General features: G+C 40.4%; 4 protein-coding genes and 2 pseudogenes across 4 annotated transcripts; 2 read left to right on the plus strand and 4 right to left on the minus strand.

The window, feature by feature from the left end:
• Positions 1–10,009: 10,009 nt before the first annotated feature.
• LOC143621807 (uncharacterized) lies at positions 10,010–13,904 on the plus strand. The gene is made up of 11 exons (XM_077093120.1): positions 10,010–10,124; positions 10,945–11,002; positions 11,087–11,197; positions 11,392–11,529; positions 11,599–11,671; positions 11,772–11,827; positions 12,142–12,267; positions 12,566–12,705; positions 12,793–12,865; positions 12,962–13,036; positions 13,398–13,904. Exons 2-11 carry the CDS (start codon positions 10,955–10,957, stop codon positions 13,707–13,709), a joined length of 1,152 nt encoding a protein of 383 aa, XP_076949235.1. The 5' UTR covers positions 10,010–10,124; positions 10,945–10,954; the 3' UTR covers positions 13,710–13,904.
• A 1,684-nt stretch (positions 13,905–15,588) lies between these two features.
• Positions 15,589–16,463, minus strand: LOC143621808 (uncharacterized). The gene is made up of 2 exons (XM_077093121.1): positions 16,367–16,463; positions 15,589–15,826 (listed from the first exon to the last, which is right to left on the minus strand). Exons 1-2 carry the CDS (start codon positions 16,461–16,463, stop codon positions 15,615–15,617), a joined length of 309 nt encoding a protein of 102 aa, XP_076949236.1. The 3' UTR covers positions 15,589–15,614.
• An 8,667-nt stretch (positions 16,464–25,130) lies between these two features.
• LOC143621809 (uncharacterized) lies at positions 25,131–27,986 on the minus strand. Its single transcript, XM_077093122.1, has 9 exons — positions 27,834–27,986; positions 27,627–27,688; positions 26,897–26,951; positions 26,704–26,802; positions 26,543–26,629; positions 26,301–26,417; positions 26,039–26,131; positions 25,474–25,504; positions 25,131–25,378 (listed from the first exon to the last, which is right to left on the minus strand). The coding sequence occupies exons 1-9, from the start codon at positions 27,939–27,941 to the stop codon at positions 25,224–25,226; spliced, it is 807 nt and encodes a 268-aa protein (XP_076949237.1). The 5' UTR covers positions 27,942–27,986; the 3' UTR covers positions 25,131–25,223.
• Positions 27,987–30,433: 2,447 nt separating this feature from the next.
• On the minus strand, positions 30,434–34,180 carry LOC143621810 (histidinol-phosphate aminotransferase, chloroplastic-like). The gene is made up of 9 exons (XM_077093123.1): positions 34,058–34,180; positions 33,350–33,433; positions 32,585–32,739; positions 32,326–32,423; positions 32,079–32,187; positions 31,843–32,000; positions 31,627–31,769; positions 31,404–31,544; positions 30,434–30,642 (listed from the first exon to the last, which is right to left on the minus strand). Exons 1-9 carry the CDS (start codon positions 34,166–34,168, stop codon positions 30,511–30,513), a joined length of 1,131 nt encoding a protein of 376 aa, XP_076949238.1. The 5' UTR covers positions 34,169–34,180; the 3' UTR covers positions 30,434–30,510.
• A 1,749-nt stretch (positions 34,181–35,929) lies between these two features.
• On the minus strand, positions 35,930–38,438 carry LOC143621811 (pentatricopeptide repeat-containing protein At3g23020 pseudogene; annotated as a pseudogene).
• An 8,256-nt stretch (positions 38,439–46,694) lies between these two features.
• On the plus strand, positions 46,695–62,129 carry LOC143621877 (secreted RxLR effector protein 161 pseudogene; annotated as a pseudogene).
• Positions 62,130–72,089: the final 9,960 nt, after the last annotated feature.

Consider the following 72,089-nt stretch of genomic DNA (forward strand, 5'->3'; position numbering starts at 1 on the left):
CTGAACACTAACCTATTAACAACCGCGCGTCGAACGGTTAATTCAACACTAATATGCCGGTTTTCACCGCATAATTACGTGGAAAGTCGTTGCATGGGGAAGGCGGCAAAACCCGCATAAACCCAAAAAAACGACAAACCTACACGCAGGTCGGATATAGGTTAAAGTTTAGCCATCCTACTAAGTGCAAGTGACGGTCCTACCCGCACAATCACGAAAGAGGAAGCAAAACTTCAACCTATTATCTACCACGTTCAAAGGTTAACTTATCCTAAACACTTAGAAATTTCAGAAAAGGATGAGGAAAACCTACACGCAGGTCAGACGTAGGTAAAGTTTAGCCATCCTACTAAGTGCAAGTGACGGTCCTACCCGCACAATCACGAAAGAGGAAGCAAAACTTCACACCAATTATCTACCACGTTCAAAGGTTAACTTATCCTCAGAAAAGATGAGGAAAACCTACACGCAGGTTAGACGCAGGTAAAGTTTAGCCATCCTACTAAGTGCAAGTGACGGTCCTACCCGCACAATCACGAAAGTGGAAGCAAAACTTTAACCTATTATCTACCACGTTCAAAGGTTAACTTATTCTAAAACACTTGGAAAATTGCTAATTTAAACTAAAGTATGCAAGTCATACAACGTTTACAAAGCAAGGAACCCAACGAAAGTAGCGGTCTTACCCGCAAAAAGATTTATATTTCACAATGGTTTACAAGAATGGCCAGGTAACTATCCGCCTACAAGAAAATAAATCTATACAGGCTAAATCTATCCTAGCAGTGGGAAGGGATCTTCAGGATCAGGCTTCAGGGCCACTTCCACTTGGACCAGCACCGTCAGTAGAGCGTGGCAGTTCAAGGAAAGCCTTAAGGATAGCTAGCCCATCATCAGCAGCAGCAACTTCATTCACCTTCTCCACCACCGGATGCGGGAAGGCGGCGTATTGATTCACTGCTTGGTCGTATACAGCTTCAGTATCAACATTGTACAAAGGGAAGTTGGAAGGCGGGATGCATTTCTCAACGAACCCTAGACCAAGCAGGAAGCCGACCTTTTCCCCATCTTCGTGAGAAGCGTTGAGGGCTGCGCTCATAGCATCGTCATACGACATCTCAGCAAAGACTCAATGCACAACCTACAAAAGAAAATATACAAGTGTCAAAAACCTTTTCTATTTACAAAGAAAAGCGTAAAGACATGAAAACATACCTGAGACAACGCTTCTCGAAGAAGCCATTCCTTGGCAACCAGAGCTTCTTGGAGGGCAGCTTGAGCTTCTTTACGGGCGCGTTCGGCTTCACTCTTGTTAAGGTTGGCAAGCAACACTTCTTTAGCCGCAGCCTCTTCGACGCCCTTTAGCTTCCGCTCAGTATGGTCAAGCACCCCCCTCTGGTCCAAGATCTCCTGGAGCTTTTTGGCGTCTTCCATCGCCAAGGCATCATGAGCCTGCTGGAGAGCCTCTAATTTGGCTTTAAGCTCTTCATTCTCCACGCGTAGAGGCTCAGCAACATCTTCAGCCTTGGTGGCCCTCTCGGTTGCATTCCTCGCAGTTTCCTTAGCCAGCCGAAGCTGTTCATTAACAGCTTGGGCAGCCTTGGAACGGGCCTCGAGTCGAGCCTGAACTTCAACCTCGAGGGCCTTGAAGGCCTTCTCCTTCTCCGCAGCCACTGCGGTAAGTTTTTAGTTCTCCTCCCGGACAGCCCGCGCCTGAGCTACTTCTTTAAGGCGAGCTGCTTTTAACTTGTCGTTTTCACGACAAAGCAGCTCGACACGCGGCTGCATCCGGGCCAGGAGAACCCGAAGCTCATTGGTTAGCCTACCCTCCTGGTAGCTAGCCATGGCTTCCCCCAACGCACCACTGGGAGCAGCGTGACGAGCCCATTCCACGCACTCCACAGGGGTGCGAAGGGTTGTTCCTCGGCGAATGTTCCATCGTGGAACATACACTTCATTGGAATCCGACACTGCAAAAAACATAAAGCAGTTAGGAAAAGATGATAAGACAATATGAAAAGAAAGAACCCTACGCACCTGTAGGGTCAATAACAGGCCGATAGCCGCCGAACCCATCACCTGAACCCAAGGGAAATCCATCCAAGAGGTCAGGCAGATGGGAAGGTGGCAGAGATTGGCGAGAAGCCCCATGCGTACCTGATGGATCGGCCGTCGGTGCAGATGGCGGGGGCATGGTGGCAGCCGCCGCGGTCGCCGCCGTGGAATCCGCAGCAATAGTAACCGCCGGCTCGGTGAAGGATGCTGTAAAAATCGCACTCACAGCCGGCGGTGACGTCATCTCAGCTGGAACAGTCGGCTCAAAGGAGTGAGCAACTGAACCAGCGGAAGCAGGCGCAGGCGCCTGGGTCGACGCCTCAGGTAGGCTGACCGGGCCTACCGTCATTGGCGGGGAGGTACCACTCTGCGCTCCACCCTGGAATGCGTCAACATCCACGCCTGCGTAAAGAAGAAAAGTGTTAATGATAAAGCTATGAAGCTAAAGACAAATGAAATTTGTACTTACGAGTTTTCTTGAGCCTGAAAGTACGGATGGGCGGGGATGAACCCGATGGAGCCGGCCTCTTCACGCCGGTCACCGTTGTCATCCTGGGCTCTTCGGTGACAGTTGTCACAGCCTCCGGAATGGTGATCTTATCACCACCGAGATTCCCCACCACTTCTTCGCTCTCGGTCTCCGAATCAGACCGAGGCGCCGGATCGGCAGTGGAGGCCACCTTCTCCTTTCCCTTCCCACCGGCAGCCTTCTTCTTCCGCACCAACGGAGGACCATCTGCGGATTCCTCATCAGAACATACGATTAGAGGAATTCCTGCAGAGGTTTCAACATTGAGGGGTCGAGGGTTGAAGAGCGCCTTACCTGGCCGCCTGGCGCTCAGGATCTCGTGGCCTAGCGGGTAGACCTCCACGAACCGATCCGCAGTTTGTTCTAGCATGGGCAACTCGTTCTCGTCTAGAGCGCGAGTACCCATCCGAGCGGGACCGTCAGCCTCCCGCGGGTTCAGTAGCGACTGCAGGTCGTTCCCCTCTGAAATAAACAGGAAAAAAGTTAGAAGAAATTCAGAATCAACAATAAGAAACAAAGCATACCGTAAGGAACAGAGTTCGAACCGTATTCGAGGACGATTGGGACCTTTTGCGCATCCGCCGCCTTCCAAACCAGGCTCATCCCCAACATGACCATCCCGGACTCCGCAAACCGGTAAACCGGAGATTGGACCCGAGATATCTTCGAGAACCATTCCGCCTCCTGGTAGTTGGAGGCGTGAAGGCTTGGGAGAGCTTGCCCATTCTTAAACTTCATGGCAAAGGCTGTTGAAAGGACGCGTACCATTAATTTCGCGGCCACGCGCCCGAAAAATCAGGCCCACGCGCCTGAAAAAGCGACTGGAATGACCAGGTACTGTCACGTCACCATAACTTCCTGCACGTCCTGACACAGTCAGAAGAAACCGTCGCACGACGTTTCAGAGGTTTGGACTGTTCTTATCTTTCCACCAACTCTTCGAATTTCAAAATTCAAAATTCAAAAATATTAAAAAGTAAGCGGGAAAATACCCCTTACCTTGGCAAACAAGTAACCGTAAGACGGTCGCGGGTACAGTGTTAAGGCAAAACCCTTCACATACCTAGCACCCGCAGGGAATTGAAGCCAAGTAAACCTTGGCAAACAAGTAACCGTAAGACGAATGCGGGTACAGTGTTAAGGCAAAACCCTTCACATACCTAGCACCCGCAGGGAATTGAAGCCAAGTAAACCTTGGCAAACAAGTAACCGTAAGACGAATGCGGGTACAGTGTTAAGGCAAAACCCTTCACATACCTAGCACCCGCAGGGAATTGAAGCCAAGTAAACCTTGGCAAACAAGTAACCGTAAGACGAATGCGGGTACAGTGTTAAGGCAAAACCCTTCACATACCTAGCACCCGCAGGGAATTGAAGCCAAGTAAACCTTGGCAAACAAGTAACCGTAAGACGGATGCGGGTACAGTGTTAAGGCAAAACCCTTCACATACCTAGCACCCGCAGGGAATTGAAGCCAAGTACCTCGGCAACCAAGTAACTATAAGACGGGTGCGGGTACAGTGTAAAGGCAAAACCCTTCACATACCTTGCACCCGCAGGGAATTGAAGCCAGGAATACCTTGGAAGTAAAGTAACCATAAGACGAGCGCAGGTACAGTGTTAAGACAAAACCCTTCACATACCTAGCGCTCCGCTGGGAATTGAAACCAAGAAGGATCTTCTGGGCAATGCTTGCGGAAACGGAAATAACATCCCCGCATAGCGGGAACGTCGAGAACTACGTTGTTTGAAGCTCCAGGACGGAATTGGTGGTTTTAACATAATTGATCACTATGTTCAAAACTACCAAAACCTCATGGAGAATCCACACAAGTGGGACTCAACGCTCCTGACTTGCGAGGAGGTTACAGACCTACCCGCATCATACTCAAAGACCAAGCAGGAAACTCGGGAATTTCTGCAAGTGACAAGGACTTCCGCGGGAAGAAACCCCATGGAAAACCTTAAAAAACCCTTTTCAAAAACCCTTTGCTTAAGTCCAAAAGTTCACCTCACTTTATTAAACACTCATGAGAAGAACATTGGACTGGGGGGACTTGAAGAGGTAGGTCCCAGCAGAGCCCAGTTGGACCCGCAAGACTCACCTCGAAGAGGAACGTCTGCGCAGAAACCAACTGGATCCGCAGGACCAACCATGCTCAGAGACGTGACGTCCTTACGCGCAGTACGCAAGCTGTTCCCGCAGGAAATGCCTCCCAATGGTGAAGGACTCCGCCTGTCCCCGCAGCCTCGGATACAAGCCATCAGGGAAGGCCACCCGCGCAGCAAGGCTACACGCACAAGGCACTTAGCTCTCATTCAGTGTCACCTGAAGGAATGAGCAAAGCCGGGAACAATCCCGCACAGGGGCGGGAGGGGGAATACTCCCGCCCAAATAAGCCAGTCCGTACAATACAGGAAGATCTTCTGTACTGTACCTGACGAGGTATGGGCAAAAGATCTGACTAAAGATACGACAGCTTATTGACAACAGTATGGCGAGCAGCATGCTCCTGCACTGTGTCACTATTAGCCGCTGCCTACTCACCAACTCCTGTCATACCACGTGCGTAGCCGGCAGTTGGTGGAAAAGGAATAGTACACAGCAGGCCTGGTCACTATCAGCCGCTGCCTACCCACCAACTACCAGTAGGGCACGTGCGTAGGCCACTGTTGGTGGAACAGGAACACTGTTGCAGCCGGCCACACCTCCTTGGAAACCTACATTCGGCTATAAATACCACAAATGGTATGATCATCTAATCTTATCTTATATCATCATATTATACCTGATATCTGCTCTAGCAATCTCTTAATATACACTTATATTTAAAGAGCAATCTAGTCTGATTCTCACGCCGGAGGGTGGTCACAAGGAGGAACCCCCCCTTCTCAGTGACGAGCTCACGGTGTCTGTTTTGCAGGTTATCAGAAGAACCATCTTCTCAGGGTCTAACCCCTCGTGGGAAACATCTATCTAACCCCCAGGTTACCAGTAATCTGCCCGGGGTCCGGTTAGTGTTTCTTCAGATGCAAAAGCTGGATACTTTTATCTTATTGTACCTTCAAAGGCTAGACACACAAAGCAAACTATGCTCAACGTGAAGACACGAGCTAGTGAGTTGAAGACTCGAAAGCATAAATCCTACAAGCTTAAGATTTTCTACTTCATATGATATGAATAATATCAGAGCACTTATGCTATAACTATTATAGTCTATAACTTCATTTCTTTGATATTACGATAGCGATTGTGCATACAAATTTCATACAATAGAGCGAGTTTCTATTAGAAATTGGTTTGTTTACAACCTATTCAAGAAAGGTTCTTCTTAAAAATGTGTTTCTTTAATTCAAGATCTTAGAATTATAACAAAATTTTGGAATCATAAACTTACCGACTAAATATAAAACATAGTTCCTTGTACTTTAAATTGTGCTCAAGCATATTTGTATTCCATAAATCGTCATTATTACAACATGAACAAAACTGTCTTTTTAAGAAGATTTTTACATGTAAACCACTAGTACTACCCTTTAGAGCCATGAATGTAAATAGTCAAGATAATGAACAAACATGTAAACTCCAGTAAACAAGAAAATCTAGACCAACAACAAAACTATGATAAGCGTCTAATTCCATTAAACCCCGTCTCATTATCTGGTTATCTTTGTCTGTTGTAATCTCTTGAAAACCATATATGTAACTGCTGTTGATAAAGAATACCTATATCAAATAATATAGAAATACAATATGAACAATTTCAGCAACATCGATATAGAACCACTGACATGAAATCGGGTAACATAGATGGCTAAATTTGACGAACCAGCATTTCTTTTCTTTCTTTCTTTTTTCAATCAATCATACTATGTAAAATTCCACCAATAGCACAAATATTAGCATGGTGTATGAACTGTTGGGTATTGTTGTCATACAGCCCATTCCATATTGTATTATTTAACATTTAGCCCAATATCTTTCCAATCCATATCATAAATGATCCAATTCCGAATGCGGCTTTTACCATTATTAATCTACTAACTTGGCCCAGCTAAAACCATCAAAGTTCAAGCCAAACCTTTTATCATGAGGATCAACACAAGAACAATACTCTTCCAGCAATTATCATATCAACATGGTCAGTGTTGACCAATAGGGATGCTAAAAAAGTCTGAATCTGATCGCATCCAAAAATCCGAATACGAGCTATCCGAAATTTAATATATTTTAACTAGTGTTTTACCTAGCTCGTTGCGCTGGGCAGATCGGTAAAACTCGGGTGGTGGTAAAACCCAAGCGTTGTCGGTCTCAAGCGTTCCTCTATGCAATCCTTTTCCTTCTTCTTGTTGCTGCATATCTCGTTTGTACACATCTTCTCTTTGTTTCCGGGGCCTCTAGTGAGTTACAGACAGAGTTTGAAAAGGTCAAATCTTTGATGATTCCATCATCTATGATTGAGTTGCGAAAACTTCTGGATAGGTATCCTACATCTGAACCGAATTCTTTCTGGTTAAAGAATCTCTTTCTAGTTGCTCTGAAACAATTAGGAGCTTCTCTGGGCGGCAACATGCTATTGGGTGGTGGTCCCGCTTATGGGGTCAAATCAAGACGCTTTAAGAAGAAATATTTGAATATCAATCTCATCGATCTCATAAGTATCATACCAAATCCCTGGGCGTGTATATTTCTAGGCTTTCACAGTTTTGGTTTGTATATTCATAATGATACCATGAGCGCTTTAGGGCGCCCTCAAGATATGTTTTCAGATACCGCTATCCAATTAAAACCTGTCTTTGCTCAATGGATACAAAACACCCACGCTTTAGCATCTGGTGAACAGCAAGCACCAGTTTAACTTGGGGGCGGTGATTTAGTAGCAGTGGGCGGCAAGGTAGCTTTGTTACCTATTCCATTAGGAACCACGGATTTTTTGGTACATCACATTCATGTATTTACGATTCATGTGACGGTATTGATACTTCTAAAAGGTGTTCTATTTGCTCGTAGTCTAAGTCGACATGAATTCGGTTGGTTTCGATTACGTGTGTTATTGTACCGAAACTAAACAAAAAATAAGACAAAAAAATATCGAGGTGGATAAATGAGGTGGTGTCAGGGGGGGAAAACTCGATCATTGGTAAAACCCAACCGTTATCGATCCTGGGCATTGATGCGGTCACTCTACAAGAATTTGGTTGGTTTCCATCACATTTGTGACAGCACCGGAACTAAAAAGATTAGCATTCGGTTGGTTTTCGTTACGTTCATTACGATACCAGAACTAAAACAAAACAAAAAAAAAATTGACTTTCGATCGATTTTTGTCACCTACGTTACAAACAGAAACTAAAACAGAAAAACAAAAAAAAAACTACTAATAAGGTTCTGCAAAGTGGCCCAATTAGAACTTTACGACACCAAAGTTTTAAATTATTCTATATAATATAATAAATGTAATATCAATCTAATCTAGTTATAAATTCACATAAAATTATAGTGTATCCATCCATATGTATATATATTATTTAGTTATAGTTAGGGGTGCAAACGATTCCAGCCAAGTCCGAGCTCGACGAGGCTCGAGCTCGGCTCATTTAACTTATACAGAGTTCGAGCTCGAGCTCGAGCTCGAATTTCAAAGCTCGAGCTCAGCTCGTGAGTAGATTTTGAAGCTCGAGCTCGGCTTGGGTTCGGCTCGTTTACTATTTATCAATTATTTTTTATATAATTATAATTATTTTTATATATTTTTTTCTATTATAATTTTATGTATAAAACAATATATATTATATAGTTATTGTTATTTATTTTTTCATAACATTATATATATTAATTAATAATTATTATACATATATATATATAGGAGATTGATCAAATACAAATAAAAAATTTGTACTAAACATACAAACTGAACAAAACCACCACATCACATCTCCATCTTCTTCCTCATTCAACCATCAGACCCTGTCTCCATCTTCTTCCTCATCCACCAAATCATCGGACTCCAATCACTCTACCGCCAACCTACGCCACCTTTCCTTCAACCAAGGCTCCGTTGCCTCGTAATTCCCCACGGCAACACCTTCTCAATTCCCTACCACGCAACCGCCTCCGCCTAATTCAATTGATCCTCTGGCACCCACGCCTCCGCTTCAAACTCCCAATCGTCAAGCGCTTATCAATTTCGTCGCCGTCCGCATTCGTCAGATTCCAGCCACCCGACCTCGTCGATCGTCGTTTCTTATTGTCGTCGTTCATTTCTAGTTTACAATTTTGTGAATCAAATTAAATCTTTTGCGAATATTGATTGCTTAATTGAAATCTGCAAATCGAAGTAATACATCAATTGAAGCTAATTGATATTTCCAATTGAAGAAAATTGTTGTGGATTATTTGAGGAAGATGAAGAAGCATGTTCAATAATTACTCTACCTACATTATAATTACTCTATTTGAAACACGTAGTGTAATTTGAGGAGGAAGAAGCAGATATTACAATTACTTTACTTACAAAATAATTACTCTAGCTGAAACTAGTATAATTTGAAGAGGAAGAAGCAGATACTACAATTGCTTTACTGACAAAATAATTACTCTATTTGAAACTAGTATAATTTGAGGAGGAAGAAGTATATATTACAATTACTCTACTTACAAAATAATTACTCTAGTTGAAATAAGTACTATAATTTGGTGTAATAGTATAGAGTATTTATCTATGTTAGTAGTGTAATTACTTTTATGAGTAGTGTAATTATTAGTACACTATTTTATTTTTTGTCGCATAACTACTCTACTTGAGGACTATAATCACACTATGTTATTTGTATGTTTAGTATGTTAATTTAATTTGTACAATAACCTTCCCCTATATATATATATATATATATGTAAAAAAATAATATAAATGACAGTCTCGTTTAGGCTCGTGAGCCGGCTAGAGCTCGATAAGTGAAGCTCGGGCTCGGACTCGTTTATTAAAAGAGCTTATTTTTAAGGCTCAAGCTCGAGCTCCGGCTCAATCGAGCTTTTTAGCGAGCCGATTTCGAGTAACTTACTAGCAGCTCGGCTCGATCGCACTCCCAATTATATTATATTAAGCAAATAATAATAAGAAGAAGAAAGTTTGATGACCCGTGTTTTGTCTGTCAACAAAAACCAAACCCGATAACCCACTTTCTCACTTCATGTTTCTCTCTCTCGTCTCTCTGTCTCAAACATCATATTGATTTGATCGCTCACTCACGAAACAATCCAATCCAATCCAATCCAATCCAATACATATTCGGGCTTCAGATCGATGCATACAGACAGGTGTCATTGATTTGATTTTATTGAATAAAAATTTAGATCCAAATGACAAGATAGGAGGATCCATACATACCACTGCTGTTGTTGTATTCATCAGATGGCCTTTCTATTCTTTCTTTTATTCTGGTTTTCTTCTTTCGCAAGCATTCGCTGTGCCACTGATAATGATGTGTCGCGTAAGCAGCCATCTATCACGCCCATCAATCGTGATCTGTACCGCACTAGGTAAACTTAATAATAATAATAATATTCTTCTTCTAGATTTGATTTTCATTGATTTAATTTACTTTAGTTCTTAATAATTGGTACCACATTTGGTTTATATTATTACTGTACAAGAGTCTTATTGCAATTTGATTATCAACGATTGTAACCTCTCAACTTTGAATCCGATCCCATCTCGCAGTGGGGTAGACAAATTTGGATTATTTTTCATGGAATCACGTAATTTGATTGCGTGAATTATTCCTTCCTTTTTGGTAAACTAGGTTATAAAGTATTTATGTCGGTCGGTTGGTTTCCTGAGCTTGAATCTTAACATAGGAATTTGCAAGTAATGCTCATAAGTTTTAAATTTTGAACTGCTTCTGCTTTGGCTTAGATAGATTTTAAGGCAGAGATTCTGTGACCACTTGAAATAATAAGGAATCAAAGAAGGCTTGATGTTAGTGCTTGTGTACTGATGTCTATAATATTCCAGTAAAGTTGCAGCTCTTTTTAGAAACAAGTCCAACATTAACATGCATATGTTCATAGTTGTGTTATAATAGATGTGGTACCGAGGATTGACTTTCAGCGTGTGACAAGTGTTTATATATTGGTTAACCAGACTCAGTTTTTAGATATAGATCATGGTTATGCTTTCCCTTAAAAAGAGAAAACAAACATGAATGCCTACATATGTATTAGGTAAAAAACAATGGAATCATTTTGTTCAACCGTGTTTTGATTTCTGTTTTTGTTGGACATATGCTTAGCATTTAACACTTTGAATAAATAATACCAACCTTTTATAAATCGTTCGTTTTCCTTGCTTTTGACTTAGTGCGGCTTTGATGGAAGAGATAGAAGCATTGGTGAACCGACACCAAGATAAACTCCACGTGGGTATTTTTCATCATTTTTCATTTATCATGCTCTCTCCTATTTGTCATAATCTCTCATTTTATTCAGTAACATTTCAACAGATGGAGACATTTAGAAGTGCAAATAAGGGATATAATGCTGAACTGAATGTAGTTACATATTGCCAGAACAAATCAGCTATTGAAGACAAATCGAAGTTTAGAATACTTCTTGTGAGTCGTTTCACCTTAAACTTGTAAATGCATCACATTAAAGGCAGATTGAATCGTTTCCACTTTTAGCCTTCATTTTTTCTTTAAAAAAGCAAAAACCTCAAAAAATAAAAAAATGCCTTTATTGTTTTTGATATTTATTGTGTCATATTGTAATTGCTGATCTTTTTGACAGATGATTACTTGTCTTCCAGAGTTTTGGGCAGCATGCGCGGGAGCTTATAACCACCGAGCTTGCATTAAGGATACTTTTCATCTTAAGCGAGGAGCAATTTTTACCTAAAATGGATCCATTGTTGCTGAAAAAGACCCTTGAAAAGATTGTTATAAAGGTCAGAGCTTTGAAATTAATTATATTTTACAGAGTTTGTTATTAGTGTTAACATATAATGGTCTCTCAGATGGTACCAGTGGAAAATCTGAATGGACGCAAAAAAGTCGAAGAAGAAGGAGACCTTTGTGAAAGAAGAAATGGTCTTGATGTTAATCTTAAATGCAATTATTATTTGTATACTGAAAAAGATAATGTTGGTCGGTTTTATAATTGTAGTTTTGTATTTGACATTCTTTGCAGGCAGAGGAGTTGATCTCAACCGGAATTGGAGTATAGATTGGGGGAAAAAAGAAAAGGTTAGTTGTTAACAAATCTTACACTGCTGTACGGGTTGACTCGGTTGACCAAAAACATTTTACGTTTAACAGATTTCCATTTATTTTATAAATTGTTTAAATACGATGGATTTCATTTTGGTAATAATCTATGTAATGATTTAGGTGGTCCCATGCATTAAAAATATACTTCTCGCAAAGCTTCTTGAATATGTATTTCAGGATTCATAACCATGTGTGACACATTACCTATGCATAGAAGTGTCTAGTTTATAACAACACACGTCAAATTCTGCGCGTGTGATTTCACAAAGCTTCTTGTTTATGAATTTCAGGATTTTGATCCATATGAGGAAAATCCCAGCGCTGCTCCTTTTAGTGAGCCCGAGGCTCAACTAATGCGGAAGCTCTCGATGTCGTTTGACCCGCACATTTGGGTCAACGTGCATTCTGGCATGGAGGTAAGCAGTCCCCCCTCCCACCTTCGGTCATGGATAGGTTTTTCAGTTCTTGATGGATGGCTAGTGGTCCAGGATGTTGTATCATGAATTAATATTAGAGGTCAACAGGTCAAGTTGACCCGCAACACTGCCTTTTGTCCTAATTTATTTTTTTAGAAGTAATTAATGTGTCAACCATAGAACGGATTCCACTTATGGAATTTGTTTTCTACTCATTCCAATCTATTAAAGTTGAACAATCGTTTGTTTACGTATACACGAGTTCTTTTCATCTTTTCATCATTGACTTTTGTCACAGGGTCTGTTTATGCCATACGATCACAAAAACACAACGCCATCTGGACTACAATCTCAGAAAATGAAGTTAATGCTTGAAACATTAAACCATCTTCATTGTGGAGATCGCTGTGTGGTTGGATCAGGGGGTGGATCCGTTGGGTAAATATTTTTTTTCATTTCATGAAGTAAAAATGACTCGAATAAACACATCTATAATATTTTATTTGTTTCACTTATCTAAAACAGATATCTGGCACACGGTACCACAACAGATTACATGTATGAGGTGGCAAGGATCCCCATGTCTTACACTTTTGAGGTTTGTATATGCACACCATTATTTTGCAGACACCTATTATTATTATTAATTATTATTATTATCAATTTAATTTCATGACATCTGTCGACTTGGTAGATTTATGGAGATGAAAAGGCATCATCAAGAGACTGCTTTAAAATGTTCAACCCTGTGGACCATCTTACCTTCAATGTATGTGACATATATGTATATATGTAGCTCACAAGTTACATATTTGTAATCGTATGCTACATGTATGTACCTTTTATGAGATACATATATGTAACTTTGTGAGCTACATATTTTTTTAATCTTTTCGTTACATTTCCTACCTTATAATTAAAAGAAATGAAAAAAAATTAAAAGAAACTGATTAGTTGGTAGTAGTTTTCTTGGTTTTCTTTTAAATTCGTGGGTTTCCTGTCTGAAACCGAAACAGTTTTCCGAAACTCGAAAGACCGAATTTTTCATTTAGTTAAAATTGATTTGTCACTAATTTTAACACATTTGTCACTTATACTTCAAAGTAATAAATTTAACCTTTTGATTGCAGAGGGTTCTAAACGAATGGTCCGCTATGTTCTTTGCAATGTTCAACATGGGTGCCCATCAGATGACCGATGTGCAAGAGTCGACCCCATTCAACAACAAGGACCACTTAATCTCCATAGACGATTACTTAAACGGGTACTTAATCGAGCGTAAAAACCGTTACAGTGAAAAGAAAGAGTTTTTAGACCTCGGATTGCAAGAAATCAGAACCTATTTCAGACTGTTCTTGCTGTCTTCGGTGATGTTAATGTTTATGTTCTGTTCAAGAATTGCAAAGAGTAATAGATCACACTTGCCTTCTATTTCTCTCTGAAATCAAGGTGTGTAGCATCACTTATTTTTATGGGTTTTATCATTTCATGCCCTAACTGTCATTGAGTCACAATTTCTTTACATTTTTGTTGTTTTGTTTTTGAAACCTTAGTTTTGGGTTAGTATATGATTTGGATTTGTACAACATTATTGACACGCCATGGCGGTTTATTTGTGCATTAATAGAAACATTAAGGTTTTCAATATGCAGCATAGACACTCGGAAGATTAAAGCTTGGTATCTATTGTAAAGGCTGGGATGTATCACAAATATCACATAAAGTTATATCTCTTCATCATGACTCTCATTATTATAAGACAACTAAATCTTAAGATATATTGATAAAATGGGGAAAACCGTGCTATATAAACAACACTTGAATACGTATATTTGTGGGACAGTTCAATATATCTGAAAGCATTGTGTACAATGTAAAAGGAGTTTATAACCAAAGTCAACAACCGGATAGTTCAATATATATTTTAAGGTGCAATGAAGTGCATATTGAGCGGCTTGCTCCAGCAAAACGACACCATATGCATGAGTTTATTCAAGCGATCATATCCCAAGTGGCCCGCACATTGGTTCCCTTTGTCCACTTGAGGTTCCTTGGGACACCGGTATGGAATGAAGCTTTGGTTCAGATTGGTGACTTGGCTGCAGCCACTGTGACCTTTTCCCCATTTCTTGTTGCCTAATTGCGGGTCATGAAAATTTTGTTTGTATATTCTTTTTTATCGCGCATTTTGCCAATATTCATCAGTTTTAGTGCTTTGCCAAATGCCTTTCAAAATTTGTAGTAATTTAGCAGATTAGTCTTTTATTGTTTTTCTGAAACCGCTATGCATCCTATAAAATGTGGCTGGTTGCAGACAAATAGCTAGATTAAGGTTTTGTTATAGGAGGTGATTTTTAAATAAGCAAATTGATTTGCATACCGCTTATTGTTGTGTATTGGTCTACACATGGTTGCTGATATTCTATCTTATGGTCAGTGAAAAAGTACATCTGTTGGTGTGCACTGTGTAGATCACCTCTTTTGCTATATATCTAATGGGTCGGATGTGTTAGAATGATGGATTTAAGTTGGTTGAAGAGGTCATAGATTCAAATGTAAAAAAAAAAAAAAAAAAAAGAAGCTAGGGGCATGTTCATATGGGTGTAAACTGTCTGAGCCACTCATGATTTATTTGAGATCAACGGGCACAAGCTCGAGCTTTACCTATTTGAGATCGCTGTCGAGTTGATTCTAAAAGGTCAACCTATGCAATGACTTGAGTAAAAAATCACTTCTTGGTTACTCATTTCATCCCAAAATAATGTTCACTTTCTATTTTAAAGGTACACGAAACCCGCAAAATCAGGGCCGGCTCCGAGAAAGGAAAAAAACTTTTAGGCCGAATGCGAAAAAAATTTTGGGCCTTAATTAATATGGGCTTACTTGGTTATAATTTGGGTTGTGTAAAAAACTTTTGTATAAAAAAAATATTAACTCAAGTGAGGATAGAACCCACAACCTCTTGATTGTGAGTAATACCCACTTGCCACTAGACCAAGCTAGCGTTTATGTAATTGCTTATAAACATTAAGTATACATATTATTTTTAATAAAAACACATATAATTTTTTTCAAAAAAAAAATTTCGGGCCTAGCGGGGTGTCAGGCCTGTGGCCGTCGACCACACAACCACACTCATGGGCCGGCCCTGCGCAAAATATAAACAATAGAGCAACAACAAATAATATCAACTCTCATATAACACTCGCAAGCGAGTCATGGATTCGGTAACCGCAAACCAGCTGGGACAGGTAGAAATAAACAATAAATAAATTCCTTAAAATATTCATGTCATGAAAAAAAAATGTACAATAACACAATGAAGCAAACTTAACAAAAAAAAATTCTTACTCGTCTTTTTTAGTGGATGAACTTTCAGGTTTAACCAAGCGTTTGACACTAGCCTCGGCTTCTGAAACAAACTCAGGATCTGGCTCATGTTTCTCTAAAGGCTCTTTCATTGCCATATATATGTAGAATGCGATAACAATGTTAACAGAAATAACAGCTAGAAACCCGCTGAAAAGTGTTAACGAATACGGATTCATATTAGCAGAGCCTGTTCAAAAATGGGAAAAGTCAGTTAATGGTCAAAGTGGAGTTCAAACTTATTGATATGCCTGTAAAAGAACCAAACATTCAGCGAACAGTTCGTGAGCCATTAAGTTAAACGAACAAACATGAACAAAACAATGTGTTCATTAAGTTAAACATAGGAACACGAACACATATCTCATTCAGCCATTTATGTTCGTTTGCTTACGTTCATTTACTAAACGCGGTCTGCTATTTCTTATTAAAATCAAAACGATTACGATTCATTTCTCATTAAAATGAATCAAAACGATTCATTTACGTTTTTTAAGTTCGTTTTAGCTCAATTATGTTCATTCATGTATGTTCAGTTATGTTGATTTGTTTGCATTTGTAAACCTTTCGTTTATACTGTTAACAAACAAACAAGCATAAAAGAACCCAAACACGTTCACTTTCTAAACGAACGAACATGAAACCCGCCCGTTTAATGGTTCGGTTTGCTTACAAGCCTAGTTATTGACCTTTGAAGCATTATACTCTGATTCAATAAAAAGAAGCTTACCGGGGAATAAATTGTTGTTGAAGGCAATCAAAATGGCAACAGGAAGGGTCCACATCAGCATGGATGCTATAAAGAACTTCTCTATAACTTTCGCCATTGTCTGTCAGCCTCAAACTGCAAATTATAAAAATCGCATGGTTAGCGATAACCTAATATTCAGTTTATTATATCTATCTTGAAAAATTATTAAAGAAAATGAAAAAGCGAAAATGGTGTGATCATGTTATCTGAATATTATGAACTTATTTAGATGTTTTAGACATAATTTAAATAGACCCAGATCTTAAAATAGCTCATGAATTTGAAAACATACAAGAACAAGGTTAAATTTGACAATTTAGGGAGTAAAAGAGTAACCAATAAAGGTTTTGACTTTGAGAGATCAGATCAGGTTAATGGGTTGTTCTATTAATTAAACATTGACAATTATGAATGAAAAATTGGGTTAATTACAGCAGTAGTTGAAGACTTGCCATTCAGGATTTCGATCCGTACGATGTCAGTGATGCGACGGCGATGTGTGGAGAGAACGAGCCGGAGAATCGGGCAACAGTGGTGACAGGGTCGAGCTAGGGATTATTGTTTACACTTCTTTTTATTATTAGTTTTTTATAATATGAAACAGCAAATAAGGTAATCTTTTAACTTAAGATATGAAATTAATATTCTTGATGTATTTTCTATAAAATGGTATAGATGATCATAACTTCTCTCTTTGTTTTCTTGTATTTAGGCTGCAGCAATTCTTAAATCTGGAGAGCTAGAGCTCTGATGCTCCACTCTGGCCATCCTATTTTGTTTTAACCAGGCTCACGCTGGCTTCAGAGTTTGGCTTGAGCGTTCTCGGAGAAATCACACAAAGTTGTACCACCAAAAAAGCATAACTTTCTGACGTAAAACACGGTGGGACGAAAACCCGGACGACTACCTTTACAAAAGGCCTAGCTCAAATCATTTATTATCAATTTCCACCCAAAAGTGACACCGATGGAATTCAAACTTGAGTCTTTACTAAAGAAATCAAGTCTCTTACCACTAGGCCACAAGTGAGGGATGACATTTCCCTTTGATGTACAATAAATTTTATTTATTTATTTATTTATTATTATTATTGTTATTATTATTATTATTTTAATACTTGTGGTTTATCCAATTACTCAACTTTAGTATGGTTTTTGATTTTTTTTGTAAATGACTGCTTAACTTTTCTAAAACTTGTCATTTTAACTTTTTTCTAACTTCGTTAATTTTGTCCGTTAAGTCAAAGGTAAATTGATAATTTCATTTATTTTATTTGTGATCTCTTTTGAGCTAAGTGTCATTTTCATATCCGTGAGTTGTTTAATTACGCAAATTTAGTATTTTTTTTTTTTTTTGAATTATTAAACTAGATTTTTGGTGAGTTGTTCAATTACACAAATTTAGTATTTTCTTTTTCTCTTTTTTTTGAATTATTAAACTAGATTTTTGGACTGGTTCAGGATAAATCAAGAGACATAAAGTCATAAAAGTAAAGGGTTAGAATGAGTAGTAAACATACTTTAGGAGTAGCAGACATAAAATATCACGCAACACCTTCATTTGGATCTTCTAAAATAAACCAGTGGTTGGGTTAGGGTTTTGGAGTGCGAATTTGGGGGTTAGGGTTTTGGTGAAGAAGACAAGAGAAGATGAAATCGGTGGTGGGAATGGTGGTGTCGAACAAAATGCAGAAGTCGGTGGTGGTGGCCGTCGACAGGCTCTTCCATAACAAGCTCTACAATCGCTACGTCAAGCGCACCTCCAAGTTCATGGCTCACGACGAAACCAATCAGTGCAATATCGGCGATCGAGTGAGTATATATCTTTCTCTTCTTAAATCATTTCGTTTGGTGTTTCTGCTTCGGTTCAGTTTTTTCGGTTTCATGTTATAGTTACATTTTAGGCCTAGTTGACACCGAATGGTCAGTGTATACAAATTACTCGCTACTTATCAAATCAGTTATTCTAATATTCAAAAGCAATATGTCCGGTTACTACGTTCCCTGCATAACCAATCAAAGACGATTAGCTATAAACGATACTTAGTCGGTTGGATCGTAATAGGAAACAAACAATAGGCAAGAAGCCAAACTGATGTTACGTCTACTTGAATTAACACAGTATAGCTATGCTATCTAGAGTATTAGCTTATTTACTTTATACATATGATAAATTACTAGCTTTGCATACATAATTACAAGTCATGCTTGAAACCTAAAACTTATGTCGTACACTAAAAATTCCGTTTGTTTAGAAATGAGGTCACAAATTGTACAAACACAGAGTTATGAAATTGTAAAGTGAGAACAACTAGGTGAGAATCACTTTGTTGGAAGTTTGGTTGGTATCGATCATTACAGTACCGGTACTCACCATGGCGTTAGGTAGGTTTGATAACATGTGTGTTTATGCTTCGATTACATGTAAGTTACTATTCAGTAGTGTTGTAGAACTTGCTAGGCGCTAGTCGGGCGGTGGGGTAGGGACTAGGGATTAACCTGGATTAATCGGATTGGAATTTATCCTTAATTTTTCAAATATACATATATATACCAAATTTTATATATAAATTTTTCAATTTTGACCAATTTAGACCAAATAACAATTAATCGACTTACCGACTAGTGATTAATCGTCACATAGGCGCGATTTTACAACCATGAGTATTCACAACTCGGGTTAGAGTAACAAAATAGACAAAAGTAAGCACGATACAATGGTATACTCGAAATTACTTTATAAATATAACAATGCCCAAATACCTTGTCCACGCTTAAATCTAATTCATAAAGTAGCACTTGTAAATTATTGGTTCAATGTTGTACATGATGCTTGACAAATTTTATTCTGCTGTAGCCTTGAGCTCTATTATATTTAATATAGATAGATAATGCGCTGTAGCTTTTCATAAGGAGATGTACACTAGCAAATTATTATTTTTAATACTTTGTACAGCACTTTCATTTAGGTGTTTGAAACCGCACTAATACACATTGTTGTAATTATAGGGATTAAGGAAATATTTGGCATGCTTGAGTGACTCATTTTTTTTTATTTCAGGTTAGATTAGATCCTTCTAGACCATTGAGCAAGCGGAAGAACTGGGTGGTTGCAGAGATTTTGAAGAAAGCACGCATTTATACACCACTGTCTCCTACTGCTTCCGCTAGCAAGACACCAGTAGCTGATTCAGCCAGCAAGACATCAGTATCTTCATCTTAAGGTTTGAATAACAAAAACATATATGTTCATCTTTTTTTAACTGCATGCTGTGGGGCCAGATTTTGTTTTCTTGTGCATTTTATTTTTTAATTTAATGCCATGTTCTATTGTATTTTGCAAATAATTACATGGTCCTCTGTTTCAGCTGGAGATTGAAGTTGGGTGAATGATGTTTGACCTACAAGACCTGCTGCAGGCTGCAGGCCAACCATGGGGGGTCAATAGATATAGTTGTATTTCTCTTGATTGTTTTCATTGCATAATTTCAGTTCAAACCCATCTTGTGTGAAGTTTTTGGTTTTTTTGAAATGTTTTCTTAGCCCGTTCGGTTAAGACAAATGCATCATCATCATGCTTTTACGAACCCATATTTAACATATTGTAGGTTTGTTAAACCCGTGTGTGTTGATAGCTGAGATATAAGTGCATTACAGCACTCTTTCATGTTGACTGTCTGTTTCATAGGAATACCATTTCTTTGGATTGCCATTTTGCTAATAAATCGGTGATATTGAGGTTTCTAAAGATTCCCAAGGGGGAAAAATAGTGTCCTGAATAGCTTACTCAAAACAAGGTGCTACATAGGCATGTTCAAAACGGTTTGGGACTAAGAACCGGAACCGGTTCCTAACCGGTTCCTATATTCAAAACCCTCAATTTAACCGGTTCCAGGCTCGAACCGGTTAGGGAACCGAACCGGTTCTCCCACCCTCGGACCCCTAACCTATCTAACCGGTTCTTACCGGTTCCTAACCCGGTTCCTGTACCGTAACCGGTTCCAACCGGTTACAGTGTAAACTTTTTTTTTTTTTTCGTTTTTCGTTTGCGATTTGGATTCTAAACTACGATTCATATTTGTATAACATGAAAAATAAAAAAAACAATTAACATAAAAATAAACAATTAACTGATGAAGAAAAGACAACTACTGAAGATGTTTACCACTGAAGACAACTACTGAAGGTTGCCACTGAAGACAACTACTGAAGGTTGCCACTGATGAGGAATACTCATCAGTGGGAACATTCATCAGTTGCAGAGTTTGTTGTCACTGATGCAAAATATGAATCAGTGACACATCAGTTGCAGAGTTTCATCAGTTGGAACATCATCAGTTAAATATGTAACCATTGTACAATGTAAACTTGTTCATTGGATTTGCAATACAAGTGCATTTAGTTTTTTTTTTTCGTTTTTCGTTTGCGATTTGGATTCTAAACTACGATTCGTATTTGTATAGCATGAAAAATAAACAAAACAATTAACATAAAATTCATTTTATTTACTTTAAGAAGTTTAAAAAAAAAAGGTTACATGTTTTAAAATCTTCAAAAACAAACTAACAAAACATTAAACTTATAAATATAAAGTTGTGACATATTATTTCTAGAAAAGCCTTCTTGTTCGTCGTAATTATTGAGCGGCGACTTCTTCCTCGGAATTACTTGTAGAAATGCCTTCTTGTTCGTCGTACACTCGAACATCAAGTGGTGTTTCATCTTCGAGAGTGGTTACGTGTTGAATACGATCGATTGAGTCCAAGTGATCCTTTAAGCAAATGCACATCTCCACCGACTCCGAATTTAGTCTTGTTCTTCTCACCGATATTACCCTGCCACTAAGAGAAAAAGCGGATTCCGAAGCTACCGTAGAAGCTTGGACGGTTAGTAAATCACGGGCCATGGTGGCAAGAATCGGAAACTCGGTTTCCTTTACCTTCCACCAAGCCAAAACATCAAAAGTGCCATATTCCTCTTCGGATAAACCGGTAGAGTAATCATTTGCACTATACCTTCCTAGTTCGCTTGAAGGGGTGTTACCCCTTTGTTTTTTAGCCGTTACGTTGCGAACGGTGTTCATAAGGCTAATCATGGGATCTCGTACTCTAGTAGCACTTGAACTTGATGAAGACCCCCCCGACATAGGCATGTGTATGTTTGACCCATATTTATTTAAATAAAAGTCATACATAAATTTAAAATTCAAGTTAAAATCATTTTTTGCCTCTGTTGAAAAGTTTGGGTCAACTTCATGCATATCTAAGGCTGAAAAAATTTCGTCTATCACACATTCAACCCCCGTAACATTTAACATTGGGTTTAAAGCGGCGGCGCAAGTAAAAACCGGTGGCAATTCAAGAAAGTATTTTTTTAATTTAAACTTCATTGGTAATATGATGTTTGAAAACATTGGACTTTTATTTTCAAATTCTTTAAGATTGTTAACGATTAAAAATAACTCCGAAAGAACCAAGGGACTTGTCGGATAATACGTTCCCGATAGTTTCGTAGTTGATGTTTTAAAAACTTCAAGAAAAGTCGATAAGTCATTGATAATTTCCCATTTCTCATTTGAAAAGGGGATTGCCAAATCATTCTCGGCAAGACTAGAATGAAACATTTGTAAAGTTTCTCTTTGTTTCAAAGCACTTTGAAACATTATGCAAGTGGAATTCCATCGATGAGGTACATCCCAATTAGCTCCCAAAGCTTTTCTTCCCGTATCTTTACAAAATTTTCTATATTCCATTTGTCTTTTTTTACTTTTCTTAAAAACTTCATATATCATTAGTCTAAAATCGTTTATAACCGATGTAACCTCATCCGAAGCAAGTCCGTCTTGCACGATTAAATTAATGATATGTGCAACACACCTTGAGTGAAAAAATACACCATTGCAAATCGGCGTATATTTTAATTTTAATTTATCAACCGCCGATGTATTATTCGACGCGTTATCAAATGCCATTGAAAATATTTTATTTTCTAGTTTATAAGTTTTTATAACATAATCTAAAATTTCAAACAAATTATCTCCCGTATGTGGATACTCAAAGAGTTCGAAAGCAATTGTGCGTTTCATCATTTCCCACGATGACGGGTCTACCCAATGAGCGGTGACACAAAGATAAGATTCGGGTAGACCATGTGGAGCCGACCAAACATCACTAGTTAAGTTTATTCCCGTATTTATATTTTCAAAATATGCAATTAGTACCTCTTTGGCCTTCTTCCACAATTTTAAACAATAACGTTTAAGAGTATGACGACTTACGTGAGTGTATTGTGGTTGAAGCGTATCTCAAATCATGGCGGTTAAGCGAGGGTTGTCGAAGTGGCTAAACGGCAAAGCTTCTTGAATCACAAACTTCGCCATACGATCTTGAACTCGATCAATTTGGTATGTAAATATTCCGCCTTCACTATCCATTTGCGTTTGTTGCGAATCGACGTTCTTTTTCAACGCCTTGCAATACGGTTTTTCGATGTGTTTCTTCAAATTTGAATTCGAAAGTGGATTTAAATAAATCCCACAAAACTTGCACCGAGCCTTCAATGAATGGTCACTCAATTCAACCAAATCCCAATTGCACCAAATCTCTTGATTACGATTATGAGGTACAATACGAACGAAACTTGGTTCGGCGTTGGAACCTTGACCAACTGATGATTGTGAGGTAGCCATAACAACAAATATGAATATAGAAGAAGAGAAAATAAGAGATTAGAGAACTCAAAACGTTGTAATAGCGTTTTTTTGTATTTTTTTGCGTTCGGGTTTGCGTTTTGAGTGTTGTGATGAACCCATGACACCAAATACCTATTTATACTAGTAGTGGGGTGCTTGGGGGAGCCAAAAAACGGCTATTTTTGACCCCAACGGTCAAAAAACGGCCAAAAAAAACGATTTCCAACGGCTATATTCGATCCAACGGCTAGAACCGGTTAGGAACCGGTTCCGGATGGTTCGGTTCCAGAACCGGTTCCGGTTCCTACCCGGCCCCACTCAGAAATGCAAGAACCGGTCACGGATCATCGGGTTGAATCAGATAGGGTCCGGTTCCTACAAAAAACGGTTCGGGTCCGGTTCGGGTCCACCGGTTCGGTTCCAGGAACCGGTTTCGTTGAACATCTCTAGTGCTACATAGAGCATTCCTGGCCTATTCCAAATCCATATTCATATAATTACGTTAAAAGTCACTACCATTTTCTCTCTTCTTTAATTAATAATATTTTTTTATACTTTTATTATTATCTTGTCTCTTCTCCACTTACGACCGTTTTAAAAATATATTAAAATATCATACAATGTGAACAGTATATTCCTAAATTTAATTTTCTCATATAATATTTTCTTTATCATCTATTCACAATCACTCATACTATACCATATAATTTACAAAAATCACTCACGTAATTATAGGTTATAGGTCTGATATGAGGATTTTAAAATGATAAATCTTGAACACCAACGCAACGGTCTCCCACCAAGTATACAAGTATTATGCGCAAACAATTGCTCCTCTCTTGAAAAGATCAACGATCTATTAAAAGAGTATGACGGATGGAATCATATTTCATTCATTAATTGCCAGAAACATCTAGGGGGTGAAGATAATGAAAGATACCTTGATAAGTTGTTGCAGCAATCATTCCTTACGATTATCTAGGGCTGTAAATGAACCGAACGAACGCGAACAAGGTCTTGTTGGATGTTCGTTCATTAAGAAAATAATGTGTTCACGAACACTTACTGAACGAGATTTTATGTTCGTGTTCGTTCATTAACGAAATTAATGTGTTCACGAACATACACGAACACAAATAAAATCGGTGGAGCCTAGAGATTGAGACCGATGTATTCATCAATGTGAATAATGAAAGCCTGTAAACGAATCGAATGAACAAGAACAAGGTCATGTTTGTGTTCGTTCATTTAACTTTAAAAAAACACAGACACTTAATCGAACAAATATTTATGTTCATGTTTGTTTATTTAAAAAAGGGGCACCTGTGTTTGTTTGTTTAAATCTAAACGAACATAACTAAACAAAGATAAACAAATACACATGAACAAATGTAAACGAACACAAGCAAACATAAGCGAACTTAAATGAAAACACTTAAATGAACACAAATTAACATATATCAAACCTTTAAGCAGATGACCTATCTAGATAATATTTAATTATTTTCTATTAATACATAAACGAACATAAACGAATGTTCATGAATTTCGTTAATGATAATAGTTACGTACGAGCTTAATGGACACTTGAGTGATCATATGTTTTGTTCTTTTGTTGTATACAGAGATGTGCTGGTGTAGATGGTCCGGTAAGAATTGCTATTCCTGGAAACAAATTTCCATGGTTCAAAGAACAACCTGGGAACCATATATCACTGATGATGCCTCACAAACGCAACGCACGAATCATTGGGATTGCCATATGTGGCGTCTTTCTGGGGAGTGGTTGAGGAGTGGATACAGTCCTAATATCTATGTGGAATTTAAAAAAAAATGTTCTAGGAATAGTCCGAAACAGTAAGGAAGGAATTGTCACGTGTATGATATTGAAAATTAATCCTAATAAAAATTTTTGTTGGCACCAGGAATTATCGTACTTCTAATGAAGGAAAATAAAATGTCGAACCACTTTAAGCTTCAAAATGAGAAGACACCATATAAACCGGCATATGAATAATATAAGTTAATCTATAGCACTTCCGTGGGCGTACAACAGGCTAAGATCGGGAAATCAACTATACATAAAATGTATAAATTAAAAAGAAAAATGTTTAACTGCCTTTGAATCATTGTTTAGAAACATAAATTAACCTTTTACTAATAATGACTCGTGGATATCTACCCGCGCCTCATCCACAACAGATGAACTCTCTGAGCCACTTCCATCTATATCAATACCTTCAGCCAAAGCTTTTTCAAGAGCCGACTTTGCAACTTTGGTAACAACCACCATTAAGATCACTGTAAACAATTTTAAGTACGCATAATTACGCATGATACAAACAAAATGCTATTATTGTCTTAATATAAGAATGTCATTATACGTAGCAACTTACCAGAAACCACAAAACTTAGAATAACAAGTGCCTGCATACCCCAAAAAGTAAAAGTGGTAAGTGCCAAGATCCAACAGAACACTATATAATATGAGGACACGCAAAACAAATCTAGTCTGCTCACTTTCCCAATCTTAAAAAAACAAAAAATAAAAGAAAAAGGGTATAAATGTAATCTCTCCCCTAAAACTCAGAAAAAATATGAACAAATTAATTTGATTGTTCGCCTGTGTATAACCTACACATTTGTAGGTAGACAAATACAAAATTAAAAAACATATAAGAACAAATTAGTTTGATTGTTCATTAGGCGTAGGAAAGGTACATGATTATATATATATATATATGAACAATTGGTTTGATTGTTTTTGTATACAAAATAATAAAATATGTTATGTATTGGTATTTAGTAATCTCCATCTATAATGTGTTACAAGATGTGTTTAAAAAAATTTCTTTAAAAGAAGAAACAATGAAAAATGTGTTTAAATAAGATTAACACACAAAAAATAATAATAATAATAAAAATTAATAATAATAACAATAATAATAATAATAATCTTACCCAGCGAGTTTTGGAAAATTGACTCCATCCATGTGTAACATCAGCTAAGTCCTTCAAAGTTGTCCCAACATATACCAGTGCCAAGGTGATTGGCTGCACCGTCACATAAAAAGTTTTGAGTAAGCCATATACATGTGTGTGAAGATGTACAAATGACTATAACTACACACATCACATCAAATAGAGCTATAAACACAAAAAGAAGAAAAAACAAACAAACTTAATATTAGTTAAAATGATAAATGTAGTGAAGTGATAATACCATCATTCCCAACCATGAAGCCATCATGTACTCCCATACGGAAATCGGAGTTACAGACAAAAGGTAATTCAACATATTAAATGGAAGTAACGGAACAAGCCGAAGCAGCAGCACAATCTGCCAAAATAAGAAAAAAAACATCTAAAACGTATGATAAAATAAAAGCCTGTGTGTGTTTGTTGGTGGTGGTGGTGGTGGTGGGGGGGGGGGGGGGAGTGGTTCAAAGTTAATTATAAACAAACCTTAAATCCGGATTTCTGAATGGCAAGCGCAACTGCTCGAAACTTTGGATAATCGCCCAACTTAGAAATGACATACGTTTTCCCAATCTACAGAAAAACTTAGGAGAAACAAGATTAACAAAATTCTACATAATAATATTAACAAAAACCATGATACTTACTGTTCTCCCAAGAAGGAATGCTGCAGTTGCACCAATCACCGCACCAATAGAGTCAGCAAGAAAACCCATTGGCAAACCAAATAGATAACCACCGCCTAGCTGGAACAAACAAACACACGCCAGTAAATACATAGACACCTACATATATACATATATACGTAACAAAAGCACTTGTGTAGTGTTGAGATCTTACAGTAAGTACTGATGCAGGAACTGCAAGAATTGTTAAAGGAATATATGCAACAGCCCTGCACGCCGCATACCAAAACGATTAATAATACCGACTGGGTTCAATTTATAACGATGATGTAAAGACAAAAACCATAATCTGACAATGAAAAAATCTTTTTTAACCAACAAGATGGGTGACATGAATCAAGATTTAAGAAATGCAAGAATTTGTCCAAAATTAAACAGTCTTTATTCAAGAAAAACAAGATGTTGACTTTTTCAAGAACCAGTCTTGAACATGACTTTTTGTTCCAAATTCAAGAAAAACAAGAAGTTGACTTTTTCAAGAACCAGACTTGAACAATATTTTTGTTCCAAAATCCAAACAGTCTTGAATTCAAGAAATGCAATATTCTTGTTCAAATTCAAGCAGTCTCAAACTCAAGAAAAACAAAATGTTGACTTTTTTTAAGAAACCTACAGCCTTGCCTACAGTCTTGAACAAGATTTTTGTTCCAAATACAAATAGACTTGAATTCAAGAAAAAAAAAATGTTGACTTTTTCAAGAAACTGCCTTGAACAATATTTTTGTGCAACTTCAAACAGTATGAATTCAAGAAAAAACAAGAAATTAACTTTTTCAAGAACCAGTCTTGAACAAAATTTATGTTCCAAATTCAAACAGTCTTAAACTCAACAAAAACAAAACCAAGAAAGTCAACTTTATAAACAAACAATCTTGAAAACTTACAATGCCAGAGGACCCCAAGGACCAAGATCAGCCTCCACCCACAACAAGAAGTCCTTCAATGTCTAAAAACACACAAAATCAAATCAAAACCCTAACACAAATAAATCCCATTAACCAAAACCAAAAAGATTCAATCTTTATGACAAAGCACCCAAATCCCACATCCCAAATGCATAAATAAACAATAATCAATGACAAATGAAACACCTTTTCGACAGGAAGTGTAAAACAGGCGACTGCGATGCCGGCGATGAGTAGCAGAAGAAGAGCAATTCGAAGAGAAGAAACCCAATTCCAATTGAACCATGACGCCATTAAATTGTTTGAATCAAGGCGTATATTATTATTATTGAGTTCTTGATTGTGTATATTTGTGTGAATTGAGGTGTATATTATTGAGTTCTTGAATCTTGATTGTTGTGTGTGTATGTGTGTTTATGAGTGAAACTGAAACACCCCAAAATGCGATTGTTAGCTCGGAAATCAGCTCTTCTTTCTTTCTATCTCAAATGTGAAGAGATAGTTTTATTTATTTTGTTTTATATTAGGGGATGTTTGGGATTGCTTATTAACTTATTAACTTTTTGAAAAACTGATAAGATGTTTGGGATTGTTTATAGTGTGAGAGGAAAAGTTTTATAAGTTACACTTTTGTAACTTATTAACTTAATGAAAAATTGAAGGTTAGGGGAACAGGTTACGTCAAGAAGTTACTTGTGGAGTGTTAAAGTTTCTATGTTATGTTTTATGCGATTCAGGTTTGATTTTTGTCCCAGTATTTGGTTGGGAAACTAGGCAATTAGATGGCTTTCAGTGGTTGGATTCTTGAACTGAACGAGTTTTATCTCACCGCACTATCATGCTTTCGGACGAGTATTCATGGGCGTTGAAAGACGGTTGTATCCTGATATGGTGAGTTTTAGCTTATTTGAATGATTCGTTGGTTATTAAAAAAAATGGAAGAGGTTACATGTGTTGTGAAATGAATGGACCTTGACTACATGCATGGATTGGTCACCTAAGTGTCATTCTCGTATATTAAATTTAGTTATTTGGCTAAGTTTTGATGATGATTGATGAATTTATGATTTTTTTGTAACTGTGGTGTCGGCATCTAAACTAAAAATATTTTTTAGTGAAATGAAAATCTTTCTTTCACAATATAAAATTTTGTTCCCGTTGTATATTCGCTGCTTATTTTGATGACAATGAAAATATAAATTTATTGTTTAACTATTAAATGTAATTTAGTAATTATTTATTTGACGCCCATAAAAATTAAAATAAACACAAATATAAATTGTGTAGTGGATAAAAAAGAAGTAATGGACAGTTTGTTATAGATAAAGTATTATAATGCTAACCAGGTATTTGAATTCGATATAACTTTAGATAAGTAAAATCTAGCAAATTTTCAAATATTGATTGATTTTTGAAATAGATGATAGACTTAAATGAGTTAATTGAGTCTAAACTGTTTATGCTAATGTGTTCATGGGACCTAATGATTTAATTTTGATAGTGCTAAGTGTATTTACGCGCTGTTGTGACTTGTAACCATTATGTATTAATGGATGTCATTTGAGCTAATGTATTCATAAACCTAATGAATCAAGTTTTTCATGATATTATATATGTTTTATGTACAGGTATAAATAAAATTATAATAGATATAAAATATTAATAATAATTGCATACGTGAACATATGTTGTAACTGTGCTTACTATATGAATGTTATGGACGATTGGGTAATTTTATAAATGATTGTAAATCTAATAGTAAAAACACATAATTTGATCATTAATCATTTAATCTTTTAAAGAATTACATTAAATTAATGTTATCACGTGTTCTTGTTCCTCATGCTTCTCCAATGTTTTCACTAGTTGAACACTACACGTTTTGGATAATTGCAAAGGACTCTTTTGCCATGTAAGAGTTCTTGCTTGTTTGATGATCTTCATATACTTGAAATATCAGGTTGAGAAAAGAGAATAGCTCTTTGGTTCATCTGAATAGATTTGATCTTACGGGTTCAAAGTTGGCACCACTTGAACTCTTCCTTTCTCGATCATCATACGCTTCATCAACATGTTCGGAACACGCATCAAAGTTTGTACGTATAAAACATCATATGCTTGTTCTGTTCTTTTGGTTCCTCAACTTACATGCACTGAATCAAGTAAGGTTTTTAAGTTAAAAAAATGTTAGCAGAAGGATCACGGCCAATGAACAGATCCACGGATCGTCTATGATAAGGCGTGGACAAAACCAAGCTAGCTAAACAACTCAAGAAATGAGAAGTATAGAGCAAAAGAATCACTAGACATCCTCAAGCACACATTACATCAATTGAAGGATAAATGATGCGTATTTAAATCAAGATTAACGACCACTTAATAAACACATTATTTGTGAAACTTATAGAGAGAGGGACACACATAGACTAAGAGAACTGCTCTGTGGTGCTTCAGTTCATTTCATTCATAAGCAGAAAGATGTTAGCACGACACATTCGTGTGGATCAAAACTGCATTATCTTTTCATATAAACCACTAAATATTCAATATTCTGCTTATGCTGGTTTCTTTTCCTTAACGTTATTTCCCTTTAAAACTCGAAAACATGTCATATGTTATCCACAACAATGATCACATGGAGGAAGAATATATGAGACCTTCAACATCCAAAAAGGAAAAACCGTTCCTTTCAATCTATCATATAATTTACAAAGAATCTTGTTAAAAACCGAAGCTCACACCAGATGTTTTCTGGAGCTTCATATCTCAACTTCAATTTTCACAGGGTGCAAAAAGTGATGACATTATTAAGGTTTTTGGAACACAAAAGCAAGAAACTAACCGTCCAATAAAACCTGCTACCCTAAGATAGACGATTGATGCAATCCATTAAAGCATCGGTTTGTTCCGGTTTACCAACAGAGACACGAACATAACCTTTCAGTTCTTTGTTGCTGTAGTGGCGTATCATCACTCCCATTTTTGCAAGGTCTTCCTGTAAATGTCCAAACGGTGTTTTAAGTGACATCATTGAATATAAAAATATACTTGAAGCAGAAAATTTAATGCACTTCCTCAATTTCCAATGCAATTATTATTTTGTAAGAATATTGGTTATTTATTTTTTAATATGTTTAATATACGAGAAAAATATTCAAGCAAGTGAGTAACAAATGTTTTTTTGTCGGGACATTTATATCATATAAGAAAATAGGTTGTTGATTATGCTTTTTCATACTAGAATGATAGAAAATTACTTTTTAATCTAGAGTATGATATAAATGTTTGCTTTTGTTTGTCCTGAATGTATAACCTAAATGACATAGAAAATGATTATTTGATAAAAACAAGCATTTATATCATACTCTAGATTAAAATGGTCATTTTCTATCATTTAGCACAAATATGCATAGTCAACAACCTATTTTCTTATATGATAAAATTTCCCAACAAAAAATATTAGTCACTTAAATATTTTCTTGTATATTAAATTTATAGCATATTAAAATATAAACAACCTATTGTTTTACAAAATAATTTTATCAGACAATTGAGGATGTGTATTTACATTTACGGTCTAGTATATATTTGATAACTTAAAGCATTGCTCATATGCATAATGCTATTATAGTTAATACCAATATAATAATATATTGTCTTTCACAGAACCTGTTTTTATCATTGACAATAATACTTCATCTTCTAATATGAATATTAATATTAATATATATCATTAACAATAACATAAAGTTTTACCTTTAGCTTCTTAGCATCTCTTCCATTAGTAACCTCACAAAGAATAAAATTAGAATAGCTCGGATACGGATTTAGAAACGGCACTTGTTTCAAAAGATTGAAGAGCCTCTCTCTTTCTTGTACCAAGGAAACTTTAACTTTCTGCAATTTAAAAACAAAAACGCTAGAGTTTGCGTGATCGATACCATGATCACAATATGAACAATCTGTATAACTATTTTACCTCCAAATAAACAGGATTCTTCAATGCTGCACATGCAGAAACTTCAGCAGCAACCGACACGTTATACGGTTGTTTTGCCCTCCACAAATATTCAATAATACTCAAAGGAAACGCTCCATATCCTACCCTTAATCCAGCTAGGCCTGTTTTACGATTATGATTTATCATCACACATATATTTATAGGAATATAGTTTATTAAAAATATGAAATATACCTGCTCGTTTACTAAATGTCCTAAGAACAATAAGATTCTCATGTTTTTTCACCCATCCCATCTTAGATTCAAGTCCTGAAAATTCAATGTAGGCTTCATCCAGTACAACAAGTATTGGTAGATCAAGTATCTTCAAAAAAACATCATCACTAATCACACTGTCATGAAATACGTTATAACACAAAATATTAAGATTTGCATGGTTAAAATAATAACTAGCAACAACCATTGATTACCTGCCATCTGGGTTGTTAGGAGAAGTTAGAAAAATGATTTTTGGTTTTTCGTGTTCAACAACTTCAGTAATTCTTTGTACATCCAAGCTAAAGTCCATATTCCGAGGTACTACTCAATCAATCATAATATCATATAGCAGCAGTTAATGGTGTTAAACAAAATTAAAAAACTATATAGTTACAATCATCTAATTGTGATGAATATGCATTTTACATATACCACTTTCAACACTTTGAAAATCCTTACCCTTAATAACACGTGCACAATTGACAGCAGCATCAAACGCATACATTGTAAAAGTTGGAGGACAATCAACAATACTGTCACCAGGATCTAGCACACACCTATGACATAAAAAGGTCACAAGTCGCAACTTCATATAAAACATGTTCAAAGAATTAAGAATTTTTATGCTATTGCATAAGAGATCATCAACTCAATCTCATAAAAAATCTGCAAGATAACTGAAAATGGGCATAAGGAAGTGTATGACACTATGACTAACCTCATAATAAGATCAATTAGCTCATCAGCACCACATCCTACAAGAATATACTCAGATTCAAGACCAGAATCCTCAGCGAGTGCCCCACGCAGTGTACGACTTTCAGGGTCGGGATAAATATAAGGAAATTTCAATTGCCCCAATGCCTCAAAAACCTGCAAAATTTTGAATCGGTATATTGTATAAATTTATGGAAATTCACAATATCGAATATCATGCTGAGCCATTAACAAACAATTTAGGGGTGTGCATAGATTGGTTTTGGACTAAAACCGAGCCAAAAACCAAAAATTTGGTTTTTGAGCTTTTCAACACCGTTGGGTTTTTGAGTTTTTTAAAACCGTTCGGTTTCAGTTCCACTTCAGTTTTTTTTGGTTTTATCATTTAGGCCTAAAGTTCTTGGGCTGAAAATTTTTGGGCAAAAAAAATGATTAATCTGGGCCTAAAACTTTGGGACTAAATTTTTGGCTGAAAACTAGTTATATCATTTAGGTCCAGTTTCAGTTTTCTCGGTTTATATTACATCCAAACTCGAAAACAAAAACCAAACCGAAAGTTTGGTTTTACGAAAACATAAAACCAAACCGTCGGTTTTTACTTGGGTTCAGTTATCTTGGTTACGGATCGTTTTTTCGGTTTCATGCACACCCCTAACATTTTCTGAAACACAGATAAACACATTTTATTTCTTATAATAAAAGGAGTTTATATGTAATGTCAAAGTTACACTTATGCACAGTGTCACACATATATAACAAAGGTTACCTCTGGAGGTGGGCCATATGGGTTCTCATTTGCATCCAATTTCACAATATCCTCAGGCTTCCTACCAAGTCGAGTTGACAGAACCTGTATAGAAACTTATATTCAGCTTGTAAAAAACCAAAAAATAAAATCTTTGAAGGCTTCAACCATTACCAGTTACCAAACAAATAAGAGAAACTATTTCTTACTTATTTCCAAGTTCAGATAAATATTCAAATAAACTCAACTTAAATAGAAATACAAGTATCATACCATCATGTCAGTCCATTTTCTCAAACAACAGACAATAAAAAGGACCAATGTTACACACAGCCTGAACTTGCTAAACAAAGACCTAAGTTATAACCTTTGTCTACTTTTATTAATGTTGGCAATACAAAATGCTATGCAGACGAAGATATATCTCGCAATGGCATTATTCAGGCAATTATATCACAAAATGATTCATACTTTCATAGAACTTTTGTTAGTTTATCTAGTATAATGAATCAGTGATCCTCAATTCACTTCTAAAGCTCACTTGATGACTGAGTAACAATCTAAAATTATCATCATTCGACCGAGTTTAGCTCTACATGTTTTGAATGTTAACAAAATGTCCAAAATACCCTTCCAATAATAACACAACAAGAGGAATCTTGTAATAGAGACCAATGTGGTGAACAATTTGTAACACATATGTACAACATAATCGATAAACCGGATTACCTCGAACGGCAATATCGGCTGATACGGAGACAAGTCTCTAAGGTGCGGTCTAATAAACGAATCGCCGGTCAATTTCAGCGGCTGTGTGACACTAGAACTACTAGACGCCATACAATGAATCCTACTCTGGTATCGTGAGACTGCAGGCCTGATCTTAATAAACGATAATCGAAAGCAGAATTCATCGTAGGGTTTGATCGTACAGAGAGATGAAGCGCCCATTGGTTTGCTGCATTATAATTAAACTGATTCAATTACAGTAGATTGAAATGGAAGAAAGTAATTGAAGATAACGAACCTGAATGTGACCTAATTGGGGGTTGAAGAACCCTAACCACTTGTAACGTAACAAGTGATGACTGTCTGTATAATGTATATATATGCAACACAAACAAACTGCTAATTGGGACTCCCCCTGTACTATGGTTTAAGTCTGCATTACCCCCTTGAGAACCATAAGGTAGTAACTATTAATTGTCAATAGTGAGATCTCACAAAAATCAGTAGTAAATTTTATTTTGCTTAAAGTGAAACCTTTTGTTGCACAGTAGGCTTGCTACCACTTGCATCTCTAGTATGGTGGTATGTTTCTTGAAAAGAGAAACACAAAAACATGCACGTATCCCTAAAAATTGTATCTCTCTCTGTAAATTGAATATGGACGGGCATGTGTCGATGTGATAACATTTAATAACTGGAATCTGTTTTGGTTTTATTTTTTATTTATTTCATTGGAACCAGTATCGGTATTCCTTTTTTGGTTTTAATCGATGTAAAACATGACTTTATTGTTTGGGTTACAAAACTTCATTTTTTCAGTTAAATCAAACAAGTTTTGTGTAATAAAACGATTGTAAATAAACCTTTTTTTGTATCGTACAAAATATGTTAAGAATATTGTATATTGTTGTGTCGTAAACATACCGATTGCCAGAACCATATCGGTAACAAAATGAGTCAAACTGATACTGATCATACAACAACGCACAGGTACAAAACCTCGTTACATATGTCAAAATGCCAAATTTAAAACAGATACCGGAGCTTTTTTACGATGATAACACCATGAATAGTGTAACACCAATTTTCATTTAAAAAAGAAAAGTATTTTAGCAATTTGTGTTTGATTTCGGTTTTCTTATTATTAAACTTCTAAACAAAATGGTAAAGTGTGGACTATCCATATACACTATACAATACCATTTGTACTTTCCACTTCAATATCAATAATACACTGAATTTGCAGGGAATGTTTCAAACTTTGTAACCCAAAAGAATGAAGTGGGAAAAACAGAATTACAGAGGAGGAAAAGGTTGGGAGAAGAAAGCTAACAAACTCATCTCATCATTTTTTAATCTTGCCGGAATGCGCCTCACTCTCTTCTCCGGTATGGATTGGGCAAAACTGATGGGCCATCCGCCATCGTGGTCCGGTTCTTTCAACACAAATACAAATACTCTTCGCCCCAATCAACAGCCCGTTGAGATCAATTGAACATGTTCACACCATGCCCGTGCCTGTGTGTAATTTGAGATAAGCTGCAGCGGACTCAAGAGTTCAAATTATGTTGTTTATACCACATCTAATTTTCATCAGTCAAAACTATGTTGTTTATAAGCTGCAATCACTCCAGAGAACCCATGCTTTTGTGCAGAAAATATTGATTATTAAGTCTACTCAGTGTGATATTCATATTTATGATAAAACTTGAACTTACAAATACTTAAATACTTAACTTGTAAGTTTAAGACTAGTGCTAATATCATATTGAACATGTTATGCAATTCTTCTCCAAAACTCAAAAACATCTCTATGAACATACAACAAAGTAAAGTAATATCTAAATCTTGATCTAATAATACAAAAGACCATCATCGGTCACTAATATCATGATAAACCATACCACTAACCGAATCAAGAGTCGCCATCCACACTTCCAAACCACTTTGATTATCATCTCTCCACATAACTTCAAGATTCTTGACCACTTTCTTTGAAACACCGCGTTTCATAAGAACAACACCAAGTGATTTAAAAGTCAACTCAGTCGGTTCAACACCCGATTCAATCATTGCCTTAAAGATTGTAACCGCCTCCTTAAACCTACCGTATAATGCATACAATCCAAGAACATGATTATAACTCAACAAATCAGTCATAAACCCTAATTCCCTCATCTCTTTTGCTATCTCAAAAGCCTCATCAAAACTCCCAATTTTCTTGTACATACACAACATCATTGCGTAAGAAAACTCGTTTGCAATCCCATTTCTTTTCAACTTTTCAAAAATTTCCTCTGCTGGCTTAAGCATTGACTGTTCGGTGTACAAGTCAATCATACAATTTGAACAATAAACATCCGGACCTACGTCTAATCTTTGAGGCATATAATAAGCTTCTTCTGCATCCTTCAAGCACCCAACTTTTGTTTAAAGTTTGATCAAAGAGTTACATATAATACCATTCATAACCAGACCCGAATCTTTCATTTTGTTCACATAATGTAAAGTTCGTTCAACGTTTCCAATATCAGCATACGCGTTAATCAACACACCATATGCAACCACATCAGGTTCTATATTGAATCCAATCATTTCTTCAAACAAACGCACCCCCATTTCCAATTGACCTAATTTCACAAAACTTGAAATGACAGCACAATACGGTATGCAATCGCGCACCAATCCGGATTCTTGCATTTTCCTTAAATAGAAAGTAGCTTTTTGTGGGAGATCGGCACTTGCTAACATTTGGATGATTGAATTATAGCTACATTCATCCGGGTGCACATCATACTCATCCATAATATCAACTAATCGACACGCTTCGTCATATTGTTTGTTGATGCCATACGCCTTGATCATGACATTGAACTCAAGCACGGTTGGATTCCTTCGTTCCTGAGAACATTTGAAAACTTTCTCGGCTTCCAAAACATGCCCACGTTCTCCAAACGCATCAATATTCGCCGAGTAACACTCAGAGACTCATATTCCCTAACAAATGAAATTGATAAAACCATAACCATGACTTTTCAAGCGTACCAGACTCTATGTACATTCTAGTAAGTGAAGATTGTGTGAATTCATCTATCTTAATATCTCTTTTGTTCATCTCATTTACAAGCTCTTCCGCTTCCCTAACCATACGTCTTATTGAAAAAGCACGTAAAAGTGTTCGGTAACTCACGGCATTAGGCTCAAGAGAAGCTTTTAGCATCTTTTTAAAGTACCCTTTTGCCAAAATGATATCGCCATGCTTAACATGAAGTGAAATGAGTATGTTATACGTTCGTGCATCGGGCAAACATTGAAGTTGTTCCATTTTCTGCATCAATGATGCAACTTCATCTAACCGACCATGATTACCAAACATATGAATCATTGAATTAAATGTCACTATATTTGGAACTATACCTTTTCTAAGCATTTTGTCAAATGTATCAGATGCATCTTTTATTCTTCCAGCTTTCCCATAATTATCAATCAAGGAATTACACGTATGCACGCTTAAACAAAGATTTCTACACGCTGACCAGTTTTTATAAAATTCCTCAGCCTTTTCAAACTGGCCTGCGGTTTTGTACATTTGAACAACGATCCCCATAGTCACCTCGTCGGGTTCTAAACCTTTCTTGTTCATTACATCCAACCAACACATTGCTCTCTCCCTACTTCCACCTTTACTATAAACATCTATCAAAGTCCCAAAAGTCGAGTTCACATATTCAATTCCATTATCCTTCATTTCATCCATCAGCATCTCAAGTTCAACCCATCTTCTAGCCTTGCCAAGAACCCGAACCATTACATTATAATGAATCACATTCAACTCGTAACACCCTTTTCGTTTAAACCACTCAAATATCTCCCTAGCCCTTTGCCAAACCTCTTGCTCTTTCAAGATTATCGTCATTTCCTTCTTACTTAAACTTAACTCCCACGGCTTAAACGCCTCATCCAAATCACTAGTTCTCTCTAAAGCTTCTAACATAGCAGGAATACACCCTCCATACCTTGCCCATTTCATCAAACACCCGGTGTGCACCGTCTTCCCGGCCGCATTCTCACTCGCAACTTTCGTCGAACACTTCGTGTGCAAGTTCTCCTTCCTTGACCACACTCTTTTCTTCACTTGGGTTTCAACTGGACCATCCGGGTTAGGCTTTGGGTTATGAAAAACAACAGTTTCTTCAAAATCATATGGTTTTTGAGGTGGAATTTGGTGTTTCTTGATGAGTTGATGTTCAGTTTCTTTCTGGGTACGGTGGCGTGTGAGAGGAATTGAGACTCCAACATTAACGGTTGTGGGTTTTTGGGTATTGACTGGATGGATAACTGGGATGCAATTTGTGTCTAAAGGTTGAAGCTTGACGAACATTGCTTGCTGATTATGGTTAAAGAAACGTTTTGTTGGAACAGTATCTGCATCAGTTTGAAGATTATGAAACACCAGAATCCATGAAAATTGAGCAGAGTGCTTTGGGGGTTTATGAGTTTATCCCTATGGATGGCGCTTTCTTTTCGTTTATGACTAGGCAGACGAGCTCGATTAAACTCGGCTGGCTTTTCAATGTGTTTCCGAGTCTCATTTAAAGAGGGAAGGGGAAGGGGAAGGGGAAGGGGAAGGATGGGGAATTATAACAGGAAAGAAAGCTAGGGAAAGAAAAATGTTTGCTTTTATTTTATGTTCCCGAGTTTAATAAAAAGAAAGGAAAGAAAATTAAAGATTTTTGTTGTTCCCGAGTTAATAGGAAATAAAGGAAAGTTGCAATTTTTCTATTATACCCTTTAAGTAAACTATAATAGAAGTTAGATATAAGAGTAATTTAGGAATTAATAGAAAATTATTATTAAACATAAATATTTTCTCTCATAATCTCTCCAATTTGGGAGGATGATAATATGTTCACATTTTCCATCATTTCTCCCCCCCTTCTTAAAAAATATCAGGAACATGATTTTTTTCATATTTTTCCCTCTTTTCCTTCCCCTCCCCCTGTTAAATAAGACTCGGGAACACAGCGTTGACTTATGAAGGTTCGAGCGTTTTTTCAAAAGCTCAATCTCAGCAGTCGGGTCGTTAGTTGTTTTTAAAGCTTGGGATTGGCTTAAAATTAATTCGTTTATTGTTTTTAAATTAATTTATATACATTAATAATTACGTTATTATATTTTGAGAGAACTTTAAACGAGCCTAATGTCACGACCCGCCTAAAACTAATTCATTTTTACTAGAGATTTGGATGTTTCCGGATCTATATGGAAGCATCTAGAGCTTCCTGAAATATTATTAAACACTCCGGACCATTTAGAATTGAGCAGAGCTGTATGAAAATCTTAGGAACAGCCTACAACGTTCACACCTGTTCGGGACAGATTATGGAAGTCCATAATAGCGCTCACGCATCATAAGAGTTGCTGGATTGTCCGGAATGTGTTGCCAAAGGTTGGACAGAGGGTGCAATTCGATTTTAAAGGCTTGGAAAACGCCTTTAAGTAGCTCGTAAAAAACTCGACTGATTTGTACCTATGAGTTGGGGTTAACTAAAAATTGTATAACGCTATGTCACGTCATGTAGTGAGCTTCAACTAGTTCACCATTTAACAAGTTGGTTGTAATTTAACTAAATAAATAAAAGAAAAGGATTAAAAAAAGTGTGTTGATTTGGGGTGGACCTCGTCACTTTTTCTATCTAGCTATCGGACGTTAATGGGGTAGTGTTCCAACACCCCCCCCCCCCTCGAGGGGGTTGTGGTGGCATGGTTCACCTCCAAACCAATACGAACTGAATTACAACCGGCTCAGTAGCTTTGATGTCCCAAGCAAGGGCTTGAGGCCACACATTTATTGAGACCCCATATATTCTTATATTATTAAATTAGGTTATTGACCCGTGTACAACACGGACGGAAATATAGGAGTTGTCAAGTACACACATATAATTTCAAACGATAAGATATTTTTTAATATGTTTTTTGAGATGTCACTATGATATAAAACTGCAATTGATATTTAGACAGAAAGAAAGTACTACAAAACATGAACTCACAAAAAATGAAGTTACATAATAGAATATTTACAAACAAAATTTAAAACTTTATAACATAAACTTCATAAACCACCAAATATTTCCTTAGAGACAATGTTGATGCATCCACGTCTTGCTTGACCTAAAACAGATAGTTGATGCATCAATTTAGCAGTACCTTAGGATGACATAGTCTTAAAAATTTATAAAATTTGTTCAACTGTAAAATAATAGATTTGATTAATAAATAATATAGATATATATATATCCCCTATATAATAAACCAAGATCTCCATGGCCACGTGTCCTTTTCATATTCAACAAGCTTATGTGTCAATCATATACGACATTTGCTGATGTGTCAACTTTACGTTCAAGCTGGAAAAAAAACCCTGTCTGCTATCATTCATCCAATTTTGAATAACCCTAAAAACATATCAAACACATACACATACGCCTATTTCCTGCATCTTCTTCTTTCTTCTCAACCAAACCCTAATCACCGTTCCCTACCACTACTTCCTGTAATATTTCATCTCTATGTCCTTTCAATTAACCTAAATCCGATTCTCAATCGACCGGCGCACCTTGGCGTTCCACATGCTTCCCGTAATCGCCGGTGCACCTCTATGCCTTCTCAATCGGCCTAAATCGGAAACGCGGTTCATCCTTTTTCCGCTCCTTCGTTCTTCAGGTGATTTTTGTTTAGATCTGTATTATTTGTTCTTGGTATCTAAGATTTGTAGTTTTTATTTACTGTGTTTTGATTTGTTATTGTGTTATAATATTAACACCGAAAGAAATGAGAAAAGCAAGTCTTCTTTGGTGGATATTAAGCATGCTACTACCTTACTTCTCTCCATCAAATTAACCCAGCTTATTGAATAATCTACCATTGAGTTACTTGACAGGAACCCTAATTTCAAGGTATGAGTCTTTCGTTAAACTTTACATCTGGTTACTTTGTTCATTTTTGTTGAAATACATTAGTATCATTACTTTGATTCTCTTATGACTTACATTGGTTTCACTTTATTTTATAGGTTTGACAACAGCTAAAGGTGATGCTTGTCAAATCAATCGGTCAAATCTAACTAAATTGTACTTTACGAACCACTAATTCAAGGTATGAGTATTTTGCCAAACTTTAGATCTGATTACTGATTGATGATGCTTTTGATTATGATATGATGCGTATATGTATGTGTTTGTTGATACGGTTTTTAATATTGAGAGTTTGCTGTTACTTTTTTTTTTGTTATACGCAGACGAATTAATTGATAATTGTTGACTTAATAATTATGTTTGTTTGATGCTGTTGTATTTATTATTGGATGGACCAGACTTGAATTGTTAATTTTGTAGAAAACATGTTGTTTGGTTGTTTTGGCCTACTCTTTGGAGGAAACTTGTGAATCTTTACTTATAAGGCTTTTCTTAATTTAATACAATTATGGATCTTGTGTTAAGTGTAGAGATCTTATAAAAAAAATGATTTTAAAAGTAATTTTGTAATTAGGATTCTGTGATTTGTAAAAATTCGCGCGTTAACTGATTCAACCAAGTTATGGGGTTCTTACATTTTTCATCATATGCATTTGTATTTCTCATCTATTGTATTATAATCTTAGGAGTTGCTACTGAATGTGATTTTGGTCACAATGGTATGTTTCTCATGTTTATTTCTGAAATTTTTCAGAATACTGAAGCTCAAAACCGTATGGAAGCTTATTTCAAGGTACGAGTCTTTCGTTAAACTTTATATCTGGTTACTACGTGGATGTCATTGTTGAATACATTAGTTTCACTACTCTGATTCTCTTATGACTTTCATTGGTTTCACTTTTTTTATAGGTCTGACAACAACTAAAGGCGATGTTCATTGAATCAATTGGTCAAATCTAACTAAGTTGTACTTTACGAACCGCTAATTCAAGGTATGGGTATTTTGCCAAACTTTAGATCTGATTAGTGATTGATGATGCTTCTAATTATGATATGATGAGTATATGTATTTGTTGATACGGTTTTTAATGTTGAGAGTTTGCTGTTACTTTTTTTGTCATACGCAGACGAATTAATTGATAATTGTTGATTTAATAATTATGTTTGTTTGATGCACATAATCTCTAATAAACCATACTCTACTAAACTGTTAAGTCCAACATAATATTTAGGTGAGGACATAACTAAAAATCGCTATATCCTACATTTTTATGATTTTGTCTGTGTACGATCAGATTACCTAGGTTTTATGTTCCCAAATCCTATCATGATTATATTTTCCCAAAGTCTTATGATCATTTAGTTATGAAGAATTTTTATGATAACCTTTAATTATTTAAATGCTACTGTTGTCTTTTATTACCAAAATCGAACCCAAATTTGAGCTCGAATGTGATCAAATAGAATATATCATAATAAAACTGGTTATTAAATCTGCCTAAAATTTCATAATTGATTAAACAAAATATACCAAAATCGAAATCGAGTGAACCTACTAATAATATAATGGGTTTTTTTTAATAAAAAACTTTGTTCGGGCTTTTCGGGTTGACCCAAAACCCAAAAGTTAGACCCAAGAACCAACCCAAATTAGTTCGGTTCGGGTTCGGATTTGTCTTATCTCGGGTTCGGGTTTTTCAGGTCGGGTTAGTTCGGGCTCGGGTGCGGGTTTTCTTGGGTTTCGGGTAAAAGTGACAGCCCTAAAGCTGTTATGTTGTGGTCTCCGATCCATCATGGGTCGGGTCCGGTTTAGACGAATAGACAGAATTAGGAGATTAAGCTGTTTGAGTTTTGGCCAAGCCCAAAAGCTCTAATCAGGCCCAGTTTAGTTAAAGGGTTAAACCCTAATTGTCTAGTCTATATATTCTCTCCTGTACTTGTAAGTTTGTATCACTCAATAATAAGAAAACCCTAGTTATCGACAGTGGACGTAGTTCATACACCGTGACCGAACCACTTAAATCCTTGTGTCTCTTTCGTTTATTCTTTCGGTTTTACTTTTGTATTCGTGTTTGTGTGTGACTCCGAACCTAACAATTGGCATCAGAGCCTGGTTCTCGATTATACACACAGTTCCGCCGCCGCTGCTCCGCTGCTACAGTTCCACCGCCGCTGCTACAGTACCGCCGCCGCTACAGTACCGCCGCCGCTACAGTACCGCCGCCGCCGCTACAGTACCGCCGCCGCTGCTACAGTTCCGCCGCCGCTGGTTCGTTTTTTCTGATCAGTTTCCAGTCCTTTTATTCCTTGGGTAGTTTGGTTGTTTGCTGTAATCAAAACTCAGTTTGGAAATGGCTGAGGATGGAAAGATCAAGATTGAGAAGTTTGATGGTCAGGATTTTGGATGGTGGAAAATGCAAATTGAGGATTTGCTATGTCAGAAAGACTTAATGGAAGCACTAGAAGAGAGGAAACCGGAAAGTATGAAAGATGATGAGTGGAAGGTACTTGACAGAAAAGCCATAGCTGTTATTAGACTCTCACTAGCTAAGAATGTGGCATTCAATATTGTAAATGAAACTACCACGTATGGTCTTATGAAAGCCTTGTCAAATATGTATGAAAAGCCTTCTGCATCAAACAAGGTATTTCTGATTAGACAGCTAGTTAACACCAGAATGAAGGAAGGGGCATCTGTTACCTCTCATGTTAATGACTTCAACACTATTATTTCTCGTTTGTCTTCTGTTGATATCAAGTTTGATGATGAAGTTCAAGCGTTACTCTTGTTATCCTCGTTACCCGAAAGTTGGTCAGGGACTGTTACTGCAGTTAGTAGTTCTTCTGGGAATACTAAGCTTACTTTTGAAGGAGTCCGGGATTTGATTTTAGGGGAGGACATAAGAAGAAGGAATTCTGGTGAGACATCTAGTTCTATATTGAGCACCGAAGGGAGAGGTAGGAGAAGAGAGAAAGGTAATGGCAGGGGTAGGTCAAAGTCTAGAAGAAGAAGTCAGTCAAAGCCCAGAAAAGACATTGAGTGTTGGAATTGCAAAGAAATGGGGCATTTCAGAAACCAATGCCCTAACCCCTCAATTTCAAAAGAAAAGAAAGAATCTAAGAAGGAAGTTAATCTGGCCACCGGTTTAGATGATTCAGAAGGTTCAGAAGAGACTCTTATCTGTTGTGTTGAAGAATCAACAGATTCATGGATTATGGATTCTGGTGCATCTTTTCATGCCACTTATAGCACGAAGAAGATGAAGAATCTCCGAACAGGTAATTTTGGTAAAGTTCGTTTGGCTAATAATCATGCTGTTGATATCACGGGGATGGGGGATATTGAACTAAAAACTTCATTGGGCACCTCATGGACTCTAAAGGATGTTCGGGTCGTTCCTAGCCTTAGAAGAAAGCTAATTTCTGTTGGGCAGTTAGATGACCAAGGATATGATGTTATGTTTGGTGGGGGTCAATGGAAAGTTGTGAAAGGGAATCTTGTGATCGCCAGAGGTAAAAAGAAGGGCACTTTATACATGGTTGAAATTCCAGCTGATGGGGTAAATGCAGTGACCAGTGGACCGAGTCAGTCTAGTTTGTGGCACCAACGACTCGGCCACATGAGTGAAAAAGGGATGAAAATGCTCGTTGCTAGAGGAAAAATTCCAGAACTGAAGAAGGTTGAATCTGAATTTTGTGAACCATGTGTTTTCGGTAAAAAGAAGAAAGTATCTTTTGTGAAGACCGGAAAACAACAGAAAGCTCAGAAATTGGAGCTTATTCACTCTGATGTCTATGGACCAACTTCAGTCTCTTCTTTGGGAGGATCGCACTATTATGTCACCTTCATTGATGATTCGACACGCAAGGTATGGGTTTACTTTCTTAAAAATAAATCTGATGTTTTTGATACTTTTAAGAAATGGAAAACTGCTGTTGAATTGGAAACTGATTTGAAGGTGAAATGCTTGAAGTCGGATAACGGTGGTGAATACGTTAGCAAAGAATTCCGTGATTATTGTGAAGAGTACGGTATTCGGATGATCTTTACGGTCCCTGGCACTCCTCAACAAAATGGAGTGGCAGAACGAATGAACAGGACGTTAAATGAAAGGGCAAGAAGTATGAGACTTAATGCCGGGCTTCCAAAGACGTTCTGGGCAGATGCAGTTAACACTGCAGCTTATTTAATTAACCGGGGATTGTCAGTACCGCTGGGTTTCAAGACACCAGAAGAAGAGTGGAAAGGTAAAGCTGCAGATTATAAGCATTTGAAAGTCTTTGGGTGTAGCGCTTATGATCTAGTGAAAAATGACAAGCTTGATGCTAAAGCTAAAAAATATGTTTTCATTGGATATGGGTCAAACGAAATGGGCTACAGGCTTTGGGATTTAGAAAGCAGAAAAGTAGTCAGAAGCAAGCATGCAACTTTTAATGAGGCTGAGTTATACAAAGATAGAAACACTTCAAAATCAAGGGTTCAGAAAGAGCAGGTTGAATATGAAATTGATGCTCAGAAAAAGACAGTTGAGTCAGCTACCGAACCCGAGACAGAAACTGAAGAAACCACAGTTCCTGAATTTGAAGATGATGATATTGGTGGAAATGAAGAGTCAGAGGGAGTCTCTGACAGTGGGAGTTCAGAGTCTGAGGATGAACAGTCTCCACAAGAACCTGACCCGCCTCAGCACTGGGTTAGGAGGTCCACCAGAGTTTCTAAACAGCAGGTACGTTACAAACCTTCAGTTAATTATCTCCTTTTAACTGAAAATGGTGAGCCAGAGAGTTATTATGAAGCACTTAAGTTGAAAGATTCGCTCCAGTGGGAGCATGCTATGAAGGAGGAGATGAACTCTTTGAGTAAAAACCAGACATGGGTTTTAACCAAGTTTCCACCAGATAAAAGAGTTCTACAGAATAAATGGGTCTATAGAGTCAAGGAAGAACATGATGGGTCTAAACGATACAAAGCTCGTTTAGTGGTCAAGGGTTTCCAGCAAAAGAAGGGAATTGATTATAATGAAATATTCTCTCCAGTTGTGAAGATGACCACCATCAGATTGATCTTAAGTATTGTTGCTGCAGAAAATTTACATCTAGAGCAATTAGATGTTAAGACAGCATTTTTATATGGTGATCTTGACGAGGAGATCTATATGGCACAACCTGAGGGATTTCAGGTTGCCGGGAAAGAAAAATGGGTCTGCAAATTGAAGAAAAGCTTGTATGGTCTGAAGCAGGCACCTAGGCAATGGTACCTAAAGTTTGATGATTTTATGGTGAGAACTGGGTACAAGAAATGCGAGGCCGACCATTGCTGCTACTTAAAGAAGTTTAAAGGCTCATATATCATTCTACTTCTTTATGTAGATGATATGTTAATTGCAGGATCTGATATGAAGGAGATTCGCAAGTTGAAGAAACAGTTGTCTGATGAATTTGAGATGAAAGATCTTGGTCCAGCCAAACAGATTTTGGGGATGAGTATATCCAGAAAGAAAGATGGCTCCATAACACTATCCCAAGAGAAATACATATGGAAAGTGTTAGAAAGATTCAGGATGAATGATGAGAATACTAAACCGAGAAACACACCTTTGGGAAGTCATTTCAAACTTACCAAAGACCAGTCTCCCAGAACAGAGGAAGAAAGAACAGAGATGGCTAAAGTTCCGTATGCATCTGCTGTTGGCAGTCTCATGTACGCCATGGTTTGTACACGGCCAGACATTGCTCATGCTGTCGGGGTAGTTAGTCGTTTTATGTCGGATCCGGGAAAGGAACATTGGGAAGCGGTGAAATGGTTACTCAGATACTTAAAGGGTACTTCCAGTTTGGGGTTATGTTTTAAGGGGAAGGATACAATTCTCAGGGGTTATTCAGATGCTGATCTGGGTGGATGTAAGAAGACGTTTAAAAGCACTACTGGTTTTGTTTTCACAGTCGGGGGAACAGCAGTATGTTGGATGTCCAGACTTCAGAAAAGTGTTGCTTTATCAACCACTGAGGCAGAATATATGGCAGCAGCCGAAGCAAGTAAAGAATTAGTATGGTTGAGAACTTTTCTTGAAGAGTTGCGAAAGAAACAGGCAGAGTTCTTCTTATATTGTGACAATGAGAGTGCAGTGAAACTTGCGAAGAATCCAGTTTATCATTCGAAGACTAAGCACATCGGGAGGAGATATCACTTTGTCAGAGATTTGATCAGTGATGGTGTTTTCAGTTTGAAAAATATCTCAGGTGCTAAGAATCCAGCAGATATGTTCACCAAGCCGGTGATGCTGGATAAGCTGAAGCTGTGCAGAGCTTCAGCAGGCCTTCAGGAATAATGTTGAGAAGGCGAAGGGTAACTAGGAGGTGCAAAACCAGATGGGTTTTATTTTACATGTACAAGGCAATGCAGGTGAAGACATTTTACGTCTCCAAATGGGAGCAGGTTGAAATGTTTGACGCATCCAAGTGGTGGTTTAGAGAAGATGTCTCGAAGCCCAAGTGGGAGATTGTTATGTTGTGGTCTCCGATCCATCATGGGTCGGGTCCGGTTTAGACGAATAGACAGAATTAGGAGATTAAGCTGTTTGAGTTTTGGCCAAGCCCAAAAGCTCTAATCAGGCCCAGTTTAGTTAAAGGGTTAAACCCTAATTGTCTAGTCTATATATTCTCTCCTGTACTTGTAAGTTTGTATCACTCAATAATAAGAAAACCCTAGTTATCGACAGTGGACGTAGGTCATACACCGTGACCGAACCACTTAAATCCTTGTGTCTCTTTCGTTTATTCTTTCGGTTTTACTTTTGTATTCGTGTTTGTGTGTGACTCCGAACCTAACAAAAGCAACATGTTGTTTGGTTGTTTTTGCCTACTTTTTGGAGGAAACTTATGAATATTTACCTATAAGGCTTTTCTTAATTTAAAATTATGGATCTTATGTTATGTTTTTAGGATTGGTTGAATATTGATCTTTTAAGTGTAGAGATCTTATAAAAAATTGATTTTTAAATTAATTTTTAATTAGGATTCTATGATTTGTAAAAATTCGTCAGTTAACTGATTCAACCAAGTTATGGGATTCTTGCATTTCTCATCATATATTCATATGCATTTTTATTTCTCATCTAATGTATTATAATCTTAGGAGTTGCTACTGAATGTGATTTTGGTCACAAGGGTATGTTTCTCATGTTTATTTGTGAAATTTTTCAGAATCCTGAAGCTCAAAACCATATGAAAGCTTATGTTTGGAATCACCAAAAATTACCATAGATGTGGATTATGCTGCTATTTTAACTGTAATTGACCCCAAGGTATATATCTGTCTATTTTCTTACTTGACTTTATATTGTTGTTTAAATTTTAATTACATTTAGTATTTGAGGTTTCTTACTTCTATAAATTTCATATGGTCAACTATTTATGTTAACTCATATTCATTTTTCAAACTTTTTCAAGAATTTACATCAAAAAAATATAAAACTTTTTACCCTAAACACTTAAACTTTCTTCATGTGTTCAGCCTCCTTAAAATTGCTTTACACTATTTCTAGATTTAAAAAATAAAGTGGCAAAAAATTTCCATCAAATTTGCATTCTTTCTTAAAGTTACTTCTAAACACATATTTGAAAATTTTCATTTGTCCATTATATACAATTCAACTTATATAAGATTATCTTCAACATTAGCATTAGTCTCAATACTTTACATAAATTATAATCTGAATTGACCATACAAATAAGATTATCTTGAAAATTTTCATTTATTTCATATAAGATTATCATTTGAAATTTTCATTAATTTATATTTTTCATATGGTCAACAATTTATGTTGACACATATCCATTTTTTAAACTCTTTCAAGACTTTACACCAAAAAGGTATAAAACTTTTTACCCAAACACTTAAACTCTCTTCATGTGCTCAGTCATCCTTAAAATAGCTTTAAATTTCAGCCTTTCCAAATCTGACTTTTCTTTTGTTACACCCTATATTTTTTATTTGACCTTACATATGTTCATTGAGACCAAAGTTTTCAAACCTTTTCACCAAAAAATTAACTAGCACGGTTACCAACACAGATTCAACTTTATGCATTTTTGATCCATACCTAAAAATAGATTTATGCTCTACTCTTCAACATTATAAATATAGCCCATGCTCCATCAGATTTCTACAAACCATCTTCTCATTTCTGTGTGTTTATTGAGTTCTTACACTAACAAATACCACTTGAAGAAACGTGGATCTACTCACTGGTAGCAGATCTACTTTCCTCGGGTATGATTAAACTGTTTCACCGATGGTTCCTCTGAATCCGTGTTCTTCCACCTACAAAATGAACAGCGCCGTTACTTACCCCTCAGAAAGGGACAGAGGGGTCCTCTTTGGGGTAACCCTCCGGCGTGAGAATCAGTATCTTTGTGGAGAAGATAATAAAGTGTGAGTCAGTGAATCTCAAGAGTATTGCTGAATCGCTGAATACTCTTGATTGTGTGACTGTGTGTTTTCTGTAACTGACTGTGAGTGAATATAATTCAATATGATTGAATGTGATATCACTGCTTGTAACTGTCAATGATTGAGTATGAATGAATGTGTCATCAAAGTGGAGTTGATGCTGTATTTATAGTGCTAGGGTTTCCACTGGTTGGGCTCAGCCTCGTTGGCCTCCTCCAATCGCACTGCGCCACGTGTCCTCTGGGACACCTGGCGCTTTCTCGTTGGTTGTAATCATGTGATAGCACATGTGTCATGCTGAGTTGTCGACCTTTCATTTGGCAGCTGTCAACATCAGCATATTCTTACTCCTTAAAAAGATGCCTTCTGGAAGATTGTCTGACGTGCACAATCAAGGTTGCCCTGATCCTGATTTGGATAAGGACGAGGTTGATTATGTGTACGTGTGATATGCGCCCATCCTGAGGATGCGCGAAGTCTTCTTTTTATTCTCACGCGCAGATATTTCATGCGCAGGTGTGATATGCACGAGCGTGTGATATGCGCCGCGCGCTGGTGCGCCACGCGCATATGTGACGCGCGAGCATATGTGATGTGCAAGAGCATGTGATATGCGCCGCGCGCATATGTGATGCGCGAGCATATGATGCCTGAGCATGTTTTGTATGCGCCATGCGCCTGGGTTTTGGCTTTGTGCCTTCATAATGTCTTTATCTTGTGGGTTGACCCGCCTTGCTTGGTGTTGAGGCGGGTACATACCTCTTCAAGCCCCCCCAGTCTAATGTGTGTCTTATCTTGCGCGAGGTAAGATAGATATTAGACTCACTGAATTGTCCTTTTATAGGGGGTTTTGTCGTTTTCTTGGTTGTTTCCATCGTCGCGCGAAGTTCTATCCATTTGGTTGAAAACGAAAGGTCCAAACACGTGGTTGGTTAGTGATGACGTGCGCCGTAAACGTGTCAGACGTTTCGTGTGCTCGAGGTGCTACAGTTGCCTTTCACGTCCCCTCACACAGCTGTCTTGAACACGTGTCGCACTCGCATTGGTTAGTACCTGCGAGTGGGGGCGCGTCTCTGTTCCGTGGCAGGTCGGTTACATCTTTTTGTCCCCTCACACAGCTGTTAGGGACACGTGTCGCGCTTTCGTTGGGTTGCCCCTGCGAGTGGGGGCGCGTGAAATCCGATCAGCTGCCACATTTCTCTCTCCTGGGCCTATAAAAGCAGGCCCTTAGGAAATTTTTATCTTCATCTTCATTGTTGCTAAAATTCAAGTTTCTGCTTTCACATTCTGGTTTGAGTGTTTACATCGATTCGAATCCTCGATTATCGGCTATTACAGTTGTATGTCTGATAGTTCATACTCGTCTAGCCCTTCAATCACCTCCGTTGCATCTCGAAGACGCCGTGTGAAATCTGTGGTGATGTCGACATTGAAGCAAAAGGGGAAGGGGAAGAAGGTTGTTGAGACCACATCGGAGGAAGTAGGGAGGACCAAGGCCACCAAAAGGTGGAATGAAATCCCCTGCAAATTGAAGCAGGCAGATCTCGACAACCTCATCACCTCTCAGGGCTTTCCCACCCTGTTTGGCTGCATGTTGCCTAGGTCCGGGCAAACGGCGGCGGACCCGCCTGCCGGCTATATATCCCTATATAGCCACTTTTTCACCCACTGCAACCTTCGTCTCCCGATGACAAGGTTTGTGGGTGCACTGCTGAAGTTCTATGGGATTCACATATCCCAAGTCCATCCGTTTGGACTCGTGCGCGTGACTCACTTTGAGTTCATGTGCAAATCCCAGCGCGAGGAACCCACTCCTCGGCGCTTTCAATATTTTTATAAGGCCAAGATCCAAGACAATTGGATCTCTTTTATTCCTCTCAGTCAGAAGGTGAAGTGCTCCACTGTTTCATTCAAGAGCCTTCATGACTGGTCTGAGAGGTTTTTTACATTAAGGCCGGTGTGATCCCCATCCGTATGACCATGCGCTCTATCACTTCTGCGCCTGCGGATGAGGGTGTCCTCAAGAACCCAACTGGCGCATGGGTTAAGAAACTGACCGCCGAACCATCCCCCGCGAAGAAAATTTGCGAGGAGGCGCTGGTTGGGGTCGGCATGAGCAGGCTCTGGGCCGACAGCGCGCTTGAACCCGTTATCCAAGTCGACGGGTTGTGTAAGTTTTTTTTTTTTTTTTTTTTTGCGAACATCGTTCTTTTGCTGATATCATTTAACTTGTCTTTGCGCAGTCACCAAGGATTACATCCTTGCCGCTTATGATGAACATGTGGAGGGCGGCTCCGTCGAACTTGGCGCTGGGGAGGTTGGTTTCCCGGATCGCTTCGATGACATGTTCATCCCAGTGGATCTGGATTTTGACTTTGACGGTGACGCGCCTGGTAAGCCTTCGCACTCCTGCTCATTCCTTTAGAATACCCAAGTTTATTAATAGTTCTGTCGCTTGTTTTTGTAGATGCGCTTGAAAACTACGAGCTAGAGCTCGCGGAAGAGGAGGAGGAGGAAGAGGAGGCGCCCCTACTAAAGCGCAAAGCTAAGGGGAAATCTGGCGCAGGGGCCAGTAAGAAACAGAAGAAAGATGACACCCCTGTCGCTCATCCCCATGCTCAAACGAAGGGACCTAAGGAAACCCAGGTGTTTACCACAAAGGTTTCTTTAGCTTCTCTGCCTGTGAGAGTGGGCAGACCTCCTGTCCACTTGAGGTATGGTGGCATCGCTTCCTCCTTTCGCGCGGCTGAAGAGAGAAGCAGTGCCGCGCCTGCAACAGGTATACTTTATTTATCTTCATCTGGCTGAATTGTTATTAAACCTTTGCTCCTTTAAATGTTTGCAGAGGCAGGGACGGTAACAGATCAGCCGCAGGCGCCACAAGGTGCCACGGCTGCGCCGGGGACTCCATCGAAATCCCCTGTTCTACCCTCTGAAAAGGGTAGAATGGATTTTATGGCGATGTTCGATGCGCGAACAGAATTGCGCCAAGGTAAGTTTTGCACATATGTCTTCTGAATTTTTCCCTTTGGAGTCAGTTATAAACAAATTTTCCTTGTTTATTTGTTCATAGGAGTTGTAGCTGGCGCAACAGTTGCTGGTGATACTCCTGGCGCCGCTGCCGGCGCCGCTGGTTCTGGTCCTGCTCCTGCTAGTGCTGAGTCTCCCCTTATTGGGATTACCAAGGAGCAGGAAACCGTATTGCGCGCCGAACTGGCGGCGTCGAGACCTCCCTCGCCTCCTCCTGCATGCAGCCCTCCCCGCGAGGCTGGTTTGGAGCCTTCCAGGTCGCAGGAGAAGAGGCCTGTTGAAGAAGACGAGGAGGACGAGGGGGTTCAAGTTGAAGACTCCTTGGGAGACCGCGCCAGCCCTGCGATGCCGCAAGTGTTCGCAGCGCAGACTTCTGGTGGGGCTGGCGCTGACTTTCCTGCTTCATCCCCGCAGGTATGTATTGATTTGTTGGTCCGCTGCGCGTACCTCCATATAAGTATGTTTTATGACTTAGAACTTTTCTTGTGTTTTTGCAGGAAGGTGACCACGTTTACCGCCCGAGATGGAATATTAATGAAGAGAGTTCCTTTCAATCCATGGGCGTATGCGAGGACTTCTGGGCTCATGCCGTGCCTCCTACTGAAAGGAGGTATCAGGAGGGGCGCACCCGCGCGGACTTGCTGAACGACCATGTTTTCGCTGGGTCGGCTTTCTTCGCTGCTTCCCAAGAGCTTCGTCGTGATTATATTAAAGTACGCGACGCTCTTGTGGAAGCCCAGCGAGAGGCTAAGGTGGCCGCCTGGAACCTGTCTGATGCTCGCGCGCGAGCTGAGAAACTCCAGGCGGAGCTCAGTGAAAACCGAGCAAGTGCCAACACCGCATACATCAAGCGCGGGCATGAGCTTCAAGCTGCGCGGGAGAAGCAGCAGTTGGCGGAGGCCGAAGTTGCCAAGTACGCGCGCAGAGTGCGTGTCTTGGAACAGCAGGCCGAGGCGCGTGACCAAGCTATCGTCCAGAGTATCACTGAGAAATCATCACTGGAGAGCGAGGTTGCGCGCCTGAAAAGGGATTTGGCGGCCGCGCAGGCCGATAGAGATGAGGCCTTGGCGACGGCGGCGTCTAGCCAGGAAGCACTTGGTGCTGCGCAGGCGGAGAAAGAAAAAATTTTGGCGGCAGCAGCGTCTGATAAGGAGGAACTAAAAAAGACTAAGGAAACTGTTGAGTTATTAAACTCTCAGGTTCCTGCCCTCGAGACGTCTGTTGCTGGCCTCGCGCAGGATCGCCAATGGCTGGTGTCACAGGGCATGGCTCGCTGCGCTTTGGCGATGAAATATTCCGCCGAGTTTCAAGCCCTTGTGATGGACTGCAATGCCGCCGCGCGTTTGGTGGGCCGAGCTGAAGGGTTTACGGATGGGTATGAGTATGGCATGTTGAGGAAGAACCCATCCGAGTACCCTTACAAGAGCGATGCGGCCTGCGCGGACATGGCCGCGGTGGGGGAAAAGTATATGAATACTCCCATCCCCATTCTTATGCAGGTACCTTGATGTTAATGAGTTTTACTTGACTAACTTTTCTAAGTGTTTTGTACTCATTACTTTTCTAATGATTTACAGATAGCTGCGCTTGCTGACCAGCCCGACCTCGGCGCGCTAAAGAAGTTGCTTGATGATTGCGAGAGGGCTGGTGGCGATGATGGTGGCGCGGGAGATGTTGCCCCTGCCAGCGGCTCTGGCGCGGCGAAAGAATCTGCTCCTGACACCGTTTTGATCGAAGACTCCAATGAGGAGGAAGAACTTGACTATTGTCAGTTCGGGGATGAGGAGCAGACCGCGCCAGATGCTGCGGGAGATGATGAGGGTGATGAAGCGGCTGACGTCGACGTGGAGACTTGAGAAGCCCTTCATCAAATTTTGTATATTTATTTTTTATACTTGTAATTTGTAACTCATCATACTTGTAAATTTCGATCCAATGGAATGAAACTTGTTCTCTCCTTTTCATATCTTGCGCATTTCCATTCATCTCTTCATGTTTGGTTGTATAGATATAAGATATGCTTGCACGTTAAAATAAGAACAAGGTTGTAAGGAAATTATTCACTTAACCTCTGTTCTATTTTGTTTGTGGTTTTCGCAGTATCTTGCTCATGCTGACATGCGCGCTAACTTTTCGTTATTTCTTTTTCGCGCGTCGTTGTCGCGCGGTATGGAAGTATGAGTTTAGCCATTACATGTCAGCTTGTGTTACTCAGATATCCACTATGATTCCGCGCGCGGCCTCGACCTGAGACCTTAACATGATATGGCATGTACTTTGCCTTAGTTGTGTTTAAGGATTTTTATGATCAGGCTGCGCGGGATGTAAGATGGATGTTTGTGAGTGTTTTGAGCTAAGGCTCTTTGTTTTGGGCTAAGGCCCTGACGTTTTTAGAGTTAAGACTCATTAACGTGTTTGAGCTAAGGCTCGTAAGTTTGGGCTAAGGCCCTGGCGTTTTAGAGTTAAGACTCGTTAACGTGTTTGAGCTAAGGCTCGCGCATGTATGTTTTACTTCGCTTTATTTTGTTTTGAAGTCAATATAGTGTTGTCATATTGTTCCAATTTAATAAAGGAAGTGTGAAACATGTATGCAAAGGTAATAGAACAAATATTGAAAGATAGCGCGACAAATATTGAAAGATAGCGCGAATCATCATTCATGATGGCTTAAAAGCCTTGATTACAAATTTGAACTTTTTACATGAAGCATTTTCTAAGTTGTGCCGCGTTCCACGCGCGCGGTATCTTTTTTCCATTCAAATCTTTTAAAGTGTACGCGCCTTTCCCCAAATCTTCTGAAATTTGATAAGGTCCCTCCCAATTGGGGGACATTTTTCCTGGGGGTATTGCGCGACTAGCTTCATTGTTTCGAAGGACAAAATCATTTTTCTTGAAGTGGCACTCTTTAACGCGCTGATTATAATATTTTTCCAGCTTTTTCTTGTATCTGGCTTCATTAATGATAGCCGCTTCTCTGCGCCCTTCAAGCAAGTTAAGGTCCAATCTTCTTTCGCGCTCGTTATCAGTTTTGCTCATCATGAGTACTCTATGGGATGGGCATCCAATTTCTGCTGGGATCATAGCCTCTGTCCCATAGGTTAGGCTGAACGGGGATTCACCATTGCTAGTTTTGCTTAATGTCCTGTGCGCCCACAGGACATTAGGTAACTCTTCGACCCAAGAATGGGATTCTCCCTCCAACCTTTTCTTCATCCCATTTAGCAAACTTTGATTCGCGCGCTCCACTTGGCCATTCCCCTGAGGGTGGTAGACGGACGTGAAGATTTGGTTGATGTGCAATTCTTTGAGCCAGCTTGATATCTTCCTGTCAGTGAATTGTTTGCCATTGTCGCTCACAATTTCCATAGGAAGGCCAAAACGGCAAATGATGTGGCTCCAGATAAATTGCTTCATCGCCTCAGCTGTGATTTTTGCTAGTGGCTTGGCTTCAACCCATTTTGTGAAATAGTCTATCGCCACTACCAAAAATTTCACTCGCCCTTGCGCTTGCGGCAGAGGCCCCACAATATCAATGGCCCATTTGTGGAAAGGCCATGCGGAGGTGACTGGAATCAAGTTGTTCTTTGGACGCATGGTGTTTGGCGCGTAGCTCTGACATGCCTTGCATTTTTGGATTTCTTTTAGCGCATCCAAGTACATGCCTGGCCAATAGTAGCCTGAGCTCATCGCCTTGGCAACCACCATGCGCGGACCAGCGTGAATTCCACAGATTCCTTCATGAATCTCCCTAATCACATAGATTGCTTCTTCAGCATCCAGGCATTTCATGAGCGGTCCAAGATAAGAGCGCCGATATAATGTACTATCAAGTAATTCATAGTTCTGTGCCTTGTGTCTTATCTTTCTCGCCTGTGCGCGATCATCCGGTAACTTCCCCTCCTTCAGGAATTCCATTATTGGAGTTATCCAGGATGAAGGAGTTGTATGAATTACAAGGACCGATTGCGTTTGCACTGACGGGCTGCTCATTATTTCCACCCTAACATCTTTGCCAAAGTGATCAAAATTAGTTGATGCCATTTTACTCAACGCGTCAGCGGACTTGTTTTCGCTGCGCGAGATGTGTATGATTCTGAAGAAGTCAAACTGCTCAACGAGCTTTTTTGCCTGCTCTAGATACAGAGGCATTGTGTTCTCCTTGGCGTCATATAGGCCGTTGACCTGAGCAGCTACCAAGTAAGAATCAACATGCGCCTCTAGTCTTTTAACCCCAAACTTGCGCGCGATGCGTAGACCAGCCAGCAGGGCTTCATACTCAGCCTCATTGTTGGTACTCTTGAAGTCCAACCTGATAGCATAAGTATATTCATGATTATCAGGGTCCACCAGTTTGAGGCCTGCGCCGGACCCTTCGCTGTTGGAGGCTCCATCAGTGAATAGCCTCCAAACATCTTCTTCATCATTTGCTCGCAGAGGGTCTACCTCGCGCTGAGCTTCTTCAATCTTTCCCTCTGGGATTTCCGTGATGAAATCCGCCAAAACTTGACCCTTTATCGCTGGACGGGGCTTATAAGTGATCGTGTGTTCACCTAATTCCAGCGCCCACTTTGTCAGCCTTCCGGAGAGCGCGGGGCGTCGCAAGACTTGCTGGATGTTGTAACCAGTCAGAACTTCAATAGGATGACCATTGAAGTATCTATGGAGCTTGCGCGACGCGTGTGTTAGTGACAAAACTAACTTTTCCATGATGGAATAGCGCGTCTCAGGGTCTGTGAGCACCCGACTCACATAGTATATCGGCGTTTGTATCCCCTTGCGATCCACCAATAATACTGCGCCGATCGCGCGGTCTCCAGCTGACAGGTACAATGTAAGGGTCTCGCCAGGAAGTGGAGCTGTGAGCGCTGGCAACTTTATGAGACATTCTTTTATCTCAGTGAAAGCTTGCTCAGCCTCAGGCGTCCACTTGAATTGGCTCTTCTTCAAACAGTTCCTCAAGGTGTTAACGAATGGAGTAGATTTGCTGGCGTGGTTCGCCAGGAACCTGTTGATTGACACCAATCTACCATTCAGCTTCTGAACCTCTTTCATGGTGGATGGTGAAGGCATGTCAAGGATGGCTTCCACCTTTTCCGGGTTCACCTTGAAACCATCCTTAGTGACCATTACACCAAGAAATTTCCCCTCTTCTGCGCCGAAAGTACATTTGCTCGGGTTGAGCTTCATGTTAACTTCCGTTAGGCGCTGAAAAGTTTCCTCGATGTCTTTGAGCATTTGTCTCTCCTCCCTGCTCTTGATCACCAAATCATCAACGTAGACTTCTAGATTTCTTCCGATTTGTTCACTGAAAACCGAATCCATAAGTCTCTGATAGGTTGCGCCCGCATTCTTTAAACCAAAGGGCATTTTTGTGTAACAAAAAACACCCTTGTCGGTTCTGAAGGCAGTCTTGTCTTCATCCTGTGGTGCCATTTGAATCTGGTGATAGCCTTTGTAGGCATCCAGGAAACATTTGAGCTTGAATGGCGCCACGGAGTCCACCTTTGCGTCGATGTTTGGGAGGGGGTAACAATCTTTCGGACATGCTTTGTTGAGGTCCTTGAAGTCAATACACATTCTCCATGACCCGTTGCTTTTCTTTACCATCACAGGATTGGCTACCCATGTCTGGTATCGAATCGGGCGGATGATGTTTGCGCGCAACAGGTCCTCCACTTGCTCATTCATGGCCTTCGCCTTTTCATCCCCCATGATTCTCTTTTTCTGTGCAATTGGCTCCACCGACTTAAACGTGTTAAGAGAATGTTGCGCCAAGTCTCGCGGGACCCCCGTCATATCGGAGTGTTGCCACGCGAAAACCGACGTGTATTTTGTGAGCAACTTTTTCATTCTCAATCTCGTTTCGTCTGAAATGGTAGCGCCAATTGTGACCGTTTGCTCTGGGAATTTTGGGTTTAAAATCCACTTCTCTGGCGCATTGTCAGCCATTGTAAGTTTCATTCTCCCTTCCCGCGGCGTGCTTGTCACTGCGCACAAATGATCGCGGTAAACAAATGCTACGCCTGTTGGTGTAGGGATCCCCAATGCGCCGTGCGCTGGCGACGGTACAGCATTAAATTGGGCAATCGTTCCCCTACCCAGGATCATATTGTGGCATGACGTGGTGGGCAAGACCAAGAAGTTGACAACTTCGGCTCGCTTGTGCTCATCATCCCCTATAGTTAGTTCAAACTGAATCTGGCCTAGGGGATGTATGATTTCATTTGAGACACCACAGATTGGTGCGTTCACAATTTCGAGCCGCGCTTGGTCTGCCGGGTCTAACTTTCTGAAACACTGCTCATACATAATGTCAGATTCGCTTCCAGTGTCCACCAGGACCTTTGACACTTCGTAATGAGCAATGTGTGTGGTAATGACGAGAGGACTGCTTATTGAAGGGCCTCCCCTGATTCTTGGGAAGATGACTTGCTGCTCGCGCCAATCTCCGTGGATTTGCGCGCTTCTCTTTCTTGACGTCTGCCCTTGTCGTCCCCCCTCAGCCACACAGATTCTTTTGTACTTCTTGCTGGCAGAGGCTCCTTCCGGTTGCTCATCTTCTATTCTTTGGTTTTTTACCAAGTGAGCCAGCCTGCCCGACTTTACATCCTTCTCGATCGCATCCTTTAAATGATGGCATGCGTCGGTGTTGTGGCCCGGGGACCTGTGAAATTCACAATATTTGCCACTGTTTTGCGGTCCCTTGTAGTGTAGTTGTTTGGGGGGCTTGAATTGGACATTCTCAGTACTTAACACCTGTGAAGGTGTTTTAGTGAGGGGCGTCCATATTCTTGGCAGAGGTCTGCTAGGATCTCTGCCGCCCTCCCTCTTGTCACCCTCCCCGCGATTACGAACTTCTTTTTGGGGCTGTGGTGAGGTTGGTTGCGCTTGTTTTTCCGCGGAAGAAAAACTTGTTGGCTGCAACCTGGACCATACAGAGCTCTGTTTGGCCCTCTTATCTTTGCTGCGCGGTGACTCTGCCTGATGCGCTCTTTCTCTTGCCCTATCTTGGGCAATCTGTTTCTCATTTCTCGCGAAAACTCGCGATGCCTCCATTAACTTGGCCCACGTGGTGGGCATACCATCTTTGCTTACAAGAGCCCGGCGGAGTTGGTCACTGCGCGCGCCTTGTATAAAGGCCACGCGCAGGAGCTGCTCAGTTATACCCCCGATTGCCAGGGATTCCTGATTGAAACGAGTGATGTAATCTTCAATCGTTTCATCATTCCTGCGTATGCAGTGCATGATGTCATCAGGATCGCGCGTGTGCCTGCGCTGCTGTACGAAGTGGGCTTGGAACTTTTCTAATAGTTCCTCGAACCCATCAATTTGCCCTGTCGGCAAGCTCTCGAACCATACCCGCGCTGCGCCCGTGAGGCAGCGAGCAAACATATGACACCATGTTGGCATCGTCCAGCTCTCTAGGTTTCCCGTGTTATAGAAACCTTGCAAAAAGTCATCTGGATCTGTTGTGCCATCATATTTGCCCAGACCACTTGGCATCTTTGTCTTGTGCTGGATGGGAGCCTGCGCGATGCGCGCAGTAAACTTTGAGTGTTTTACCAGGATGGCTGGTCTATAGGGCGTGGTTACGTCCACTTGCCCTCTGATCGGTGGGCTGTACGGCATGTGCAGATCCAGATCTGCTCTGGCTCCAGGCGCCATGTTCACAGGCGCGCGAAGCTGTGAGCCTCCTGCATGAGTATCCCGTGTCTTCCTCAAGCTATGCACTTCTTCATCACTGAACTCAGTGTGTGCAGTGTGAACAGAATGTCCCTCTTCCGGCGCGCGCGGCCTCTTTGTAGTCTGCTTATCAAAAGCTTGCCTTTGTGCTTGGTCGGCTAGCCTCTTCTGCTTGACCATGTCGTTGTACTTTTCAATCAGACGCCGCTGCTCGTTTATGAGCCATTCATTCGGATCATTTGCTTCATCTTCTGGACCCATTGGTCCTTTCAGCTTCGCGCCGGCCATATTTTGTAACGTGTGATCGTCTGGAGGAGTTTCAGTCTGGCCGTGAGGGGTTGTGACGAAGGGACGGTTGCTGGTGGTACGCGTAGAATCACGCGGAACCCTCAGAACCTGCTGTCCGTCGTTAACACCCTCACGTTCAATATCCTCCAGAGCTTGATCAACGTTACGAACTCCAGAAACCATGGTGATTGATTTTTTTGTAGATCTGGATGAGATCTGATTGCCGTTTGTAACAGTGGATGGCGCCAATGAAGAAACGTGGATCTACTCACTGGTAGCAGATCTACTTTCCTCGGGTATGATTAAACTGTTTCACCGATGGTTCCTCTGAATCCGTGTTCTTCCACCTACAAAATGAACAGCGCCGTTACTTACCCCTCAGAAAGGGACAGAGGGGTCCTCTTTGGGGTAACCCTCCGGCGTGAGAATCAGTATCTTTGTGGAGAAGATAATAAAGTGTGAGTCAGTGAATCTCAAGAGTATTGCTGAATCGCTGAATACTCTTGATTGTGTGACTGTGTGTTTTCTGTAACTGACTGTGAGTGAATATAATTCAATATGATTGAATGTGATATCACTGCTTGTAACTGTCAATGATTGAGTATGAATGAATGTGTCATCAAAGTGGAGTTGATGCTGTATTTATAGTGCTAGGGTTTCCACTGGTTGGGCTCAGCCTCGTTGGCCTCCTCCAATCGCACTGCGCCACGTGTCCTCTGGGACACCTGGCGCTTTCTCGTTGGTTGTAATCATGTGGTAGCACATGTGTCATGCTGAGTTGTCGACCTTTCATTTGGCAGCTGTCAACATCAGCATATTCTTACTCCTTAAAAAGATGCCTTCTGGAAGATTGTCTGACGTGCACAATCAAGGTTGCCCTGATCCTGATTTGGATAAGGACGAGGTTGATTATGTGTACGTGTGATATGCGCCCATCCTGAGGATGCGCGAAGTCTTCTTTTTATTCTCACGCGCAGATATTTCATGCGCAGGTGTGATATGCACGAGCGTGTGATATGCGCCGCGCGCTGGTGCGCCACGCGCATATGTGACGCGCGAGCATATGTGATGTGCAAGAGCATGTGATATGCGCCGCGCGCATATGTGATGCGCGAGCATATGATGCCTGAGCATGTTTTGTATGCGCCATGCGCCTGGGTTTTGGCTTTGTGCCTTCATAATGTCTTTATCTTGTGGGTTGACCCGCCTTGCTTGGTGTTGAGGCGGGTACATACCTCTTCACCACTCAACTCATGGAACCCAAGTATCATCTTCTCTTCATATTTTGTTTTCTTTTTCATGTTTTATATCATTGACGTGGTTCATACACTGTTAAACATTTGTTGACAAACATTTATAGTTGTTTACAGCTTGCCTGCACTCGGTAACATCACTTACCTGAAGGATCTGGATTTGTCACGCCGTGATTATACGGTCAAGGTTCGTGTAATCCGGTTATGGAAACAACCCACAAACAACAATCCTCAACAGTGGTACTCCATTGAAATGATCGTTGTTGACGAGCGGGTATATATTTCTCCGTTACTCATATATTATCATTTACTTGCCTTAATAAAATATAAACTTTTTCGTTTTATCCTTACAGGGTATGACTATGCAAGCAAATGTTCTTCGTCGATGATTTTCTAAATTTGAAAGAATTCTCAATGAATCAGGTTATTTTTTACGACTTATCAAACTTTTTTCGTTTACATTGTTTGCTTAAATAATAGTGTTAGTTTTCTTCTCTGTTTAGTCAATACCACATTTAATCATTGTTTTTTTATATCGTAGTTCAACCATTTTGTCTTTTTGGCATATTTTGCTATATGTTATCAATATTTTTAACTATTAACAACTCACCTAACTAAGCAATTTACTTTAAAGGAAATAATATCCATTGAGATCTTTAAACCCATTTAGAATTTGACTAAATCATTTACTAATATATAGGATATTAAATACTGACATTAAATATAGAGCTGGAAATTTATTACACAAATGGAAAGTTGTTTCTACCAATAAATGTAAAGTTGGTCCCTATAGAAATGCCACTTATTACTCTTTGCCTTTTCTTTTCTAATTCGCATAACAAAACTGGTTTTAAACTGATTGAAGGCAAACCGGTTTGGAACTGACCAAACCGGTTTTGTCAGTTACAAGTTTCCAAAGGTTCAACCCGGTCAGGTTTATAACCGGTTTAACATAAAACCGGTTTTGACTACTTTGACTCTAAACCGGTTCAGTTTAAACCGAAACCGGTTTAATTAAAAAACCGGTTTGTACACCTCTAATTGCAAGTAACACCACCTTGCATTACTAAGCAATTTAAGTAAAAACTACTAATATTATTTTTTTTCTCTCTTTTTTCTAGACTGTTATTGAAGAGGTATGTACCCGCCTCAACACCAAGCAAGGCGGGTCAACCCACAAGATAAAGACATTATGAAGGCACAAAGCCAAAACCCAGGCGCATGGCGCATACAAAACATGCTCAGGCATCATATGCTCGCGCATCACATATGCGCGCGGCGCATATCACATGCTCTTGCACATCACATATGCTCGCGCGTCACATATGCGCGTGGCGCACCAGCGCGCGGCGCATATCACACGCTCGTGCATATCACACCTGCGCATGAAATATCTGCGCGTGAGAATAAAAAGAAGACTTCGCGCATCCTCAGGATGGGCGCATATCACACGTACACATAATCAACCTCGTCCTTATCCAAATCAGGATCAGGGCAACCTTGATTGTGCACGTCAGACAATCTTCCAGAAGGCATCTTTTTAAGGAGTAAGAATATGCTGATGTTGACAGCTGCCAAATGAAAGGTCGACAACTCAGCATGACACATGTGCTACCACATGATTACAACCAACGAGAAAGCGCCAGGTGTCCTCGACACGTGGCGCAGTGCGATTGGAGGAGGCCAACGAGGCTGAGCCCAACCAGTGGAAACCCTAGCACTATAAATACAGCATCAACTCCACTTTGATGACACATTCATTCATACTCAATCATTGACAGTTACAAGCAGTGATATCACATTCAATCATATTGAATTATATTCACTCACAGTCAGTTACAGAAAACACACAGTCACACAATCAAGAGTATTCAGCGATTCAGCAATACTCTTGAGATTCACTGACTCACACTTTATTATCTTCTCCACAAAGATACTGATTCTCACGCCGGAGGGTTACCCCAAAGAGGACCCCTCTGTCCCTTTCTGAGGGGTAAGTAACGGCGCTGTTCATTTTGTAGGTGGAAGAACACGGATTCAGAGGAACCATCGGTGAAACAGTTTAATCATACCCGAGGAAAGTAGATCTGCTACCAGTGAGTAGATCCACGTTTCTTCATTGGCGCCATCCACTGTTACAAACGGCAATCAGATCTCATCCAGATCTACAAAAAAATCAATCACCATGGTTTCTGGAGTTCGTAACGTTGATCAAGCTCTGGAGGATATTGAACGTGAGGGTGTTAACGACGGACAGCAGGTTCTGAGGGTTCCGCGTGATTCTACGCGTACCACCAGCAACCGTCCCTTCGTCACAACCCCTCACGGCCAGACTGAAACTCCTCCAGACGATCACACGTTACAAAATATGGCCGGCGCGAAGCTGAAAGGACCAATGGGTCCAGAAGATGAAGCAAATGATCCGAATGAATGGCTCATAAACGAGCAGCGGCGTCTGATTGAAAAGTACAACGACATGGTCAAGCAGAAGAGGCTAGCCGACCAAGCACAAAGGCAAGCTTTTGATAAGCAGACTACAAAGAGGCCGCGCGCGCCGGAAGAGGGACATTCTGTTCACACTGCACACACTGAGTTCAGTGATGAAGAAGTGCATAGCTTGAGGAAGACACGGGATACTCATGCAGGAGGCTCACAGCTTCGCGCGCCTGTGAACATGGCGCCTGGAGCCAGAGCAGATCTGGATCTGCACATGCCGTACAGCCCACCGATCAGAGGGCAAGTGGACGTAACCACGCCCTATAGACCAGCCATCCTGGTAAAACACTCAAAGTTTACTGCGCGCATCGCGCAGGCTCCCATCCAGCACAAGACAAAGATGCCAAGTGGTCTGGGCAAATATGATGGCACAACAGATCCAGATGACTTTTTGCAAGGTTTCTATAACACGGGAAACCTAGAGAGCTGGACGATGCCAACATGGTGTCATATGTTTGCTCGCTGCCTCACGGGCGCAGCGCGGGTATGGTTCGAGAGCTTGCCGACAGGGCAAATTGATGGGTTCGAGGAACTATTAGAAAAGTTCCAAGCCCACTTCGTACAGCAGCGCAGGCACACGCGCGATCCTGATGACATCATGCACTGCATACGCAGGAATGATGAAACGATTGAAGATTACATCACTCGTTTCAATCAGGAATCCCTGGCAATCGGGGGTATAACTGAGCAGCTCCTGCGCGTGGCCTTTATACAAGGCGCGCGCAGTGACCAACTCCGCCGGGCTCTTGTAAGCAAAGATGGTATGCCCACCACGTGGGCCAAGTTAATGGAGGCATCGCGAGTTTTCGCGAGAAATGAGAAACAGATTGCCCAAGATAGGGCAAGAGAAAGAGCGCATCAGGCAGAGTCACCGCGCAGCAAAGATAAGAGGGCCAAACAGAGCTCTGTATGGTCCAGGTTGCAGCCAACAAGTTTTTCTTCCGCGGAAAAACAAGCGCAACCAACCTCACCACAGCCCCAAAAAGAAGTTCGTAATCGCGGGGAGGGTGACAAGAGGGAGGGCGGCAGAGATCCTAGCAGACCTCTGCCAAGAATATGGACGCCCCTCACTAAAACACCTTCACAGGTGTTAAGTACTGAGAATGTCCAATTCAAGCCCCCCAAACAACTACACTACAAGGGACCGCAAAACAGTGGCAAATATTGTGAATTTCACAGGTCCCCGGGCCACAACACCGACGCATGCCATCATTTAAAGGATGCGATCGAGAAGGATGTAAAGTCGGGCAGGCTGGCTCACTTGGTAAAAAACCAAAGAATAGAAGATGAGCAACCGGAAGGAGCCTCTGCCAGCAAGAAGTACAAAAGAATCTGTGTGGCTGAGGGGGGACGACAAGGGCAGACGTCAAGAAAGAGAAGCGCGCAAATCCACGGAGATTGGCGCGAGCAGCAAGTCATCTTCCCAAGAATCAGGGGAGGCCCTTCAATAAGCAGTCCTCTCGTCATTACCACACACATTGCTCATTACGAAGTGTCAAAGGTCCTGGTGGACACTGGAAGCGAATCTGACATTATGTATGAGCAGTGTTTCAGAAAGTTAGACCCGGCAGACCAAGCGCGGCTCGAAATTGTGAACGCACCAATCTGTGGTGTCTCAAATGAAATCATACATCCCCTAGGCCAGATTCAGTTTGAACTAACTATAGGGGATGATGAGCACAAGCGAGCCGAAGTTGTCAACTTCTTGGTCTTGCCCACCACGTCATGCCACAATATGATCCTGGGTAGGGGAACGATTGCCCAATTTAATGCTGTACCGTCGCCAGCGCACGGCGCATTGGGGATCCCTACACCAACAGGCGTAGCATTTGTTTACCGCGATCATTTGTGCGCAGTGACAAGCACGCCGCGGGAAGGGAGAATGAAACTTACAATGGCTGACAATGCGCCAGAGAAGTGGATTTTAAACCCAAAATTCCCAGAGCAAACGGTCACAATTGGCGCTACCATTTCAGACGAAACGAGATTGAGAATGAAAAAGTTGCTCACAAAATACACGTCGGTTTTCGCGTGGCAACACTCCGATATGACGGGGGTCCCGCGAGACTTGGCGCAACATTCTCTTAACACGTTTAAGTCGGTGGAGCCAATTGCACAGAAAAAGAGAATCATGGGGGATGAAAAGGCGAAGGCCATGAATGAGCAAGTGGAGGACCTGTTGCGCGCAAACATCATCCGCCCGATTCGATACCAGACATGGGTAGCCAATCCTGTGATGGTAAAGAAAAGCAACGGGTCATGGAGAATGTGTATTGACTTCAAGGACCTCAACAAAGCATGTCCGAAAGATTGTTACCCCCTCCCAAACATCGACGCAAAGGTGGACTCCGTGGCGCCATTCAAGCTCAAATGTTTCCTGGATGCCTACAAAGGCTATCACCAGATTCAAATGGCACCACAGGATGAAGACAAGACTGCCTTCAGAACCGACAAGGGTGTTTTTTGTTACACAAAAATGCCCTTTGGTTTAAAGAATGCGGGCGCAACCTATCAGAGACTTATGGATTCGGTTTTCAGTGAACAAATCGGAAGAAATCTAGAAGTCTACGTTGATGATTTGGTGATCAAGAGCAGGGAGGAGAGACAAATGCTCAAAGACATCGAGGAAACTTTTCAGCGCCTAACGGAAGTTAACATGAAGCTCAACCCGAGCAAATGTACTTTCGGCGCAGAAGAGGGGAAATTTCTTGGTGTAATGGTCACTAAGGATGGTTTCAAGGTGAACCCGGAAAAGGTGGAAGCCATCCTTGACATGCCTTCACCATCCACCATGAAAGAGGTTCAGAAGCTGAATGGTAGATTGGTGTCAATCAACAGGTTCCTGGCGAACCACGCCAGCAAATCTACTCCATTCGTTAACACCTTGAGGAACTGTTTGAAGAAGAGCCAATTCAAGTGGACGCCTGAGGCTGAGCAAGCTTTCACTGAGATAAAAGAATGTCTCATAAAGTTGCCAGCGCTCACAGCTCCACTTCCTGGCGAGACCCTTACATTGTACCTGTCAGCTGGAGACCGCGCGATCGGCGCAGTATTATTGGTGGATCGCAAGGGGATACAAACGCCGATATACTATGTGAGTCGGGTGCTCACAGACCCTGAGACGCGCTATTCCATCATGGAAAAGTTAGTTTTGTCACTAACACACGCGTCGCGCAAGCTCCATAGATACTTCAATGGTCATCCTATTGAAGTTCTGACTGGTTACAACATCCAGCAAGTCTTGCGACGCCCCGCGCTCTCCGGAAGGCTGACAAAGTGGGCGCTGGAATTAGGTGAACACACGATCACTTATAAGCCCCGTCCAGCGATAAAGGGTCAAGTTTTGGCGGATTTCATCACGGAAATCCCAGAGGGAAAGATTGAAGAAGCTCAGCGCGAGGTAGACCCTCTGCGAGCAAATGATGAAGAAGATGTTTGGAGGCTATTCACTGATGGAGCCTCCAACAGCGAAGGGTCCGGCGCAGGCCTCAAACTGGTGGACCCTGATAATCATGAATATACTTATGCTATCAGGTTGGACTTCAAGAGTACCAACAATGAGGCTGAGTATGAAGCCCTGCTGGCTGGTCTACGCATCGCGCGCAAGTTTGGGGTTAAAAGACTAGAGGCGCATGTTGATTCTTACTTGGTAGCTGCTCAGGTCAACGGCCTATATGACGCCAAGGAGAACACAATGCCTCTGTATCTAGAGCAGGCAAAAAAGCTCGTTGAGCAGTTTGACTTCTTCAGAATCATACACATCTCGCGCAGCGAAAACAAGTCCGCTGACGCGTTGAGTAAAATGGCATCAACTAATTTTGATCACTTTGGCAAAGATGTTAGGGTGGAAATAATGAGCAGCCCGTCAGTGCAAACGCAATCGGTCCTTGTAATTCATACAACTCCTTCATCCTGGATAACTCCAATAATGGAATTCCTGAAGGAGGGGAAGTTACCGGATGATCGCGCACAGGCGAGAAAGATAAGACACAAGGCACAGAACTATGAATTACTTGATAGTACATTATATCGGCGCTCTTATCTTGGACCGCTCATGAAATGCCTGGATGCTGAAGAAGCAATCTATGTGATTAGGGAGATTCATGAAGGAATCTGTGGAATTCACGCTGGTCCGCGCATGGTGGTTGCCAAGGCGATGAGCTCAGGCTACTATTGGCCAGGCATGTACTTGGATGCGCTAAAAGAAATCCAAAAATGCAAGGCATGTCAGAGCTACGCGCCAAACACCATGCGTCCAAAGAACAACTTGATTCCAGTCACCTCCGCATGGCCTTTCCACAAATGGGCCATTGATATTGTGGGGCCTCTGCCGCAAGCGCAAGGGCGAGTGAAATTTTTGGTAGTGGCGATAGACTATTTCACAAAATGGGTTGAAGCCAAGCCACTAGCAAAAATCACAGCTGAGGCGATGAAGCAATTTATCTGGAGCCACATCATTTGCCGTTTTGGCCTTCCTATGGAAATTGTGAGCGACAATGGCAAACAATTCACTGACAGGAAGATATCAAGCTGGCTCAAAGAATTGCACATCAACCAAATCTTCACGTCCGTCTACCACCCTCAGGGGAATGGCCAAGTGGAGCGCGCGAATCAAAGTTTGCTAAATGGGATGAAGAAAAGGTTGGAGGGAGAATCCCATTCTTGGGTCGAAGAGTTACCTAATGTCCTGTGGGCGCACAGGACATTAAGCAAAACTAGCAATGGTGAATCCCCGTTCAGCCTAACCTATGGGACAGAGGCTATGATCCCAGCAGAAATTGGATGCCCATCCCATAGAGTACTCATGATGAGCAAAACTGATAACGAGCGCGAAAGAAGATTGGACCTTAACTTGCTTGAAGGGCGCAGAGAAGCGGCTATCATTAATGAAGCCAGATACAAGAAAAAGCTGGAAAAATATTATAATCAGCGCGTTAAAGAGTGCCACTTCAAGAAAAATGATTTTGTCCTTCGAAACAATGAAGCTAGTCGCGCAATACCCCCAGGAAAAATGTCCCCCAATTGGGAGGGACCTTATCAAATTTCAGAAGATTTGGGGAAAGGCGCGTACACTTTAAAAGATTTGAATGGAAAAAAGATACCGCGCGCGTGGAACGCGGCACAACTTAGAAAATGCTTCATGTAAAAAGTTCAAATTTGTAATCAAGGCTTTTAAGCCATCATGAATGATGATTCGCGCTATCTTTCAATATTTGTCGCGCTATCTTTCAATATTTGTTCTATTACCTTTGCATACATGTTTCACACTTCCTTTATTAAATTGGAACAATATGACAACACTATATTGACTTCAAAACAAAATAAAGCGAAGTAAAACATACATGCGCGAGCCTTAGCTCAAACACGTTAACGAGTCTTAACTCTAAAACGCCAGGGCCTTAGCCCAAACTTACGAGCCTTAGCTCAAACACGTTAATGAGTCTTAACTCTAAAAACGTCAGGGCCTTAGCCCAAAACAAAGAGCCTTAGCTCAAAACACTCACAAACATCCATCTTACATCCCGCGCAGCCTGATCATAAAAATCCTTAAACACAACTAAGGCAAAGTACATGCCATATCATGTTAAGGTCTCAGGTCGAGGCCGCGCGCGGAATCATAGTGGATATCTGAGTAACACAAGCTGACATGTAATGGCTAAACTCATACTTCCATACCGCGCGACAACGACGCGCGAAAAAGAAATAACGAAAAGTTAGCGCGCATGTCAGCATGAGCAAGATACTGCGAAAACCACAAACAAAATAGAACAGAGGTTAAGTGAATAATTTCCTTACAACCTTGTTCTTATTTTAACGTGCAAGCATATCTTATATCTATACAACCAAACATGAAGAGATGAATGGAAATGCGCAAGATATGAAAAGGAGAGAACAAGTTTCATTCCATTGGATCGAAATTTACAAGTATGATGAGTTACAAATTACAAGTATAAAAAATAAATATACAAAATTTGATGAAGGGCTTCTCAAGTCTCCACGTCGACGTCAGCCGCTTCATCACCCTCATCATCTCCCGCAGCATCTGGCGCGGTCTGCTCCTCATCCCCGAACTGACAATAGTCAAGTTCTTCCTCCTCATTGGAGTCTTCGATCAAAACGGTGTCAGGAGCAGATTCTTTCGCCGCGCCAGAGCCGCTGGCAGGGGCAACATCTCCCGCGCCACCATCATCGCCACCAGCCCTCTCGCAATCATCAAGCAACTTCTTTAGCGCGCCGAGGTCGGGCTGGTCAGCAAGCGCAGCTATCTGTAAATCATTAGAAAAGTAATGAGTACAAAACACTTAGAAAAGTTAGTCAAGTAAAACTCATTAACATCAAGGTACCTGCATAAGAATGGGGATGGGAGTATTCATATACTTTTCCCCCACCGCGGCCATGTCCGCGCAGGCCGCATCGCTCTTGTAAGGGTACTCGGATGGGTTCTTCCTCAACATGCCATACTCATACCCATCCGTAAACCCTTCAGCTCGGCCCACCAAACGCGCGGCGGCATTGCAGTCCATCACAAGGGCTTGAAACTCGGCGGAATATTTCATCGCCAAAGCGCAGCGAGCCATGCCCTGTGACACCAGCCATTGGCGATCCTGCGCGAGGCCAGCAACAGACGTCTCGAGGGCAGGAACCTGAGAGTTTAATAACTCAACAGTTTCCTTAGTCTTTTTTAGTTCCTCCTTATCAGACGCTGCTGCCGCCAAAATTTTTTCTTTCTCCGCCTGCGCAGCACCAAGTGCTTCCTGGCTAGACGCCGCCGTCGCCAAGGCCTCATCTCTATCGGCCTGCGCGGCCGCCAAATCCCTTTTCAGGCGCGCAACCTCGCTCTCCAGTGATGATTTCTCAGTGATAATCTGGACGATAGCTTGGTCACGCGCCTCGGCCTGCTGTTCCAAGACACGCACTCTGCGCGCGTACTTGGCAACTTCGGCCTCCGCCAACTGCTGCTTCTCCCGCGCAGCTTGAAGCTCATGCCCGCGCTTGATGTATGCGGTGTTGGCACTTGCTCGGTTTTCACTGAGCTCCGCCTGGAGTTTCTCAGCTCGCGCGCGAGCATCAGACAGGTTCCAGGCGGCCACCTTAGCCTCTCGCTGGGCTTCCACAAGAGCGTCGCGTACTTTAATATAATCACGACGAAGCTCTTGGGAAGCAGCGAAGAAAGCCGACCCAGCGAAAACATGGTCGTTCAGCAAGTCCGCGCGGGTGCGCCCCTCCTGATACCTCCTTTCAGTAGGAGGCACGGCATGAGCCCATAAGTCCTCGCATACGCCCATGGATTGAAAGGAACTCTCTTCATTAATATTCCATCTCGGGCGGTAAACGTGGTCACCTTCCTGCAAAAACACAAGAAAAGTTCTAAGTCATAAAACATACTTATATGGAGGTACGCGCAGCGGACCAACAAATCAATACATACCTGCGGGGATGAAGCAGGAAAGTCAGCGCCAGCCCCACCAGAAGTCTGCGCTGCGAACACTTGCGGCATCGCAGGGCTGGCGCGGTCTCCCAAGGAGTCTTCAACTTGAACCCCCTCGTCCTCCTCGTCTTCTTCAACAGGCCTCTTCTTCTGCGACCTGGAAGGCTCCAAACCAGCCTCGCGGGGAGGGCTGCATGCAGGAGGAGGCGAGGGAGGTCTCGACGCCGCCAGTTCGGCGCGCAATACGGTTTCCTGCTCCTTGGTAATCCCAATAAGGGGAGACTCAGCACTAGCAGGAGCAGGACCAGAACCAGCGGCGCCGGCAGCGGCGCCAGGAGTATCACCAGCAACTGTTGCGCCAGCTACAACTCCTATGAACAAATAAACAAGGAAAATTTGTTTATAACTGACTCCAAAGGGAAAA

This window comes from Bidens hawaiensis, unplaced genomic scaffold, assembly GCF_021521415.1.
Source record: "Bidens hawaiensis isolate Kalapana, Puna unplaced genomic scaffold, B.hawaiensis_p1.1 tig00002977_1, whole genome shotgun sequence".
Classification (NCBI taxonomy): domain Eukaryota; kingdom Viridiplantae; phylum Streptophyta; class Magnoliopsida; order Asterales; family Asteraceae; genus Bidens; species Bidens hawaiensis.

Bases quoted from the DNA above. Each gene is read 5' to 3' on its own strand.
- LOC143621809 (XM_077093122.1), bottom strand. From the start codon at position 27,941: ATGGCGTCATGGTTCAATTGGAATTGGGTTTCTTCTCTTCGAATTGCT. The intron at 27,689-27,833 runs GTGTTTCATTTG...GTGTGTTTTTAG, and splicing joins TTACACTTCCTGTCGAAAAG to ACATTGAAGGACTTCTTGTT. The intron at 26,630-26,703 runs GTAAGTATCATG...GTTTTTCTGTAG, and splicing joins CATTCCTTCTTGGGAGAACA to ATTGGGAAAACGTATGTCAT.
- LOC143621808 (XM_077093121.1), bottom strand. From the start codon at position 16,463: ATGGCGAAAGTTATAGAGAAGTTCTTTATAGCATCCATGCTGATGTGG. The intron at 15,827-16,366 runs GTAAGCTTCTTT...ATTTTTGAACAG, and splicing joins CAACAACAATTTATTCCCCG to GCTCTGCTAATATGAATCCG.
- LOC143621807 (XM_077093120.1), top strand. From the start codon at position 10,955: ATGGAAGAGATAGAAGCATTGGTGAACCGACACCAAGATAAACTCCAC. The intron at 12,268-12,565 runs GTAAGCAGTCCC...CTTTTGTCACAG, and splicing joins ACGTGCATTCTGGCATGGAG to GGTCTGTTTATGCCATACGA. The intron at 12,866-12,961 runs GTTTGTATATGC...TCGACTTGGTAG, and splicing joins CCATGTCTTACACTTTTGAG to ATTTATGGAGATGAAAAGGC.
- LOC143621810 (XM_077093123.1), bottom strand. From the start codon at position 34,168: ATGGCGTCTAGTAGTTCTAGTGTCACACAGCCGCTGAAATTGACCGGC. The intron at 33,434-34,057 runs GTAATCCGGTTT...GTTTCTATACAG, and splicing joins AGCCGATATTGCCGTTCGAG to GTTCTGTCAACTCGACTTGG. The intron at 30,643-31,403 runs GTAAAACTTTAT...GGACATTTACAG, and splicing joins GAGATGCTAAGAAGCTAAAG to GAAGACCTTGCAAAAATGGG.